At 33.9% G+C, this 72,089-nt stretch overlaps 4 protein-coding genes and 1 long non-coding RNA gene across 7 annotated transcripts; 2 read left to right on the top strand and 3 right to left on the bottom strand.

The window, feature by feature from the left end:
* Positions 1-17,685: 17,685 nt before the first annotated feature.
* On the top strand, positions 17,686-23,012 carry LOC137810866 (disease resistance protein RPV1-like). 2 transcript variants are annotated; one of them, XM_068612343.1, is made up of 5 exons: positions 17,686-18,399; positions 18,710-19,805; positions 19,898-20,194; positions 20,275-22,436; positions 22,832-23,012. In XM_068612343.1, the coding sequence occupies exons 1-4, from the start codon at positions 17,825-17,827 to the stop codon at positions 22,312-22,314; spliced, it is 4,008 nt and encodes a 1,335-aa protein (XP_068468444.1). In that variant the 5' UTR covers positions 17,686-17,824; the 3' UTR covers positions 22,315-22,436; positions 22,832-23,012. The 2 variants fall into 2 exon arrangements, with proteins under 2 accessions (XP_068468444.1, XP_068468443.1); XM_068612342.1 differs by having other exon boundaries at positions 20,275-22,432.
* A 364-nt stretch (positions 23,013-23,376) lies between these two features.
* On the bottom strand, positions 23,377-27,346 carry LOC137810867 (uncharacterized protein At4g19900). The gene is made up of 5 exons (XM_068612344.1): positions 25,933-27,346; positions 25,696-25,845; positions 25,280-25,414; positions 24,013-24,207; positions 23,377-23,842 (listed from the first exon to the last, which is right to left on the bottom strand). The coding sequence occupies exons 1-5, from the start codon at positions 27,099-27,101 to the stop codon at positions 23,656-23,658; spliced, it is 1,836 nt and encodes a 611-aa protein (XP_068468445.1). The 5' UTR covers positions 27,102-27,346; the 3' UTR covers positions 23,377-23,655.
* A 3,660-nt stretch (positions 27,347-31,006) lies between these two features.
* Positions 31,007-35,468, bottom strand: LOC137810868 (uncharacterized). Its single transcript, XM_068612345.1, has 6 exons — positions 34,879-35,468; positions 34,612-34,807; positions 32,773-32,951; positions 32,328-32,575; positions 31,775-31,947; positions 31,007-31,314 (listed from the first exon to the last, which is right to left on the bottom strand). Exons 1-6 carry the CDS (start codon positions 35,394-35,396, stop codon positions 31,147-31,149), a joined length of 1,482 nt encoding a protein of 493 aa, XP_068468446.1. The 5' UTR covers positions 35,397-35,468; the 3' UTR covers positions 31,007-31,146.
* Positions 35,469-55,238: 19,770 nt separating this feature from the next.
* On the top strand, positions 55,239-57,062 carry LOC137810870 (uncharacterized). The gene is made up of 2 exons (XR_011080983.1): positions 55,239-55,608; positions 55,849-57,062. It is a non-coding gene; the product is annotated as an uncharacterized lncRNA (long non-coding RNA).
* LOC137810869 (uncharacterized) lies at positions 55,762-60,378 on the bottom strand. Of its 2 annotated transcripts, XM_068612347.1 has the most exons (4): positions 60,229-60,352; positions 59,355-59,664; positions 59,089-59,205; positions 55,762-59,006 (listed from the first exon to the last, which is right to left on the bottom strand). In XM_068612347.1, exons 2-4 carry the CDS (start codon positions 59,637-59,639, stop codon positions 56,805-56,807), a joined length of 2,604 nt encoding a protein of 867 aa, XP_068468448.1. In that variant the 5' UTR covers positions 59,640-59,664; positions 60,229-60,352; the 3' UTR covers positions 55,762-56,804. The 2 variants fall into 2 exon arrangements, with proteins under 2 accessions (XP_068468448.1, XP_068468447.1); XM_068612346.1 differs by having other exon boundaries at positions 59,355-60,378.
* Positions 60,379-72,089: the final 11,711 nt, after the last annotated feature.

The raw sequence follows: 72,089 nt of genomic DNA on the forward strand, positions 1-72,089 counted from the left end.
ATATTGAAGTGAAAAATAATTTCCATATGAAAGTTGGTTAATCATAGAAGCTAAACCCATATCCATAAATAAAAATATTCAAAAGAAAAGAAGAAAAAAAAACTACAAAATTAAAAACGACAAATTATTACAAAATAGAAAATTCAAACAAAAGAAATTTGTAAAAGAAAAGGTGTTGCAAGTTTACCAAATAAACTCCTAAAAAAGAGACGTGAGTCATAATTGAACACGCTTATGCACTAAGTCTTTCCTACTTAGAATCTTTCCTGAACTGCTTTCACAAATTTCCATTGTAAAAAAAACTTCAAAAAGGTTTTCCATATGTATGTAGAAAATCTCTAAGGACCGAAAGAAAGTCACCTAAAGAGATGACATCCTAATTTGTCATGAAGACTTAAAAATTAAAAAGAAACAAAATTAAAGTTTAAGTTGAAAATAAGAAAAAAGACAACAAAAATAAAAATAAAATTGCTAAAAATAAATAGAAATTAAAAACAATAGAAATTAAGAATACAAATTGAAACAATAAAATTAAAAATAGAAACCAAAAAATTAAAAAAATATTGGCGGCTAGAAGCTATTTTTTAATATTGCTAGAGGGGTTGGTACTCCACTAACCCTTGATGATTACACAATGAATAAATCTAGAGGATTTTTTTGCTAGGGTTCTAGTTGATATTGACATGTTATCTAAATGATTGGTCATGATTTATCTAAATGTAGGAGACAAGTGGAGACTAATACAGGTAACATCTCTAATAGTCAATAGGAAGAAGTTTCTCAAAAGAGAGAAATGGGGGACAAGCCGATTTACAATCTGTTGAGAATGTTCTAAATTATGATGTTGTTGAATCTGTTAAGGATACTATTGTAGCTTATGTTGCTACTATTGTTGTTGTTCAGAAAGTCAATAAAGATTTATCTATTGTTGCTAACCCTATTGATGATATAGGGACTGAGTTCGGATGATATTTTTACTATGCCCTCGTTGGAGTAAGGAGATTTGCTACAAGAAAAAGGCTCATTGTCTATTGTTGGCAAAAGAGTTGCATCTAAAACTATCTCTAATGATTTGACCATGCAAAATTGTTTTGAATTCCTTTCATGAACTTGTAAAATACAGTAGGTAGGCCTCCTATTTATAGGTGAAGGAGCCTTGGAGAATAAGCTAAAGGGGTAGGATGGGAAAAGGGAAAAAATGGGCAGCCTTAGGGTTTGACTAAGTCAATCCCGCATCGTAGGCTTGTCCTTCTAGAAACTAGGTCAAAATGCCTTCAAATGGGCTAGGAACAAGCTAAAATGCTACACACCCCCTATTATGCTAAATGTACTTTATTGTAACCTATATTTGCAATTTGGACCCCTAAAGTGAGCTCAATTATTTACAACATATTTGTAATCATTTAAAAAGACCAGCAGGAAGAACGTCTGATATTTGGTTTATAGCTTATTCTTCTTTTGCTGATTCTTTCTTGAGGCTTGGTGGAGCCTGACTTTGTATCTTGAGATGACTGACCCTTTTGGGAAGTGCTAGTTGTGTCCTTAATCATCTGTCAGTTTGTATCACTTGCTCACTATGGCTTCTTGAAGAGGTAGGGGAGCTAGACCTTGAAGATTGAGAACTACGGTCACTTACTACAACCCCCATTTTACCATCATTGTTCTTTTGGTTGGATAATTGACAGGTATGTGGCCAAAACCTAAACATTTAAAACATTTTGTACTTGAGGATTTTGTTGACGATTTAGTCCTAGAAGGAGAATGATGGTCTTTAGAAGTTTGTGGGGTGGATTCTTTAGAGGAGTTAGAAGGATTATCTTGTTTTGAAAATTTATTTTTACCCTTCCAAGATGAGTTATAGAAGCCATCATTAAGAGTATGTTTGAAAGATGTTTTCTTTAATAGTTGTGATTCAACCTTGATGGCTAGGTGAACCAATTTTTCTAAGGATGTACACTCATAAAGTTCTACAACATTTTGAATTTCTCTTATTAATCCACTCACAAATCTAAAAAACTTTGCCTCTTCAATTTCTTGCATATTAATCTTTGTCAAATTTACTTCTAAATCTTTGAAGTATTCATCTACACTCCTAGGTCCTTGATGAAGCCGTTGGAGTTCAACAAGAGTTCCTTCCTATAATGAGGAGGAACAAATCGCACGTGCATGCATTCCTTTAAAACATACCAAGAGACCACAACTAACCTCTTGTTTAGCCCAATGTCCATTACAGTTTGATGCAACCATTGCATGTCATAGTCTAAAAATTCTAGGGAAGTTAACTTAACTTTTTTGGTTCTCTTCGACCTCATACACATTAAATATTTGTGCTACTTTACCTTGCCATCCTAAATATGCATTTGGGTCACTATCCCCACTAAAACTAGGTAACTTTACAAAAGGAAAAAAAGTCTTTGGTGGTTGGTGTTGATGACGCCTTTCTTCAAAATTGTGCACACTCCAATCTTGTTCTTCTTCTTGACTTCTGTGGTGCATGTAATTTCTAGTAGCTTTTCTAGGCTCCATCTCCTTTCTCTAACTTGTCTCTCTTGAGCCTTCTCTAGCCTTTGCATTCTTTTCACTAGTTGCCACTGTTCTCACCTGCTGACTTCGATCGATCTCCGAGTTGAGCTCCGTTTTGACTAGTTTCCACTTGGTGCTTCGAAACGCTACTCCACTGGGACAAAGGGGGCTCTACCTGTTGATCACACTCCAACAATGAAGTCAATGAGAGCATTCAAACTATAAAATTGCTTCAGTCTAGAGTATTCAGAAAAGTGTACCTTTACTCGGGGTCTCAAACCCCTTTTATAGACATTCCTTCAACAATTTTCATCAAAGAGAATATAATCTCAACATCCAAAATATAATATTCAACAACAATAATATCATTCAACAATAATTTGTTCACCCTGTACCTGTTACTTTCATGTACAAATATTGTTAACTACTTTTACTTGCATTTAATAATATACTTAAACCAATTTAGTTACCCCTGTATACCTTAACCAATTCAATTATTTCTTATGCTATTTTTAATTATCTTTTCCACCTAAACTTACTAGAAAACCTAGGCTAACCTCGTAACACACTTTTGGGCCCATAATTGGCCTAGGCTGGGCATAACTTGCACAACCGAGTTGGCCGTACCTAAATGCTTGGACCGAGATCCCAAGCACTCTTGGCTAGTACACAAGCCCCTCAGTCTTACGCTCCAGTTTTTAATGCTTTGACCAATCTTTAAAGGCAATTAATAGTTTGTTAAGATTTGATAACAAACAACAACTTTGATATATACAGAAAAACAAATTTGAGTTTTACATAGATTTTGAGTTTTGAAAGAGATGAGATTGCTAAGAGTTAGAGATTGATCAAAGAGTGTGAGCTAGGATTTCTGCTTGTATTGATTTCAGATTTGCTTCTGTAACAAGTGTAATCCTTGTATCTGTTGAACAAAACTTTGTGTGTTTGCTGAGAAATGTTGTGTGTTCTTGAGGCGATCAAGATCAGCATTCTTAGTGTTGGTGTGTTGACCAAGAGAAGTATGTGTCTTGAAGGGTTCAAGGTCACTTTCTTGGTTGTGTTGTAAGTGATCTAGGTTTGATTGCTTAGTGAAATTTCTCAGTGGTTTCTGAGAAGACTGGATGTAGCTCTAGGTTTAGAGTGAACCAGTATAAACATCTGTGTGCATTCTCTCTCTCCTTAATCTCTTTAAATTTAGTTTTTAATATTTGCAAACTGGTATAAACAACTGATTGTTTTTGCGAAACAACCGATTGTTTTTCTAGTGCTGTGCTTTTTGCTTTGTGTTTTGAAAAACTAATTTCTTTGTCATTATATTCTTGAAGCAATTTCATTCAAGGCTTAAAAGTTTTCGAAATCCCTCTTTAAACCATTCACCCCCCCTCTAGTTTAAAGCCATGCATTCTAACAATCTCTTCCTAAGTACTTTTGGACGGATGCAGTGACCACTTCTTGTTATGTTATGAATAGAGTGCTTATTAGGCCTATTTTGAAGAAGACTCCATATGAACTCTTCAATGGAAGGAAGCCTAACATCAACCATCTCAGAGTTTTTGGCTGTAGTTGTTTCGTTCTGAACAATGGAAAGGAAAACATGGGGAAGTTTGATGAGAAAACGGATCTTGGCATCTTCATAGGGTATTCTCTCACAAGTCATGCATATAGAATTTACAATAAGAGGTTGATGACTGTAGAAGAATCAGTTCACATTTTCTTTGATGAGGTAGATCACAGAAACATCCAAATCCCGAAGACCAGAGCTGAAAAGGATGAACAGAACATCAGTTTGGAGAAACTGGAAATCTGTGCAGAAAAACAACCGGTTGATTCGTAGAAACAACTGATTGAAATTCTGCAACAGAGTGAGTTGCCCAAAGAGTGGAGGATTCCTAGAGATCTGTCAGTGGAAAACATCATAGGGCAGATAAAGGAAGGTGTCTCCACACGAAGCTCCATCTCAAACTTCTGCAGGCACACAACTTTCGTCTCACAAATTGATGAGAAGTTGGTTGAAGCTATGCATGAAGAGTTGAATCAGTTTGCAAGGAATGAGGTATGGTTTCTTGTCCCTAGAATAGATGAAATGAACATTATAGGTTCGAAGTGGGTTTTCAGGAACAAGTTGGATGAAGACGGTGTGATCATAAGAAACAAAGCAAGTCTAGTTGCCAAAGGCTACAATCAAGAGGAGGACATAGATTATGGTGAAACCTTTGCCCCTGTTGCAAGGTTGGAGGCTATGAGGCTGCTGCTGGCTTTTGCTTGTATGAGTGGTTTCAAACTCTTCCAAATGGATGTCAAGAGTGCCTTCTTGAATGGCTACATCAATGAGGAAGTTTATGTAGATCAACCATCGGGTTTTGAAAATCATAAGCATCCCAACCATGTCTTCAAGTTGAAGAAAGCTTTGTATGGACTGAAGCAAGCTCCAAGGCAATGGTATGAGAGGCTTAGCAACTTTCTGCTATCTCATGGTTATGAAAGGGGAATAGTAGACAAGACTCTCTTCATCAAGAAGTCAAATTCAGAAATAATTATTGTGCAAATCTATGTTGATGACATCATCTTTGGTGCTACACAAGATAGTTTGTGTGAAGAATTTGTGGTTGCAATGAAAGGTGAGTTTGAAATGTCTATGATGGGAGAATTGTCTTTCTTTCTTGGATTGCAGGTTAAGCAAACAAAGGATGGGATCTTTCTATGTCAATCAAAGTATTGCAAGGAGATTCTCAAGAAATTTGAAATGGAGAATTGCAAAGAAGCAAGCACTCCAATGCCATCAAGCTGCTTCATGGATGTTGATACTGCTGGACAGAGTGTAGATCAAACCAAATACAGAGGATTGATTGGCTCTTTGTTTTATCTAACAGGTAGTAGGCCAGACATCATGTTTGCGGTGTGTTATGTGCTAGATATCAAGCAAATCCTAAAGAGTCACACTTCAACGCTGCAAAAAGAATTATGAAATATCTCAAAGGAACATCATCTGTTGGGTTTGGTATCCTTCTCACTCTCCAATTCATTTAATTGGTTATTCAGATTCTGACTTTGCAGGTTGCAAGCTAGATAGAAAGAGCACAAGTGGTGCTTGCCACCTTCTTGGCTCAAGCCAAATCTCATGGCATAGCAAGAAGCAAGCTTGTGTTGCTCTCTCTACTGCTGAGGTTGAGTATATTGCTGCTGGAAGCTGTTGTGCACAGATTATGTGGCTCAAATAACAACTTGCAGACTTTGGATTGAAGATCAGCAAAGTCCCTTTGATGTGTGATAACACAAGTGCCATCAATCTTACCAAAAATCAAATTCACCACTCAAGGACCAAACATATTGAGATAAGTCATCATTTCATCAGGGGTCATGTAAATAATGGGAACTGTGAAGTGAAGTTTGTGGAGACCAAACTGTTGAACAAGATGCTTTGATGTCTCCAAATCCAAGAGGAAAGCTTGAAGACCTTGCTGTTGGGTGTGTGTGTGTTGTCTAGTTGTTTGAAACTTGTTAATTCACTTCTTAAGATGATCCAAGTTCATTTGAATCTTTAACCTTTTGAAAAGATGTGTTTTCTAAAAAGCTGTCAAAAATTCAACAGGTTGTTTTACCTAACAACAGGTTGTTTTGCCTTAGCTGTTTTTGAAAAACTTGGTTGACTTTGCTGTCAAACCAAAAGAATCGATTGTTTCGACAAAACAACCGATTGTTTTCCTGCAAACCTTAACAGAATTTTGTTAAGCGGTTTTAATATGTTTTAAATGATCCTAACTAACTTGGCTCCTTTATTAAATGCTTTTGACCACTTGGTGGGTCTATATAAAGGTAGTTTTACGCTCCTAATCTTGGTGTAACAAAAAGACTTTATCAAAACAGTTTTTCCAAGATTTGAATGAGCTTTGGATCATTCTTAAGTGTGTGGAATAGGATTGGGTTGTAATTCTGAACTTTAATCTTTGTAATACCCAGGTGCATTCTATTCCCTTCTTCCTTGATTACTGTATTTCTGTATTTGTGTTGCCAAAGAGTGTTGTGTGTTCTTGAGGGGTTCAAGATCAACGTTCTTGGTGTGGTTTGCCAAAGGTAGTGTGTTTTTTGAGGGGTTCAAGGTCACTACTTTGGTGTATGGAGTTTGTAATCTGGTTTTGATTGCATAGTGGAATACCCAGTGGTTTCTGGGGACTGGATGTAGCTCTTGGTGTAAGAGTGAACTAGTATAAATTGCTTGCTTGCTTATCTCTTACCCTTAACTCTTTAAATTCTGTTTTTAAGTTGTTTTTATAAACTGCTGATAAAAACAACCAATTGTTTTTCTGATATCATCTTGAAACAGTTTTGGTTCTTTGTTTCTTTGATTTCTTTCTCTGTAATTCAGCATTGATTTTCATTATACCTTCAAAGTTTGCGAAAATCCCTCTTAAACAATTCACCCCCCCTCCCCTCTCGTTTAAGGCCATATATTCTAACACAAACTGCAGTTAGCTGACATCTTCACGAAACCACTACCAAAAGAGAGGTTTTTCTTCCTAAGAAATGAGTTAGGTATCCTTCATCTTAATAATCTCTCCTAAATCTGTTTTGTTATTGTTAAAGTCTATTTGTGAAGACAAATAGGGGGAGAATAATTTGGGCTTGTGTATCCTTATCAGAAACTGTTTAATTCTGTTAAAATCTCTGATATAAAACTGGTTTCTGCTGTTGCTGATAGAAACAACCGATTTTTTCGAGTAAACAACCGATTGTTTATGCTTTCAATGTGTGAAAATCTAACATGTTGCTGTAAGAAGCATTGGATGGTATATATGTTTTTTTTTTTTTTTTGCAGGTATTGCTTCAGATTCAATCAGATCAAACACAAGCACCAGGGATTTGTCTTCATCAAATAGGGGGAGATTGTTGAACCAAGTGGTGTTCAAGCTTTGAAGAATCCAAAACCCTTTGAAGGTTGTGCTTGTTGTTGCTGAGCTGTCTTAGATAGGATCTGAGGTAGATTGAGTTTTGTAATCCACTCTTGATTGAATCCAAAGCATACGCATTCTCAATCTTTTTAAAAGAAAAATGTTTTTCAAACTAAGTGAAAAACAACCGATTGTTTTGTTGAAACAACCGATTGTTTTGTTGAAACAACCGATTGTTTTGTTGAAACAACCGATTGTTTTGTTGAAACAACCGATTGTTTTGTTGAAACAACCGATTGTTTTGTTGAAACAACCGATTGTTTTGTTGAAACAACCGATTGTTTTGTTGAAACAACCGATTGTTTTGTTGAAACAACCGATTGTTTTGTTGAAACAACCGATTGTTTTATACTTAGGTGTTTTTAGAAAAGGTTGAAAACTGTTTTTCAAGTGGTTGAACTGTCAAAACCAAAACAACCGATTGCTTCGAGGAAATATCCTATTGTTTGTTTTGGTACCATAACAGAAAAATGCTTTTTGGTTTGACTGAGCATTAAATGATTTTCTAACTGTTTACGCTCCAGTTTTTAATGTTTTGACCAATCTTTAAAGGCAATTAACAGTTTGTTAAGATTTGATAACAAACAACAAACTTTGATATATACAGAAAAATAGATTTAAGTTTTTCATAGATTTTGAGTTTTTGAAAAGTTGAGATTGCTTAGAGATTGAGATTGATCAAAGAGTGTGAGCTAGGATTTTCTCTTGTATTGATTTCAGATTTGCTTCTGTAACAAGTGTAATCCTTGTATCTGTTGAAAGAAACCTTTGTGTGTTTGCTGAGAAGTGTCGTGTGTTCTTCTTGAGGGGATCAAGATCAACATTCTTAGTGTTGGTGTGTTGGCTAAGAGAAGTGTGTGTCTTGAGGGGATCAAGGTCACTTTCTTGGTTGTGTTGTAAGTGATCTAGGTGTGATTGCTTAGTGGAATTCCTTAGTGGTATCTGAGAAGACTGGATGTAGCTCTGGGTTTGGAGTGAACCAGTATAAATCTCTGTGTGCATTTTCTCTATCCCTTAACTCTTTAAATTCAGTTTTAATATTTTGTTGCTGGTATAAACAACCAATTGTTTTTTGGTGTTGTGCTTTTTGCTTTGTGTTTTGAAAAACTGAGTTCTTAATCAAGATATTCTCGAAGTAATTTCATTCAAGACTTAAAAGTTTTCGAAATCTGTCTTTAAACCATTCACCCCCCCCCCCCTCTAGTTTAAAGACATACATTCTAACAACAATGAGAAAATTGAAAAAAATATGTATGATTCAAGCTTAAAAGCCATCAATAACCCAAAATTGATATCCTTCAACTGGCTCAATGAGCAGAATCTCAAGGATGTGAGGAAGGTCTTGAAAGATCATAAGCTAAGAAGGTTTCTTGAGATGTTTGTGAACACTTATCCAGATCTTATAAAGGTATTTTACACAAATCTACTTATTGTTGAATAGAACATGTAGTCAAATGTCAAAGGGGTGGATATGGAGATCGCTCCTACTGTATGGATTGCTATCACGGGGCTAAAATACACTGAATTGAGGATCAACAAAGGGAACATAGGTGTGGTAGAGGACTTCAACAAAATGCAATATTATGAGAGTTGCCTAAAAAATCATCACTTGAAAGTGAAGGATTTTTCTGTAGGTGACTTAAAATTGAATGAGAGGATCATTGCCTTCATTGTCTCATGGATGCTAACTCCAAAGGGAGTAATCATTTTGTCTTCACGGGAGAAGATCTTGTTCTAATCTACTGCATAATGAAAAACATCAAAGTCAATTGGATCCATGTCTTCAAGGAGCATATGCAAAAATCTATGAGGTTAAGTGATTATCATTTCCCTTATGTTGTTCTTATATCTAAATTCTTTCAATATTTTGAAGTTGACCTTGAGGAAGAATTATCTGAGTTGGTGAAGCCATCTCATGAAATTAACAATGGGTCTCTTAGAAAGATGGGATTCATCAAGGTTGGTAACAAACTGGTTAGCAAAGAGGGAGAACAAGTGGGTCCTTCTTGTGAAGATCAACAAGCTGAACAAGATGATCAAGACACTGAGAATCCAAATGAACAAGCTGCTGATGAAACCTATAAAGTTGGTCCAAGTGCTAGAAATGAAGATGAATATGCTATGGCACTTGTGGGTTGTGAGCCACCCATTGATTGTGGGATTCCTATGCCACAATTTGAAAGGTTGATGATCAACCGCTTGGACAACATGGCCAATGATCAAAGGAACCACTATGAGTTTTGTGTTGTCAAGTTCCAACATCTTGATGAGCAAATTGAAGTTGTGCAGACCCAGCTCTTTGAATTCCAGCATGGCAAGGATGATTGAGAGTTTAGTGTATCAATTTATGTTTCTTTTTATGTTGTTGAATTGTTTCCTTTCATTTTTTTTCTGTTGTTTCTTTTTATTATGTTTTATGCTTATGTATCCATTCTCTTTGTTTATTTGTGAAGAAAAATAAGGGAGAAATTAGTGATTTCTTGGTTATAATTTTGGCTACACTATGGTGTTTTTTAATTCTAATTAAAACTGTTGCACTACACTCTGATACACCATGTTTCTGCTGCACAAAACAGTGATTCTGCTGCTGTCAAAACTGGTTTTGAGTGTGCTTGGTACAATTGTTATATCCTGCAGCTATACTTGCTTTGTATGTGTACAAATTCTGTTTTGCAGGACCTTTCAAGTTCAAAAACTACAACACAAACAAACCAGGAGTTTTTCTTCATCAAATAGGGGGAAATTGTTAAGCAAGATGCTTCGATGCCTCCAAATCTGTGTGGAAAGCTTGAAGATCTTGGTGTTGTGTGTGTGTGTTGTCTAGTAGTTTTTAACTTGTTAATTCACTCCTTGAAATGATCCAAACTCATTTGAATCTTCATCTCTTGAAAGAAATGTTTTCTTAAAAGTTGAGAAATTTTTATTTAGTTGTTTTTCAAATTAACCCTTAATCCAAGTACTAAAAGATAAGTGCAAGAAAATTCACCACTTGAGAAATCTTCTCAAGATAAGAACCAAAACAAGAGTAGAAAACTCTTAAACTCTCACAAACTCGCAGAGGAAAATTTCATTCAATCTTTAATGTTTGTTTTAAAAATTAAAGAGACTCCTATTTATAAGGGAGGATCTTGGCCAAAAAGAAAAAGAATGGACAAGAAAATGGAGTTGACTATTCTAATCAAGAGATAACTCCACTAAACATGATTAAAACATCTTAACCCCTTGAAATTAGGGAGTGCACATGAGTATTCCTTGAAATTAGGGAAATGTAATTATTACATGTCAAAAAGAATGATGACTTGGAGAAGTGCATATTACACATTATGAGAAGTTTAAATGGATAAAAAAGACTCTCAAAATGTTGAAGAGTCTATGTGCACATGAAAGTGACATGTGATAGTTTACAAGCTCCAAAATACACTCCTAGCTCTAATGGATTTCGTCCAAGTTTCCTAAAGTGTCAACCATCAAGTTCTAACCTCTCTCAAGTTCCCCTAAAAATTAAGAACTACTCATAAATAATCCTGTAATCTCTTCTTCCAAAGCCTTGAGTCTTTCTCTAGTTAGTGTCATTGGAATCTCCCTCTTATTTCTTCTTCTTTATCTTTCTTTATCATGATTCTTGTTTTTGTTTCATTAAGCTCCTCTTATCTTTCTTCAACAAACTAATTTCATCATTATTTACATCAAATGGTTTTCCATTGACTCTATGTATTTCATGTTTAACACTCCTAAGTAAAATACACATTTAACACTCCTAAGTAAATGATAACCTTTTGTATCATCTAAGCTACATGTGTGCCTAAAGTTGAGAGATCATTTATTTCTTGACAAGACAACATTAATCCTTTTGACATGAGTTCTTTTTAGGTTAAAGTTGAGCGTGGTTATTTTTCAACTAACATTGCCAAAAAATATTTGTAGACTAATGTTATTTCTTTACTAACATTTACTAGTTTTTTTTTTGTCAACATAAATGATGTCAAAAAATTATTTTTCTTAATAACAACTTATATTATTTTCACAAGTTTTTTTTTTTTTTTTTAACATCATCCCGAGTTACTTTTTCATGCAAGTCAAGGCTATTTCTTGATTAACGTTAGTTCGGATTTCCTCGGTTAGCATTTACAATACTTTATGATTCAATATTAGTTAGAATCTTTTTACAGATAACAGTGAAACTATTTTTCAATGGATGTAGTTAAATATTTTTCAATTAATATTTATAATTGTTATGTTTTGGTTGTCATTATTCTTTTGCTGATACAAATTAAGATTATTTTTCAATCAACATTATTTTGGATCTTGATCAATATTAGCGGTATTATTTTTTATATGAATATTATATATACTAGGGAACACCGCGCTCTCGTGTATCCGTATTTTTTATTTTTATTTTTAATGTATATCTATATTTTATTTTTATTATTATACATCTAATATTTTATTTTTATAATTATTGTGTTTTTTTATTTTTTTATTTTTGCTATTAAAATATATCTAATATCAATATCTGCCAAGATAATTTTTCAGTTTACATCATCAATTAAAGATTCAATAAAAAAAATCTTATATAATAACGTGGAATAAGTAAATATGATCTATATCAACTGAAATAATTAGGTTCAACATTAACTAAAAATACATTAACCGATGTGAACCATAAAAAACCCTTATCAACGTAAATGTTTATATTTAGTGATAATTAAATACTTTAGAAAAATTAAAAATTTAATAAATTTAAAGAAACCATTTCAAAAGTGAAATAATTTAAAATGAAAATAATCCAAATTCACCGCATTAATCTTCCAACAGCTATAAATTTGTTTATCCAAACACATTGTAAAAAGGGTAAATGTTTATTTTAAAATTAGAGATGAGATCATTCAGAGAGTTAAGTTGCAATATTTCTATTTTACAATAATTAGCTTGAAAATTATGATCAATTGATGATGAATTCTTATTTATTTTCATCATCTCCTTAATACTGAAGAACAAAGAACACTATTAATCTGGCTTTCTAAGAAAGTAGTATGTAAATCCTAACAAATATTTGTCAAAACTGATTCAGCATATACGCGCATGTTTGCATAAAATTCAACATGTTGTTTTCTTCAGAAAAATAATTTAATAAGCAGTTATGCATTTTTTAGCAATCGAGCTTCATGTTGGAAGACTTCTCAAAGTCAAGTTTTGAGACACTAACATCCTTCTTGGAAAAACGCGTTTTCTAGGAGAAATTTGTACATAGCAAGAGAGGGACGCGTTTATAATCTTAATCAATTTTGATTCTATACAGAGCTGAATTAATTTTCAATAATAAATTGAAAAATATAAGCATACCTAGTAAAAATTGTCTCAAACTTCCAAGTCATGACTAAAATATTGTTCTGGTGGTCCACAATTACAGATTGATTAATCTCCAACTTCTTCACACATTTAATGATGGACAAGATCACACATTTAATGATGGACAAGAGTAGTGGTTTGAGAGTTGTGTTGACCAATAAACTTCTATAAATCATATAACAAATAATAATAATTATTGATAAAGTATTTTTTTTTTTTTTTTGAGATAGTTCTCTTAGACCCGTTTCTTAGCACTAGTAGACAGTCATGTTAGACCATTAGATGGTGTTGATAGACTGTGATTAGACGGTCTAGTTAGATCGTTTGATGGTCTCATTAAACTGTTTAATGGTCCTGATAGACGGTCTTCTTAGATTTTTTATGGTACTATAGACTATTATGTTAGCCTTTTGATAGTCTTGTTAAATTGTTTTTAGACTTCTTTTCCTCTGGGTCTATTGTGTTTGTTTAATGCCCCCTTTTTCCTTTTCGGCTTTCCTTTTTATATGGACAACTCCTTTATGAGTAAGCATAATTTTCTATAATGAATATTCTTCTTCTTTCATCTACAAGATGTTTCTTTTCTTTCTTTTTCTTTCTTTTTCTTGCTTACTCAAAATCTTGGGTGCAAGTTATGTACTTGTCTATGCAACATAGACACTTATCTTCTTTGAGTGTTTCAGTTTCCACATTGTTGTTGTTAGATCGTCCACAATAGTTTTTGTTATGGTATTAGAGTTATTATTTTGAAGAGTTATGTTTCTGACATTTAGATATGGTTGAAGAACAATTGACATAAAGTTTTCTCGACCTTCATCCTAATGAAAATCCGATCACACCTCTTGTCTCGTCAGTTTGATTCTTCAAACTACCATTCTTGGAGTAGATTGATGGTTACGACTCTAAGTGCGAAGAACAAAATCGAATGTATTCTTGGTACAAACCCTAGACCAACAAAGAAAGATCCAAATTTTTCTTTTTAGAGTCGCTGCAAAAATATGATTGACTCATGGTTAGTCTACTTGTATTTGTTCCTATTAGACAAAGTATCATTTTGATTGATATGGCGTCATATATTTGGAACAATTTGAAAACATGGTACTCCCAAGGAGACCTTTCGCGTATTTTAGATTTACAAATGGAGGTCACCTCCTTAAGTCAAGGTGATCTCAAAATCACTGAGTATTTCACAAAACTAAGAACCATTTGGGACAAACTTGAAAACTTTAGACTTGATCCGAATTGAACTGTCAGATGAAATGTTCTTGTTCTGTTTCTTTCATTATTTGTCAAAGAAAACAAGATGATCAAGTCATGCAATTTCTTTGTGGCTTGAATTACCAATAACATAACATTAGATCACATGTTCTTTTTATGGAACTTTTACCTCTTATAACGAATTCTCTTTTATTTTGTGGCTCAACAAGAAAGACAATTAGCTAACAATGCTTCAATTTCAAAAAGGTTAGTTACAATGTTATTCATGTTACCTGGTCATATTATGGGAAGAATGGACACATTGAGTCAGTCTGTTATCGAAAAAATGGTTTTACTAATCAAGACAATAAGTTCTCTAAAAAGATAATTAATAAAAAAAATTATACTCATTGTGGGAGGAATGTGCATATAATAGACTCTTGCTACAAGAAACATGGTTATCCTCGAGACCATAAGTTCTACATTGGGAAGTCTTCACAAATTAATAACATAATTGTCCCTGGTGAGAATCTACCCAAGAGGAATCAAAATGGAATTGAACCTTGAGATGTTCTTCTTACACCACATCAGTATCAAATTCTCTCTGAACTCTTCAAGTAGACTATCAACAATATTCCTTGAAATTCGGCACAAGTGAATCAAGTTAGATCTTTTTTTCTCAACACAAATAACCAGATATTTGATCTATTACTAAATGGTAATATTCCTAATCTTCACTCTTTAAAGACTTTTATATATCTTTGAATATTAAATTATGGTGTCATTGATCATGCTTGAATCTCTTTATCTGAATTTTCGTCTTATCACCGCATTAAACCTATTCACATAAAATTGCCTAATGGTCATAATGTATTTATCAATCTTTCTGGAGCTATGCATTTTAATAACAAATAATCTTAACTGTTATAGATAATTATTCTCATTTTACAAGATTTTTTTTTTCCTATGCATGCAAAATCTAAGTTCATAAATAATCTTATTAATTTTGTTACATATGTAGAAAATCATTTCAAAACTATTGTTCAAACCATTTAGACTGATAATGGAATTAAGTTTGGTATGAAAAATTTCTTGTCAACCAAAGGAATAGTTGTATGAAAACACCAATACCTTCTAAATGTTACATGTGTCTTACTTTTCCAAGCTAATATGCCCTCTCTTTTCTAGAATTTTCCTTCTCAACATGCAACCTTTTTAATAAATTGTATACCTAATCTATGGCAAACTTTGTGACATTTTCATGATACGTGTTTTTGGGTGTTTATGTTATTCTAGCACTATTATTGCAAATAGAAAAAAGCTTGATAGTCATGTTGTTCCTGGTATTTTTCTTGGTTTTCAATCATATACTAAAGGTTATATTTTCTTAATCTTAAAAATCACAAAGTTGAGGTCAAGACATGTAATATTTTATGAGAATCAATTTCAATATAAATTGAATGTTGATGCTTGCAAGAGTTTCAACAATTTATCTCTACCTATTTCGAAAAATTATGAATAAAACTATGATAATTTTGTCTTGCAACCTTAACAATGTGATGTTGTTGTTTGTGACAATGTGGAGGAAAAAACTCCCAATGAGATTTTAGACACCCCTCCTAGACGGTCTACTTGCAAGAGAAGACCACCAACATACCTTGAGGATTTTCAAATTACAAACAGTGTGAGTTCCATTTACCGTATACAATCATTTCTTTCTTACAGTGTTTTATCCTATCATTTTAAAAACACTATTTTATCTATATCATCAGATATGGAACTACACAATTATGCAAAGGCTTCTAAGCATTCTTGCTAGACTCAAGACATGAAGGAAGAAATACAAGCCTAGAAGCAAACCAAACTTAGAAAATTACTTCTCTTCCTTCTAGAAAAGTTCCTATTGCCTATCGTTGGGTATACTAACACAAATATGATGGATCTATGGAGAGATATAAGGTTAGATTGGTTGCAAAAAGAAACACACAATTTGAAGGTTTGGACTTCATGGATACTTTTGCTCCAGTGGCCAAGTTAACCACCATGCGTATGTTGTTAGCCCTTGCTGCTACCAATAATTGGATATTAAAACAGTTACATGTTAATAATTTTTTTTTCATGGGTATCTCCTTGAACAAGTATATATGAAGCCTCCACCTGGTCTTGTTGTTCCAAGTGGTGACAACGTCTGTAAACATCAGAGATTTATCGGTTGCAACAAGTTGGACGCCAAAGGTATGCAAGCTATCAAATACTTTACTTTTACACAATGATGTCATTTGTTCGGTTGGCCATTCTTTATTCTTGAAACTTGATGGCAACACAACAACTGCTCTTCTTGTTTATGTGGATGACATTGTGCTCACTATAAACAACCCTATGATGATCAATCACATAACTCACTTATTGGATCAACACTCACTACTAGAAAATCATTAAATAGAAACAAATTTTAGAGACAAAAAAAAATTAGTTGATATTTTGACTAAATTATATATTATTTTAGAGACTAAAAAAATTGATACCTAAATTAATTTTTATTATTGATAAATAGTTTTTAAATTGGTGTCTAACTAGCTACCTAGGTTTTAGCTACAAATTATTTAGATTCTAAAGTTGGTAGCTAAAACCTTGGTAGTTAATTAGATACCAATTTAGAAACTATTTATGAATAATAGAAACTAATTTATATACCAATAATTATTTTAGTCTCTAAAATAGTATCTAATTAGTCAATATAACAACTAATTATTTTTTGTCTCTCAAATTGGTTTCTATTTAATGATTTTCTTGTAGTGACTTTCGGATCTAGAATTTAGGTGATCTCACCTATTTTCTCGGTCTTGAAGTGGCTCAGAACAAAACTGTATTTCATCTCATCCAAAGAAAACATACTTTAGATCTTCTTCAAGAAACTAGAATGTTAGATTATGCTTGTGTGCTAACTCCAATGGTGCATTTTTCTCATCTCTCAGCTAACAAAGGAGTCAAACTGAATGAAGAAGAATCATTCGTCTATCGCAGACTTATTGGATTACTGCTATATCTCACTAATACAAGACTTGACATTGCTTTTTGTGTCAACAATCTTAGTCAATTCGTCTTAGCACCCACCAAGGATCTCTAACAAACAACTTTCCGCATACTTAAATACTTAAATAATGCCCCTAGATCTGGTATCTTCTTCCACGATAATAATTTTATTCTATTAAAAGCTTATAGTGATTATGATTGAGCCACCTGCCCTTAAACAAGAAAGTTTGTTATTGATTTTTCCATCCAAGAAAGAACAAACTATCTCCTTTAAGATCTTCAAGTTCCCTATACGAAACCAATCATTTTATACCGAGACAACAATTCTGCTATCCCTAAAATCAAGTGTTTCATGAAATAATAAAGCATATAAAGATTGATTGTCATATCTTACGTAAAACTCAATGCTGATTTGTAAATATTTTGTTTTTATATACACTGAATTAATGTTAAATATTTTTTTTATATTTAATTAAATAGAAATATTAACTTTTCAAATAATATAACAATACAACAAGCACACCGGAAAGTTTGAACTCGGAAAGTGTAGTTTTGTTTCCAAATTGAAATGCTATAGTTGACTTGACCTAATGAAGCTCTTCCGTTTCCTGTTAATTACATGTTCTTTTTTAACATGCAGAATGTGGCTGCAAAAATAACAACTCATTCAAAGATCACAGTGAGAAGAAGTAAATTTTGTTTACCTCATTGACACGCCCATATTGGAAGATAACAATCACAGAACTGGTGCAACCTTACCTTGTTCAAACAGCAGTATGCTAGATGGGGGTATCAAAAGCAGCACCAGACTTAGACAATCATCATCATGCTCATGTCCACCCAGAATGGTTAAAATTTCACCTGAGCCTTCTTCTTCCTCTTTCTCTTCTACAGCACCTCTTAAAAGACACGATGTTTTCATCAGTTTTAGAGGTGAGGACACGCGCAGCGGCTTCACAAGCCATCTCTATGCAGCCTTTCAGCACAACAAGATCCAAGCCTTCATAGATAACAGGCTTCACAAAGGGGAAGAGATCTCTCCCTCTATTTTTGAAGCCATCAAACACTCCAACCTATCTCTGGTTGTTCTCTCCAAGTACTATGCTTCCTCCACCTGGTGCTTGCGTGAACTTGCCAAAATACTTGAACTCAAGAAACGTGGAGGACACACTGTGATACCTGTTTTCTATAAGATTGATCCTTCCCATGTACGGAAGCAGACTGGAACTTACGGGATGGCGTTTCAAAAATATCAAAGAGATGTTAAACAAAACATGGCCATGTTGCAGAAATGGAAAGCTGCTCTCACTGAAGTGGCCGATATAGTTGGGTGGGAATTAAAGAATTTTAGGTAACATATATACTTTTTTCCTTTAGAAATCCCCAGTCTTATTTTCTTTCTTGAAAGACATTCATATTTAGAGTTACTATGCTAACCAGATAAATCAATAAGTGTACGAGTTTGGACAAATAGTGGAAGAGAGATTTCAGTAACAGTAACAAAGTCCTTAAATTTTTGAAAAGGTAATTGGATGGTCAAATCAATATTATGGGAAGATGAATTACATCTTTTCACTTCTGAAAATACTGTAAAGCACTTGTGATTGTTTCATGTTGTGATGCGCATTTCACCTTACATATATTCTTTTTATGCATATTAGGACGGAGTATGAACTCATTGGGGAAATTGTCAAAGACGTTATGCAAAAACTAAACCATATGTATCCCACTGAAGTAAAAGAAACACTTGTTGGAATTGATCAAAATCTTGCTCCTATTGAATCTTTATTAAGAATAAGGTCAAAAGAAGTTCGCATAATTGGAATTTGGGGTATGGGTGGATTAGGCAAGACAACCATTGCGGGCGCTTTATTTGCCAAATTATCATCTCAATTTGAAGCTAGTTGCTTCTTGGCAAATGTGAAGGAAGAACATGAAAAGCAAGGACTTGATTATTTACGCAATAAACTTCTTTCTGAGATATTAGAAGATGTGAATCCCCATATAAGCACTTCCAAAGTGAGAACTACGTTTGTTATGAAGAGGCTTAGACAAAAAAAGGTTTTGATAGTGCTTGATGATGTGGACGATCCAAAGAAACTGGAATATCTTGCTGCACAACATGATTGCTTGGGATCTGGTAGTAGAGTCATTGTCACTACAAGAGACAAGCATGTCCTTAGCAGAGGGGTAGATGCAATCTATGAGGTTAAGGGATTGTCCCTTCATCATGCTGTTAGGCTTTTTAGTTTAAATTCCTTCGGCAAAACTTATCCTGAAAGGGGCTTTGAAATGCTATCTAAACAGGCGGTTGATCATGCAAATGGAAATCCACTGGCTTTAAAAGTTTTAGGTTCAGTTCTTCATTCCAGAAATGAGCAGCAATGGGACAATGCTCTGAGAAAATTCAAGAAGGTTCCTAATGCAGAAATTCAGAATGTCTTGAGATGGAGTTATGATAGATTAGATTATGAACAAAAAAACATGTTCCTGGACATTGCATGCTTTTTCCGAGGAGAAAATAAAGAAAATGTTATAAGGCTACTCGATATTTGTGGTTTCTATGCATATATTGGTATAAAAGTGCTTCTAGAAAAAGGTCTTATAACATTTTCTGATGAAGGTAACGTGTGTATGCATGAATTGATACAAGAAATGGGTTGGGAAATTGTTCATCAGGAATCTATCAATGATCCTGGAAGGCGTAGCCGATTGTGGGATCTTAAAGAAGTCTATGATGTATTGAAAAATAACAGGGTAAGAAAGATATACTGACTCCCCTTTTTGAAAAATGCTGCAAATCTGGTTAGGTGTGACACTTTTTATTAATTGTAATTCTTGTTTGTCAGGGAACTGAAGCAGTTGAAGGCATAATCTTAGATGTGTCTCAAGTAAGAGTCCTGCTACTGAACTATGAGACCTTCTCAAGGATGGTGAATATGAGATTTCTCAAATTCTATATGGGGAGGGGTAGGAAATGCAATTTGCACCTTCCTTCAGGTCTCGAATCCTTGCCTAATAAATTAATGTACCTACAATGGGATGGATACCCTTCTAAGTCTCTGCCATCAACTTTTTGTCCTGACAACCTTGTTGTGCTTTCCATGATGGAAAGCCACGTTGAGAAACTTTGGGATGGAATCAAGGTAATTTATTTCACTTTACAACAGGTCAAGTTGCATGATTGTGCTATTAAAGCCTTTTTTTTCACTCTTTGTTGCTGCAGAGTCTTCCAAGCTTGAAAGAGCTCAACCTCCGTGCCAGCAAAAATTTAACTAAGCTCCCAGATTTATCTCAGGCACCAAATCTTGAAACTATAGATGTTTCCTATTGCACTAGTCTGCTTCATATTCCCTTATCTATCCAACATGTCAAGAGGCTTCTTCTGTTTAACTTGGAATCCTGCAAGAGTCTCAAGAGTCATCCAAGAAACATTCACTTATCTTCTCTTGAAATGTTCATTCTGAGACGCTGTTCTAGTCTTGATGAGTTTCCATTGACTTCAGAGAACATGACACGCCTAGACTTGAGAGAAACAGCAATAGCAGATTTCCCAGAGTCTGTTTGGCAGCATCTGAACAAGCTTGTTTACTTGAATCTGGAATCCTGCAACAAACTCAAGAATCTTACAAGCAAGATTCACTTAAAATCTCTTCAAATTCTCAATATGAGAGATTGTTCAATTCTTGAAGAGTTTTCTGTGACTTCGGAGAACATGGAATACTTGAATTTGAGAGGCACATCAATAAAAGAATTGCCAACATCAGTTTGGCGCAATAACAAGCTTTATACTTTGGTTCTTCATTCCTGTAAAAAACTGGTGAATTTTCCTGAAAGACCAAAACTTGAGGATTTACCTCTCGTATCCTCCTCTGAAAGGCCAAATATGGATGAACTATGGACTTTGTCATCCTTAGCAGATTTATCACTAAAAGGAAGCACTATTGAAAATTTACCTGCAAGCATCAAAGATCTTCCTAGTCTAAAAAAACTTACCTTGACTGAGTGCACGAAGCTGCGGTCCTTACCAAGCCTTCCACCATCCTTAGAAGACTTATCCTTAGATGAAAGTAATATTGTGTGCTTACCTGTAAGTATCAAAGATCTTTCTCATTTGAGAAAACTTGCCCTAATGAACCACAAGAAGTTTTTGTCTCCACAGGATCATCCACCATCTTTGAATGAAATTAAAGTCGATCCACATCTTGTGAGCATGAAAGGTCTTTCTCAACTACAGAAGTTTCCTCAGGTTAAGTGGAAAAGCTTTCATTCTCTACCAGAGCTTCCACCATTCTTGGAAGAATTTTCACTAAGTGAAAGCAATATTAAGTGCATACCTGAAAGCATTAAATATCTTTCACATCTGAGGAAACTAGCCTTAACAAAGTGCACGAGGCTTCAGTGTTTACCAGAGCTTCCGCCAACTTTGGAAGATTTGTTTGTAAGTGGATGTGACATTGAAAGCTTGCCCATAAGCATCAAATATCTAGTTCGTCTGCGAAAGATCACCTTAATTGAGTGCAAGAAGCTCAAGGCTCTACCAGAGCTCCCACAATGCCTGCAATCATTGTGTGTAGCTGACTGCAGATCACTCACGATTGTTCAAAGTACAAAGAATATCTTAATAGAAGATAGATATGCATTCTATTATAATTGCATAAACTTAGACCAAAAGTCGCGCAACAATATCATTGCAGATTCGCCCTTTGAGGCAGCATATACTTCTTTGAAAGAAAGAACACCTCTTGGTCCTCTTATTTCTATTTGTTTGCCAGGAACTGAAATCCCAGACTGGTTCAGCTACCAATCAACAAGTTCTTCACTGGACATGGAAATTCCTCTAGAGTGGTTTGTTGACTCGATGTTCTTAGGTTTTGCTCTGTGCCTTGTAATTGGTGGTTTCCAACAGAACAGTTATGAAGGGTATGATCCAGATATCAATTGTTATCACTTTGTAAAATCTGCCTCCTACTCTGGCCCCAGTGTTCCCTTTCTTGGCCATTGCACAACTGTAATGCAGGTGCCAAGAGGTTTTAATTCAGATCATATATTTATATGCTACTATCCCACTTTTAATGCCTCTATACCGCAAGACATCAAGGATTTAAGCTTGTACTATGATGCCAATAACCCAAGACTGAGAGTAATCTTTAAATTTAAGGGTCCATCTCAACGGTTGGACATTGTTAAGAAGTGCGGGGTCAGACCTCTTTTGATTGCAAATACTGAGAAGCTTCACGTAGAAAGTGAACAGCAACCTGAATAGAAGGAGTATGAAAGTGAAACTAGGATTTTGAAGAAAGATATTAGCTGAGAAGAGAAAGAACCACGGGGACAACCTCAAGCAAAACAAATGTGAAAGAGAGTACATCTTGAAACCATGGGTAGGTATAAAATCTGCTTTAAACCTTATTTTTCGTGCATTCATTAGTACCGTACAGTTTCCATATGATAGCACTGCAACTCCTGATACGAGGGAAGAAAAAATAAATAAAACTACCACTTAAAACTTTTCCTAATTGGTACCATCATTCATAATGTTGTCACTAATGAAATGAATGATATTATGAATGATGATGGCTTGATAACAACACTATCATAAAAAATAAAAAAACTACCCATTCTTTACTAGTTAATTATTGTTTCAAAAATTATTTTCTAACAAAAAAGCTCTTAGAAACTGTCAAGCAATAATTACTTTAGATTAAACTGAACAAAAATCCATTAATTTTAGAACATATTATATGCCAAATGTAAAGCTGACTGAACATGTAATTTTTCAGGAGAACTTTCAGTATTCCAGTGACCATCCAGTAACCTGGCCTCATTCCTTGCAGAGGTCCAAAACGGTTAGTCTGTTACGAATCAATGTCTTCAAAATGTATAAGGATACATATTTTGTCTTCAAAAACATTTTCTATTTCCTTTCAAAAGGATGGAATCTTCAGTGCGTTCTATGTTACAGCTATGAGCAATCTGACATTTTGAAGGTATAGATAAGTATGAAGGACATGAAAAACTATAATCATCGTTTTAGCGCAAATGAACCTATGATGAAATTTCAAACTTAAAAGACCTAATAATTCATAAGTAACATAAACCACCACGCTAACCGAGTTAATGACAGGACAGTGTTAAATAACGCTAATTGGACGATTTCATTATTAAACAAATTTCACTGCAGTCTAGCTTAAAAAATTTGCTCATTCTCTTTTTTATGTAGAACCCACGTGAAATCACCTAATGATAGAGTTTCTCCTCAAACAAGTAGGTTTGCTTTGTTGGTAACTAGAGAGCTAAAGATAGTTCCAGTGTATTGAACATCACATGAAGAAATTAATAATTTATTAAAAAATGAAGAAATGATAAATAACATGCTCTCACAGACTAATATAAACTCAGATACTAATACATTATCATTATATAATGCTAGTTTTGCTTTACAAATTTTTCTGTATATCTTAGCTATCTTTTAGAGGTGGACTTCAACCCAGTGCTTCTTCACTAACACAATAAAATTGTACAACTGCATGAACAAGACCCTGCCGATGTTTTCTGGACTGTAATCTGAGTGGAATCTCGAGACAAAATTGGTGGAGGTTGACATTCATAGTAACTCCAAACATCGGATACATGCATGATTAAAAAGTCTAGACACAAGGCTATCTGGTTCAGGGATGAGAGAAAATGTCAAGCTGTTCCAGAAATGGAATGTCAATGATTTGTGCAGGATATTTTCAAGCAGCACATCTTGTTGAGCTTTATCAGTCTCTGTTGTCGGTGCAATAAAGTACCTGTTTACAGTTTAATTAAAATAAGGTACACAAACACAATAAAGTAAACAAAAAACCAAGGCAGTATTACTCTCCTAATTAGATTCTAGCAATAAAGCCAGCTAGTGAAAATGCAAACACGTGTAATTTTATTATTCAGTACTAATCCATGGAAGCAAATGTCAATTTACCTTGATATGTTCAGAGAACTAACAGGGAAGAAAATATAAGAGGGTTCTACTTTCAACTTCAAGTTGTTGACAGATTTATTCTCCTCTGCCAAATATTTCCGTGCAACTCTCGTCAACAGATCAGCACCATTCCCTCTCAGACTGGTATCATCGTACGTCATATAGAACTCTTCTAAGCACTCCTTTATGAACAAACTGCATAACAAACGGTCAATCTTAAAGTACGACCAACACTAAATTAATTGCATTTGCACCTATCTATCACTCTCATTCTATATGATTACAAAAGGATAGAGAAACACATTTCAATCAGAATGTCTACAAATTAATAAAAAAATTTAGTCATGATATTTGAAATGTAACCATACTTGTAATGAAATTTGTGGTAGTATCTAAAAGTTCAAGATATCCCGCATTACTATTCCTAATACAAGATTTGCATCTTCCATTCAACCCCGTATTAATGATAATAAACAGAATTCTACTTTAGGGAGCTAGTTAAAGGAAGTTAAATGGAAGTGAACTGCCAACAGCAAACAGTTAAATGGAAGTGAACGCACATGCAGCCTTGGTTGATAGGAATCAGTGGAAAGCCCAAGTGAGCATTTCGAAAGCCAGGAGAGAAGTTAAGACTTCAGCAACAAGATAACTTAGTTAAATAAATAAGGGGAAACAAGGGTATATAGGACATTGTATTTTGTGTGAATCGACCAAGCAAATGCCATAGTTGTAAAAGGGAAAACATTGTTCTGCTCATTTTCAGTAAAATAATCCTTTTCTTTTCTCTATTTCCATAGGGGATTGCTCCCCATGCCTATGCACGGAAGGAAACACAAGTGCTGCAATCAGAAAAAAAAAAGGCACTCAAAAATAAAAGAGACATCGACAAAAGATAAAGTTGTGCTTCTCCATATGACAGTTATGGTGGCAACAACAAAATTGAACAAGATAGAAATGTTCACATGTTATGATTTCTCATACTCATGCATAATTGTCACATTCTCAAGAAATTCTCATAAGGAATATAAAATAAATAAAAACCAACTTAACACAAAAATATTATGGAAAGAGTACCCAACAACAACCAACTCTTATCCTGTTGAGACGCAAGAGAACAAACAAAACCACAACTCTTGAATTAATGTAGCCAGTCCATGACAGAATAGAATTAGGACATTCATGAAATGACCCTCACTTCAGTAGCTTCCTTGAAAATCATGTTTAGAAAATGAAAATATTCTGGAAATATAGAGCATGGAAACAATACCTGTGCTTTTGAAAAGCCATTACAGCACCATTCAAAGCTCTTCCAGCACCACGATCCTCCATACCAACACAATTATTAAGAAGAGAAATTGGCTTCAAAACAATGATATCTGAGTCTAGATAGATCCCACCGTACCTGATAAAACAGGAAAAAAAAATGGCATTGGCATAATTGAACCTTACATTTATTTCCAATAAAAAAAACATCCGAAACGATCAGCTCACAGCCTACTCCAACATATATCTATATAACTATCTATCTATCTCTATCTCTTTCTACATATATATATTACACACAAACACACAGAGCAAAACTGAACTAAACACAATCAGCATGTCGAGCACTTCACCAAATTATTATACAAATATAAGCATATAGCTAGCCACCTACTAGCCAAGACAACCATGAAAACCTACTTGTACAGAGCAGCTAGGCGGATAAGCTCGCTGTAATGAGTGGAATAGAACTCCGTCTTCTTCCATTCAAACCACACAGAAGCAAAAATGTGAGCAGGCGTATCCTTCAGCAACTCGTCGAGATTTGGCATAGCAACAGCAACTTTGTAACTGGTAAAAGTAAGTCCTTAAAATTCAAAAACACAGTAACTTGCACGGCAAGGAAGCAAAAGCTAGACCAAGAGAAGCAACAGTTACCCATCCTTAACAAAGCTATCTTTGAAGAAATCAAGCTCAACCATCTCAGAGAACACAACAACACAAGCAGCAGGGTGATGAAACAGCAAACTCTCGAGGCCACGCTGATGCCGAACAGTGTACATCCAAGGAGGTGAATTCCACACGATAAACACCCTGGTAACACATTTTCCCACCCTGAAAAACGCATCCATGAAGGTGTTGAATGGCAATCGCAACGGCAGCCCAGGATAGTAACCCCAAGTATCCCCATCCGCATATATATGATTCTTCTTAGACTGAGACCTAGCACCAATGACATTAGCATCATTCTGAATGCTTGATTCACCACCATTGATACCTGAATTCATAACTTCCTGAATAATCTCGTGTTCATTATTATTGTTGTTGTTGATGGTGTTATGATTCAAGGTTCTGCGTTCTGCGCCTACTTTGGTGACGGGAGTGGGTAGTACATTGATGTTAAGTGGAACCTTCTTTGTACCAGGGAAGGGGACTTTCTTGAACTCGTGGATCCACCACTTTTGGACCATGCGGTCGCCTCTGGTGAGCCCAGTGGCGCCGACAGCGTCGGGATCCTGAAGCAAGGGGTTGTTCAGGGGATTCAACACTTCGAAGTTGGATCTGAACATTCTATCTTTCCTGAGAAACACGCTTTTCTTGTCGAACCATTCGCCCCAGCCGTCCCTGAGGGGAGAGTTTTTGAGGAGCAGCGCGTCCTCCATTGTGGCGACGCGCGTGACCATGGTCCTGGTGGCGTCATCGACGGGGACATCGTCGGAGGCGAAGGCGGCCTTGGAGGGGTCATGGTCGGGGACGGATCGGAGGGGTAAGTTGTTGTCGGTGTGCGATTGGCGGAGGGAGGGAGGGGAGAGGAAGGACCGGCGAATGGAGGCGGTGAGGGGGTCGAAGTAGTAATCGGGAGAAGGGTTGAGTGGGAGGATAGGAGGGTCTAGGGTTTCGTCAACGAAGTCAACCTCGTCGATGGGGTCATCGGCGGCGAAGAGGTCGGCGGAGTGGGAGAGGGAGGGGCGGGGGAGGTGGTTGGAGTGAGGGTGGGAGCGGGATAGGCGGGAGTAGAGGAGGGAGACGGAGAGGAGGAGGAGCACCGCGGAGATGACGGCGCAGAGGTAGGCGCCGTAAGGGGAACGGCGCCGAGATCGTAGCATTTGACTGAATTCCGCGATCTATGTCAAATGCGAAGGAAAAACCACATTCTTGTTTGACTCTATTCTAGTCTAAATGTCTTCTCTTCTTCTTCTATTCTTCTTCTTCTCTTCTTCTTCTCTTCTTCTTCTCTACTTGGACACTCCCATGCACATTTAGGATTCTAATCTCCCTTCTTCACCTTCAAGTGGCAACCAAAGCAATCACTTCAACGTCGTTTATTCACTCACTCTTATAACCAAAATTTAAATTTTCTCTCACTCTTTTTTATTCTTTTAAATCGATATAACATCCAAAGGGACATGGACATAACATGCAAGAATAATAAATTTTACAATAAATAAATATTTACGTCACATAAAATTTTATATAGATTGAAATTCATTGACGCTATAAAATTAAAATGATAAATTATTATAGAGAAGTATTATATACAACCATTTTATCATACTCAACTATGTATATTTATATATATATTAATATACACAAAGCTATATAAAGATTTCGCTCGAGAATTGAAGGAGTTGGATGGATTATGGTGAATTAATTTTGTTTTTTAATTCTCATATAAAGAAAGTTTTTAATATGACACGCGATTTGTTAAAAATGTTTATAAAGGCTTCATGTTTGAAAAGTTTCTCATTGTAGATTGTAGTTTATATAACATCTAGTTTAAACAAACTTAAAGAAAACGATGTTTACATTCTAAGTTTTTAAATTGGTTTAATGGTAAAGACTATTTGAATAAGTTTTACTTCTAACTAAACATTTAAGTATTAAGTATTATTTGGAAAACAATCATTATTGGCTAAAACCTAAGTATTTCTTGAAATAATAGTCACTATTGGTTAGATAACTTAGAATATTGTTTGGAACGCAATCACTCTTGATTATACTTGAGTATTACTTGGAAAGTAGACACTTCTAACTAAGGGTTTCACAAAGAAAGGAAGTGATATATGTTTTGCTTACTAGATAGAGAAACACATCTTTTAACAAATAGCATATTTGAACACTATACTAGTTTTCTAAAATGAACATGGACATTGTTCTTGAGAATATTAGGGCACATAAAACTTTGAACAACAAAAATGATAGGGTTTTGACAACTCTTGATCACTTGTTATTTTTCTACAACTTGGAATATTTCTTTAAATAAGGAGTTCAGAAAAGAGTCATTGTAAATCCTTTTATGTTCATTGAAAAAACTTCATCAAACATTCGTTTGTTCACACAAGAACATAGACATGCATTAAATGTGTTTCATGCAATATCAAATATTTATCTCTTCTTTAAGCAACATTTTTGTAGCTGACATAAATTATTAGGTCTAGGTCAGAGAGCTTTCAACCAAACTGGAGAAAAGCATAGGATCAAAATGTGCTAACCTTTTCATAATTGACATAAGGCATATCAAAATGTGTGTTGACGTGAAACAACTTTAGCACATCTTTGAAGAGATTTTTTTATGTTGACATGTGCTTAGTGAGATCTTCTTGGTAGACATGAAAATGAAAACCTTTTATGCAACATAGAATAAGCTCGTAAAGAATTTTGTTAGGTACAACCTTAACTCAAAACTATGTGCATTATCTAACAAAAACTTTGTTTATCAAACAAAGCAAGAGAACACATGTTATATTGTTTGTTAGATAAAACACTTTGCATCTCGCGTGATTTGTTTAAAAATTATTATCTTACATATGAAACATAAGCATACTTGCATTTTGTTGTTTAACATCACTTAATCAAAATTAATAAGGGTGTGTTGAACTTTACTCTAACAACTACTTCCAAACGTGTTTATGTGTTTATCTAGAATACATAATTAAGTGAGATTAACATGATAAATAGTAAAGTAAAATAGTTAATAATTGATCAATAATATGTTTCATAACAGTATTTCAAAAGTAATATGGAAATCATATTTCAAATTTAAGAAAATATCTTAATAAAACTCATGAAATTAATGTGCTTCACTGTACTCTTTAACTTTTATGTTAATATCCTATTAACCTAAAGTTGAATTTAAACATTCTTAAAGATGTCTCTCTTATTTATGAATTATGATATTTACCTTTTAGAGAATTCAAAATAAAGTACTCTCATATACTCTTAAGTCTTCATCATTGAATGATGAAGATTTGAGTATTCTTTAAGTAACAAAAATAGTTTACAATTTTTTCTCAAATAACTAATAAAAATATATTAAACTAAAAATATCTATATATAGGCTACTATTAAGAAATGCATGATTTTAGAAATACTCAAGTGATTGTTCAAAAGACAACATCATTCTTTACAAAAATTCATGGATTAGTGTTTCACAACTCATGACCCTAGATTGTTCCTAGGTCACACATATTATACCACAAAGAGGATAAAAAATTGAGATAGGAGAATCACTCACCTAAATAGAAAATAATTTGATAGAACTTAAAGAGGAGAAATGACAAGAACACAAGAAAAGATAGATAAAGGAAGAAACTGGTTATATTTGTGCCTTATGTAATAAAAAAACTTAGACTTCTCTCTATCCTTAACTACGTTTCACTCAAAATTAGAAAATAAAACAATTTAAGACTATATATACTTCCTTTGCAAAAGTCAATATGTTAAAGAAAAATCCAAATTACTAAGTAGATTGTTAAAAATCTCTTTGTCACCACCATAATTTCACTAATTGAATTCATTCCTGGTAGCAAATTCTGAAATTAGGATGTTTTTTAACAAACTATATTAGCTGAGGGACAATGAATTTTCTAAGAAAATATAATATTTTTGCTTATATTTTGAGGTGTAAAATTCGCTACATGAATTTTAAAGGCCAGAGTGGATTGAAAGAGGTTGAACAAATTTGGAAGAGTTGGACGAATTGTGCCAAAAAAACCAACTCCAAATTGATTTTCTACATAATATTGATGAGCAAAGCAAAAACAAAAATAGCTAACAAATTTTCTTTAATTAAAGACATTCTGAATTTGAGTTTAAAAGGTATTAAGTTATTTTTCTACCTAATACTATAAATAAGAGTTCAAAATGTTATAACTAATGGATGTAATTGTTTGAAGGGAAAGAAATTAATGTGCTGCAAATAATGTTATTTGCCTTTAATTGTACTTTACAATATCCATTTCTTTCAATTTTTCATATTCAAATATGAGACCCAAAGAGGATGTGAGTAGAATCCAAACATGTATTTTTTTTAAGTAGCTATGTTTAAAGGAAGAAAAACAATCAATGTAATGCAAATAAATGCTATGCAAATAGTGTTTCCCTTTAGTTAGTTTTTTCTTTCTTTTAACATTCATTTTTTAATGATGAAACTCAAAGAAGATAAATAAAAATAGAAATACCTTTTTTTATAATTATCTATCTTCATCCTCGATGTATTTCACATTTTTAATACAAAATAATTAAAGGAATAAAAGATACAAATCCTAAACTAAAAGAAAAAAAAACATTATTCACATTACATTAATTATTTTCTTCAAAAAGATAAATTTTAAAAATAAATTTTATTCGGTCGCTGACTTAATGACTTTACGGAACTAAAATTACGTAAATAAAATGTTTGGGACCAAAATAAAATAAAAACATAGGAAATCAAAATAGAATAGAAAATATTAACGGCCAAATAATTTATTAGGACCTAAAAAAACAACCATGTTTGTCTTACTATAAGTGTTAATATGTGGCTTAACATAGTTCATAGTTTAAAGAATAAAATCAATTCAGAGGTGGAGGAAAGCCTGTTTCATTTCTAGTAGTGTTTCTAAGATAAAATCACTTTATGGCATAAACATAATATAACACTAGTTGGAAATTAGGGGATGTTGAACTTCAAATATAAATATCGAACAGAAAGAAAAAAACAATAAACAAAGTGGAAATTACAAAAAGAGAAGAAAAAAAGTGGAGTATTAGTTGAATCAAAGCAACCAACAGAAATCTAAAATTTATCAGCAATGATTGATGGTGGGAGTTGCATTGCATGGAACAAAAGACCAAAAGCTTTCAAGGAGAACCATGTTTCCATTGTTCTCATTAAGTAAAAGGATAGAAGTTTGAAAACAACAAACTACCAAGAAATATATATGTTATAGAGTATGCCCAGATCACGTATCCCCATCTATAGTATTTTGTGGGATATGCCATTATATACGCAGCAAACCAATAAAGAGGAGGGCTGGCAGACAAGAAACGAGTAGCTACCTGTTAAATGTCAATTACCAAAAGTTATCAAGGATGCCTGTAATACTTTTCTTGTACTCAAATACAATTTAGAAAACTTCTCCACAAGAACTTCTAAGAGAAAACTAAAAAAATAAAATACAAAAAGTTTATCTAAAGATTAAAATTAGTTTATGCATAAGCTAATTTCTAAAAGTTTCATTCGTAATCTTTCTAAACCTTGTTTTTTTAACTTGTAAACAAACTAATTTTAACTTAAGGAAAAAAAATCATTTTTTTTTCTTTTTATTTTTGTCTTCTGGAAGTCCTCCTGGTAGAGAAGTGTGTTGCAACAAGTTCGTGTCGATTTTCATTACCCCATTTTTCACCAAGGACCAGGTCTTAAAATATGATGATTAGCAAAAGTTCGAGTTTAGATTGACTAGTTCTCTTAATATGAAGGACAAGAGCAGAATAAAAAAACATGATAGTTGACACTAACCTGTACATGCATGACAAAGAAAGCAGTACATGCCATGAATCCCAAGTGTAACAGGAATGGGAGCACAGATGCAGATAAGTATCCTGGCCATGCTTCTGCTGACTCGGATTCTATGGGAACAGTAGCAACATCTCCCTTGATCACATTCTTTCTTCTCCTAAGGTTTAAGTGTTCTGTTGCAGGAGTGAGTAATGTTATGGTTGCGACGGTAAGATATAAAGCCTGATTAAATATTCAAAGTCACAAGATTATGTAGGCATGCTTATATGATGTACAGAACAACAATGGATGAAGCAATTATGTATAGCTTGTAGCTCTGTACATATACAGCAGAAAGGAATGACAAGAATACCAGATAAACAACAAAAAGGCCAAACCGCATGGGAGAGAATGAAAAGAATACATAACGACATAAGAACTGTCAACTGTCAAAGCAGATGATTAAATTGTTATACCAAGTCAGTGAATTAACTATCACCATTCCTCACAGAGCAATGTACTTCCAAGTGTGCAAAGTAATTACAAAACACAATTGTATATTTGAGAATCATACCTTCTACCCTAACAGAGGAGGACTTCCCCACACTTCCAGCTTCTTTGGACCTTGAGAGATCAGCTGACAAAAACACAACTCCACAGCTCTTTTCTTCCATTGGAGCTAAAAAACCCAATGAGAAAAAGGTCTGAGGCCTTGACTTGGCATAATGGACAATTGAGCACAGTGCCAGAGACAGTATTGGGGATGCAAGAAGAAAGTTAGGCAACTGTTTCAGCTGAAAATATCTCAAGAAACCTACACCCCTGGACAATCAGAACTTAACAATCTTCAACTGGAAAACTGACTATTTAAATATCCAAGTTCCAACATTCTACACTACATAGAAAATACATCATAATAAATTGCATAGAGACACAGAATAGAGAATAATTATTCAGCCAATAGCATAGGATTAGCAAAATAAATCAACAGTACGTTTGGAACTTAACAGTGAACATACCAATATTTACTTTGAATGTAACTGTAAAGTAACGGTATCCTTGCCTTGCACCAGGGCCTTATTTCGTCACGGGAACGACCAACACAGATATTGTAATAGCCATAAGCCTGGAAAGCTAAAAATGGAGCGAAAATACATGCAGTGCGTAAAGCTCCAACAAAAATAATCTGCAAAGCCAACTGGCAAAAGGACAAAGAATCAATGAAGTATTTCAGTTTATAATTCAAGCTAGCAATGATTGAAAACCTTTTTCTTTTCAGTTGAAATGGAAATCAATCCTAAAACACCCTAACTACTTGAGCTACATCTATACCTCAGTTTACAAATGTTTCTTTAGCACTGATAGAATGGTGGTGAGGGGAAAGATTTAGGGATTCAAAGCAAAAATACAGAAAAAAAAGGATTTTATTAAAGGATCCTTCATCCATATCAGGCAATATAAAATTATGTGCAACACAGGGCAATTCAAGAGTGCCTAGAAACTCTCCCAGTAAACACTACAAACAATTCCCCTTCCCTCTCCTCTCAGACCAACCTCCTATTTATTCTAGCAGTGACAGAGTGGTTAATTATAAGTACTCTAACTGCTCTGAGTTAGTTACAACTTTATTTGTGTTTGAGTTAGTTATAACTACTTAACACTGTGAGTTAGTTACTATCTTTATTTCTACATACATTTTCCTAATGAGGGACCTTGTATCAAGCACATAGTCAAGAACACAAATTAAGCAAGGAAAGAAAATTATTAGTTCAGGACACATACTTTCTACTTTATGACCTATCACATGAAATATCCACTACTACAAAAATCCCACAATTTTTTTGTTTTGTTTTGCAGCATACAATATCACACCCCTACCACTTTGCATCCCCTATCTTCCACACTGAATATTATAATCATCTATGGTCATTTATAGTAAAATTAGCCATCAAACTCTCCACATATTGAAAAAGCAATATATTTCTTCAGGCTAACAGCCAAGTTCATTGAATTCACCTCTCTTTCTCCATCACATATCAGCAACCACATTCCTAATTTTGCAAGTGCTTAACATGGTTGCATCGAATTCCCAGACACAGAAAAAAGTTTCATCGTTAATCAATACAAAGGCAGTCATGTGAGACTGAATGCAAATGACATTTTCCACTCAGACTCGCAAATAATTTATTAAGATCTTATTTGGATAAATTTCCCAGTAAACACTTGCAGAAAAAGAAGATAAAAAAGGAAAAATGAATTGAATTTCTCCTATGGGTTAAAATCAATTTACGCATATCAAGATGTCAGATAAGAAAGCATCTACAAAATTAAGAGCATAAATTCATTTTAGCTTCCTATTTCATTGTCCTGTAACCTATGACACAAAGATCTGACACATGAATGAGATACAAAGTTATTCTAAAAATATATAGTATACAGCATTGTTAAGATACACATCTAGACACGTATACAAATTCATAAAACATGATTGTAATTCTGCAAACCTAAACTAAGAAACACCTCTTGAAATTACTAAAGACAAAATCATGATAAATTTCTTTCTACTACCTACAAATAGGAATAGCCATAATGAATCTCATTCCTTTCTTGACATCGTCCACAAAGAGGAAAACAAAATCCATTTTAGTTCATCAAGAGACAATGCTTCTACATTGCTAACTATGCATAACACCTGTTTTCTATGTCTCAAATTGTACTGGATTTTCATAAAAAAAAATTCAAGGCCCCAATGCTTCGCCTATACTAATGGTATAATTATCCGACAGCGATAAGTAAAGAAAATTAAAGCAAACAGATTTAAGAGAAAAGATTATCCAAAAGGGTGGGAAGGAACCAACAGGAAGACGCTTTTGGTGAAACAGGGCGTGAAAAGAGCGATGCATAGTCTGAAAACAGAGATAGCCAGCATTAAGCACGCCATTAGACCTTGCACAACCGGAGAGGGCGAAGAAAAGAACGGCCAAATTGTTTCCGCCGCAGACGAAGTGATACATCCCTCCAAAACACATAAGAGCGTACAAACTCTCGGAGTATCTGCCATCTCAGGAGAAATCAAACACAGAGGCAAGAAATCCAGAAACAGGAGCGAAAAAAAGAATATTTACATGGAGGAATAAAAGACAGAGGCGGGGTTGAAGCAGAACAAAAGAGTAGCCCTTAACGCAGTTTGGGGGTCCTTCAATAGGGTTAAGGAGAGTCTGTAGAAGTAGAGAGCAGCGAGAACGAAGGCGAGGTTGTTGATGAGGTAAGCGGAGAGAATGAAGAGGGGTGTTTGTGTGGGGAGGAAGGAGAGGAGGGAAAGAGAGAGGGGAAGGAGGGGGAGGAAAGCGAAGGTTTGCTCGTACTCGTAGCCGCATTGAGCTATGCGGAGGAAGTAGACGGAGTCCCAGACGACGGCGTTTTGGAGGGGGGAAGAGAGCGTGGCGTTGGGGGTGGAGAGGCACGGAGGGTTTAAGGAAGCGGATGTGTCGTAGGGTGAGAGAATAGTGCGAAAGAGGATGATCATGGCGAGGAGGAGGAGTCTGGAACATATTGCAGATTTTAGAACCAAGTGTTGGTGGAGATGCTCATGCTCATGCTCTGCTGATGTTTCCACCATTTTTGAATAGGAATCACCTCTCATTGAACACCCTTTGTGCTTTCTTAGGAATCGATAAATTAGAAAGACAATAGGACACTTCTGTAGCACATCACTCACCCCTACATCCACTAAACACAAAATAATAAAAACAATAAAAGGTTTGAACAAACCTTTAATATCCTAATATTATTTTGATTAAGTGATTCAACCATTAACATATAAAGTTAAAAGCTACACACAGCATTTGTCAACACTTCTAATATAAGCTATTTTAAACTCTAATCTAGCTAGCTATCTATTTTGTACGACATGCACTTTTAACTATTATTTGGTGAAAAATATTTTATTACTGAAAAAAAATAAATATTGTCAATTATTAGAGAGATTGTGTAAAGAATAAAACAAAAATTAATGTTGCATGTCATGCATTTGTTTCTCAATGTAAAAGCTCATTAGACCATAGAAGAAGAAGAAGAAGACAATGAATAGAGGTCAAAGCTACTCAACAACTAGAAAAGGGAAAACAATGACTAATTTTTACAAGCCTATATAAGAAGACATGTTTAGAAGAGAAGAACACAGAAGATAACCATAATTTGCAAATGTTGAAACTTTGCTAAAATATTTTGCACCCTAAAAGCTTTGTAAGAACACAACATGTGTTCATTCCAGTATACTAGTAGAGAAAACTTAAATATTGTACACGTTGAAAGACGATGCCCTATCTAGTGAGCGAAAATAGTGATTTATTGATCACTCGAACTTTGTAACTGTCTTAAGCTAGAAGTAGCTTGTGAAAGAATACTTAGTGGTCAACGAGAAGTAATTTAAGTAAAGAATACTTAATAGTTAAGCTAGAAGTAACTTGTGTCCAAAATACTCAAATAAATCAAGAGTGACTTGTGTCAAGAATACTTAGTTAATAGCCATGAATAGTTTGTTTCAAGAATACTTAGTGCTATCCATAAGTATCTTGATTAAAGTACTCACTTGCACTTTGCAGCGATAGTGCTTAGTGGAACTTGACTGGCTAGTCAAGAATTAGACATAGTCTATTAAACAAAAGAACTAGTATAAAAATATCATGTAAACACTCTTTTTCATCTCTATATATTGCATGCTATTTGTATAACAATTTAAAGAGGGTGAATTGTTACAGTAGAATTGTAAAACCTAAAAATATTTTAATTCTAAGATCTCAATCTATTGTTTAACATTAAGCTACACTTGTAGAAAACAAAGTCATGGAAGAAAGGCAAGTTCAGGTCAAATTTCAAGCCAAACTACTAAGTCCATGGCAAGGAAGATATAAGAAAACTAGGATTTGTTGAACCAAGTTTGTTCAAGCTTTGAAGAATCCAAACCCTTTGAAGGTTGATGAAAGGCTGGTTGAGCTTGTTGTTGCTGTGTTGTCTTTTAGATAGGATATGGGGTAGACTTTATGTATAATCCACTATTGATTGAATCCAAAGCATAAGCATTCTCAATCCTTTTAAAAGAAAAGTGTTTTTCAAACTAAGTGAAAAACAACCTGTTGTTTTGTCGAAACAACCAATTGTTTTATACTTAGGTGTTTTTAGAAAGATTGAAAACTGTTTTTAAATGGTTGACTTGCTGTCAAACCAAAACAACCGATTGAATCGTGGAAACAACCGATTGTTTGTTTTGGAACCATAACAGAAAACTGTTTTGTGCTTTGACTGAGCATTAAATGATTTTCTAACTGTTTACGCTCCAGTTTTTAATGTTTTGACCAATATTTAAATGCAATGAATAGTTTGTTAAAATTTTGTAACAAACAACAACTTTGATTATATACAGAAAAACAGATTTGAGTTTTTCAATTGATTTGAGATTTTGAAAAGTTGAGAATTGCTTAGAGATTGCATTGATCAAAGAGCGTGAGATAGAATTTTCATCTTGTATTGATTTCAGATTTGTTCTGTAACAAGTGTAATCATTTGTATCTTTGAAAGAGACTTTGTGTGTATTGCTGAGAAGTGATGTGTGTTCTTGAGGGGATCAAGATCAACATTCTTAGTGTTGTTGTGCTTGACCAAAGGAAGTGTGTGTCTTGAGGGGATCAAGGTCACTTCTTTGGTTGTGTTGTAAGTAATCTAGGGTTGATTGCTTAGTGGATTCCCCAGTGGTTTCTGGGAAGACTGGATGTAGCTTTGGGTTTAGAGTGAACCAGTATAAACCTTTGTGTGCATTCTCTCTATCCCTTAACTCTTTAATTTCAATTTTATTTTTGTGAACTGGTATAAACAACCGATTGTTTTTCTGGTGCTGTGCTTTTTGCTTTGTGTTTTAGCAAATTGATTTCTTTATCAAGTTATTCTCGAAGTAATTTCATTCTTGGCTTAAAAGTTTGTGAAAACCCTCTTTAAACCATTCACCGCCCCTCTAGTTTAAAGCTATACATTCTAACAATTGGTATCAAAGAGCTTGGTACTTGAAATTTAATCAAGTTTGATCCGAAAATCTTTGTCTATGGCTGGAAAACTATCTTTTGAGGAAGGTGCTTCAATCTACAAACCACCTTTATTCTGTGGATTGAATTACAAGTATTGGGAGGCCAGAATGAAAATCTTTGTGGAATCTATTGATCAAGGAATTTGGGATTCAATCGAAAATGGTCTTTTCATTCCAAAGTTTAAAAAAAATGGTTCTTTGATTCCAAAACCTTGGTCTCAATGGACCAATGAAGAATGTAAAATGGTCAAGCTTGATAGTACTTTTGTTGTTAATTTTGATTGTTTGATTTTAATTTGAGTACAAGTTATATTCTAAATTTGAGTTTTGGGGCCTTTTTATTTTTTTTCCAGATTTGAGTTCATACTTGTTAGTTCCATACAAAATAACTTTTCATCCAATTATATTATGTTTTTGAAGTTTCCAATGCTTTTTTTAATTCTTGTATAGGTTTTCCTCTGTTTCAAAGTTTTTGTGCAGGCTGAAAACATTTATCAAAATTAATTATGTTGGTGAAAATTTTTGAAATTCTAAATTTGAGCAGTTTGATGTGTTAAGAAAAAGTGAAAAAAAAGAAGTATATAAAAATTCAAAATAGAAAAAAATGATAAATGAAAAACAAACAAGATGCAAATAAATCTGACTTTGGAAAATTTGAATCAATGAATTTGAAAAAATTATTTCAATTATTTGGCGCACAGTTTTTTTGAAATTCCAGCGCCTACATTGAGCTTAAACAATGAAGTTTCTGTGATTAAAATTTCGAATTCAATTTTGGAGTAATCTGTCCAACATAAATTCGACAAGTTAAAAGAAAATTTACACAAAAATTTGGTAGTGTTGTTTTTGTTTTATTTATCTATTCTAGTTCCATTCACTAAGATTCCATTTTATGTGCTACATTTTTCTTGTGAACTTTAATTTCATAATTGCCAATTTCTTGACCACTTTTTCAAGTCATGTCAATTACCAATTCCATTTGAAGTAGTCGTTAATTTTAAATGAGTTTTATTTCTTTGAAATTGTTTGACCTCTTTTGGTGGAAGTGACCTATTGTGTTTTGGTGAGTTGTGTAGCTGAAATTTTTTTGTGTAAGCAAGCTCACACAAATACCAAAAGGAGCTACAAGTGAAGGAGTGCATGGAATAGGTCATTAATTTTTTTGTGCATAAAAATTTGTTGACCTAATTTTCTTTGTATTTCTTTGAGTTGTAATTTGCAAGACTTTGATTAATTAGTCGATTAAATTTGTCTTAGTCGGTGAGGGTGTCTTCAAGGTTCAAAGTGTCAAGAAGCCTCACCTTAGGAAACGTCTAATTTTAAAAGCTTTCTAGATAGCAATTTTCAATTGTGTCTTTTATTGCTTTGGATATTTCTTAAATCAAAATTTTGTTTTCATCTTTGATTGTGCTCTAAGTAAATTCCTTAGAGAAAGGTTTGTGAAAATGTTGTAGGATAGTATCTGGCAAGAAAAGGCTGGGTACTAATGAGATCCTAGTAATTCACCGACTTCACTCCATCTATCTTTCTTTTTTGAAATTACTTTTATCACATAACTCTAACATGTCTACTCGTTCTTCAAGTCATAATGAAAGTGATATAAAATTCACATAATGTATTTTGAAACCATTGGCTAGAGATTTTCAATCACTATCTCTTAGATAATTGCAACATGAGACTCAAATTTTGGAAGATAAGAAAGAAAGAGATGCCCAACTTATAATATAGGAAGAAGGGTTGAAAATTGTTAGAGAAAAAGATGAATACATAAGAAAATTAAAAAAAATCTTCACATGCATCTAGTTCTAGGTCGAGTGACTCACATGCTTGGGGAGTCTTAGAGTGAATGAATATTATCAACCTCCACCTAGAAGAACTAGAAGGGAAAGCCAAAAAGAGACTAGGGTAGACTTTCCATATTTTTATGGAAAGGGAAATGTTGAAACTCGCCTAGATTGGGAGATGAAAGTAGAACAACTTTTTGCTTTCCATCGTGTTAGTGAGGAGAGGAAGGTACCCTTAGCCACTTTAAGCTTTGAAGGAAATGCTATGCATTGGTGGATAACCCTAAAGAGAGATAGGCACCTTCACAAGGACCCTCCCATTGAATATTAGAATGGCCTTAGGGGAGTCTTAAAATGTCGTCATATTCCTTCTTACTACAATAGGGAGTTGATGGACAAGCTCCATAGACTCCAACAAAGAACATTAGTGTAATGAAGTATAGGCAAAAGATGGAGCTTTACATGATGAGAGCCTCTATTAGGGAGGAAGAACCCACCACCATAGTAAGGTTCCTTATTGGTCTTAATCTTGAGATAAGAGATAGTGTAGAACTCTTACCAAACATGGACTTGAATGACTTGATCCAACTTTGTATAAAAGTTGAACAATAAATTTTGAGAAAAGGTCAAGTCTCAATGAGAGTTCATACTCTAACTTTTATCCCAAGAAAGAGTACAAGAAAAAAAGGGAGGATAGTTTGTCAAAAGATAAATCTGAAGAAACTCCAAAAAATATAAGAAAAGATGTGTCTACCCTACAAATCCGTAGTAGAGACATCCAATGCTTTAAGTGTCTTGGTAGAGGATATATAGCATCTCAATGCCCAAATAGGAGAACCATGATATTAAGAGGGAGGGATAAGTATAGCATCCAAGATGATGAGTCTAGCAGGGGAGAAGAAAAAAAAGAAGTGTGAGAGGGCATATCCATGTGAGGGGAATTAATGATGATTAGAAGAACCCTCAACAATCAACCTAGTCTGAACCATGAAACACGAAGATAGAACATCTTTCATACAAGATGTAAAGTTTTAAAAAACATTTGTTCTCTCATTGTGGATAGTGGATCTTGATGCAATTGTTGTAGCACTAGGATGGTTGAAAAGCTTAATCTACAAGTTATAATTTACCCAAAACCTTACAAACTTCAATGCCTGAATGAAGATGGGGATTTAACTGTAGATGAGCGAGTAAAAGTCATTCTTTCTGTGGGGAATTATAAAAAATAAATTTTATGTGATGTAGTACCCATGGAAGCATGCCACATCTTATTGGGAAAACCATGACAATTTGACAATAAAACTATCCATAATGGTCTTACCAACGAGATTACTTTTACACATAAGGAAAAGAAGTTTGTATTTTATCCTTTAACACCCTAAAAGTGATAAAGGACCAAGTAATTGAAACAAAAAAGAGAAAATGAGAAAAATAAATAAAATAAAAAATCAAGAGAAAGTCCTTTAGGGACAATGTTGAAGCATGCAAGAAGAGAGTCCTTTCCCACAAGGTCATTCAAATAGAAGAAAAAATAAAGTTGAAAACATACTTCTATCTGAACAACCTTCTAGTCTCCTCCTTTTAAAGGAACACTTGCATGCACTGCCACATATTTTGAAGTTTGTGAGCTACCTCCTCAAGTCAAAAGAATTTTAAAAATATTTGGTGATGTATGCACTAAGGAAGGATCCATTGGACTTCCACCTTTTAGGGGTATAGAACACCAAATAGATTAGTTCCGGGAGCTATTTTACCAAATAGACCAACTTATAAAACTAATCATGAGGACACTAAGGATTTAGAATCACAAGTTCAGGAATTGTTAGAGAATGGTTGGGTTCAAAACAGTCTAAGTCTTTGTGTTGCATCTATTTTGTTGGTGCCTAAGAAAGATGGAAAGTGAAAATGTGTTGTGATTGTAGAGCCATCAATAACATCACCATCAAATATAGGCATCCAATTCCTAGACTTGATGATATGCTTGATGAATTAAATGGGTCCATTATATTTTCCAAGATTGATCTTAAAAGTGGATATCACCAAATAAGAATTAGAGAAGGTGATGAGTGGAAAACTGCTTTTAAGACAAAATTTGGACTATAAGAGTGGTTAGTGATGCCTTTTGGACTCACTAATGCCCCTTGCACTTTCATGAGGCTTATGAATCATATCCTTACGGATTGCATAGGTAAATACGTAGTAGTTTATTTTGATGATATATTAGTTTATAGTCAAAGCTTAGAGTCTCACCTAAATCACCTTAAAGAGGTTCTTTTAGTTCTTAGGAACAATAGTTTGTTTGCTTATATAGAAAAATGCACATTTTTTGTAGACAGTGTTGTGTTTTTAGGTTTTATAGTTAACGAAAATGGGGTACATGTTGACCCTAAGAAAATCAAAGTCATCCAAGAATGGCCAACCCCACAAAATGTACAAGATGTTAGGAGCTTTCATGGATTAACAAGTTTTAATAGGAGATTTGTCCCTAACTTCTCAAGTTTAGTTCAGCACTCAATGAGTTAGTGAAGAAATAGACTCAATTTTGTTGGACGGATAAGCATGAGCAAGCCTTCAAAAGGTTGAAAGTTCAACTCACCAATGCACCCATTCTAGCTATACCAAACTTTTCAAAAACTTTTAAGCTAGAGTGTGATGCATCGGGAGTAAGAATAAGTGTTGTGTTGTTGCAAGGTGGACACCCAATTGCATATTTTAGTGAAAAACTTCATGGTGCAACCCTTAACTACCCCACCTATGACAAAAAGCTTTATGGAATTGTGAGGGCCCTGCAGACTTGGGAACACTATCTAGTCTCAAAAGAATTTGTCATACATAGTGATCATGAGTCTTTAAAATATTTGAAGGGTCAACACAAGTTGAAAAAAAGACATGCAAAGTGGATGGAATTTCTTGAGCAATTTCCATATGTTATCAAATACAAGAAGGACAATACAAAAATTGTGGTGGATGCTCTATCAAGAAGACATGCCCTCTTTTCTAAACTTGGAGTCCAAATTCTTGGATTTGAAAACATACTTGAACTTTATAAAGAAGATCAAAATTTTGAACCAACTTTTGCTAAGTGCCAACATAGAGCACAAATAGATTTTTATGTTTCTAAGGGGTACTTATTTAAATAAGGAAAACTTTGCATACCTCAAGGAAGACATAGAAACTCCTTGTAAAAGAATCACATGAAGGAAAACTCATGGACCATTTTGGAGTTGATAAAACTCTTAAGCTTTTAAAAGGAAAATTCTTTTGGCCACACATGAGGAAAAATGTCCAAATACATTGTCATAGATGCATCTCATGTTTAATAGCTAAGTTTAAGACAATGCCTCATGTACTCTACACTTCTTTACCTTTTGCAAGTGCTCATTGGCAAGACATAAGCATGAATTTCATATTAGGACTTCATAGGACACAAAGAGGTTTTCATTCCAACTTTGTTGTAGTGGATAAGTTTAGCAAGAAGGTTCATTTTATACCCTGCCATAAAATGGATGATGCTAACAACATCTCTAGGCTCTTCTTTAGAGAAATGGTAAGACTACATGGTTTTCCTAAGACCATAGTATCAAATAGAGATCCTAAATTTGTGGGTCATTTCTGGAGAACTCTTTGGGAAAGGCTAGGAACTAAGTTGAACTTCTCAACTTCTTGTCATCCTCAAACGAATGGACAAACTGAAGTTGTCAATAGATCTCTTTCCACTATGCTTAGATCAATCATGAAGGGAAACCACAAATCTTGGGATGAGTACCTTCCTCATATTTTGTTTGCATATAATAGAGTAGTTCATAAAACTACTAATATTTCTCCATTTGAGGTTGTGTATGGATTTAATCCTCTTACTCCTTTGGATTTGTTACCTCTACCTAATCTACAAGAATTTGTGCATAAGGAAGGAGTAACAAAAGCCGTATTTGTAAAGAAAATGCATGAGAGGATTAAAAATCAAATACAGCAATAAACAAAAAAATACATGAAACATAGCAATACGAGGAAGAGAAAGGTGATTTTTTAGGAGGTAGACTGGGTTTGGCTTCTCCTTAGAAAAGATAGATTCCCTAATCAAAGGAAGTCTAAGCTTAGTCCCTGGGGAGATGGTCATTTCCAAGTCCTCAAAAGAATTAATAATAATGCATATCAAATTGACCTGCCTAAGGAATACGGAGTACATACTACCTTCAATGTTATGGATCTAACACTTTTTGCAGGTAATGAAGATGAAGAGGCAGAAGCATGTGCTTTGAAGACAAATCTTCATCAAGAGGGAGGGGATGATGGAAGAAGGCCAAGTTCAGGCCCAACTACTAGGTCCATTGCAAGGAAGATACAAGAAGACTGGAACTCTGCTACTAATGGCACAAACACTGACACGGACATTGATACGACATGGACACGGACACGGAGATACATAAAATCTCTAAAATGTTGGACACGGGGACACAAATTTATATATTATATAATTATGAATTATATAAATTGACCATAAAGATTTATGTGCACAAGTATTTTCCATATTATTTTTTGGAGCAGAAATATGTTTTTCATGACTGGTTCACAAGGATTTGTTTCTTATTTCTATAATCATAATAACAATTTATACAATAAAGTTTGAATTTTTAGAAAATTAATGTATTTTTCTTTTTTAAAATTGTGTTAGAACCGTATTAGAATTATCAGAAATCTAACAAATATTTTTTGAATTGGACACTTCACAAATACATGTCCTACAGGTACGAGTGTCAGTGTCCGATAATCGGACACCGACACGCCATATAAGAGGAGTGTCTGAGCTTCAAATGCCATAAACCTAGTGTAGACTAGAATTTATTTTACTTGTATTTTTTATTAATTGTAATTAAGGTTGGATTAGGCACCTAAAAACCAACTTATGTTAAATTGGGATTTCTAGAAGACTCCTAAATTAACCTAGGCCTGTTCTAAACCTAAAAAACGGCACATGAAGCACACCTTGATCATGCTTGCCTTGTGACTCCAAAATAGGCGCCAATATCCAAACCCGTTGCATTTCAATTTCCCACCAATTTCTTTGTACAATGGTCTGACCTCTAGACTATATATAAAGAGTTTCTTGGCTCATGAAATTTCAAGATTAATGAATGAGTGAATTGTTGCCAAGATTACATGCTATTTCACTCTCTTGTCTTGCCTCTTTAGGATAACACCTTAATCTTCTTCTTCTCCTTCTCCTTCTCCAAGTGATATAGCCTAACCAATCACTCTCCTTACCAATCATGCACTTTCAAGGAAACCATAGCTCCATTAGAGCCCTCCTTGTTCGTTCTAACCATTAGGGAATTTATCTTCCTCTGATTAGGGAATCTGTCTTTTCTAAGGTGAAGTCAAACCCAATCTCCCTCCTAAAAAATCGCCTCTTTCTTCCCCTTATTGTTATGTTCCATGTATTTCTCTATTTGTTGCTTTATTTTGTTCTTAATCCTCTTATGCATTTTCTTTACAAATTCAGCCTTTGTTACTCCTTCCTTGTGCACAAAATCTTGTGGATTAGGTAGAGGTAACAAATTCAAAAGAGTAAGAGGATTGAACTCATACACAGCCTCAAATGGAGAAATGTTAGTAGTTTTATGAACTACTCTATTATATGCAAATTCAATATGAGAAAGGCACTCATCGCAAGATTTGTGGTTTCCTTTCATGATTGACCTAAGCATAGTGGAAAGAGATATATTTACAACTTCAGTTTGTCCATTCGTTTGAGGATGACAAGAAGTTGAGAAATTCAACTTAGTTCCAAGCCTTTCCCAAAGAGTTCTCCAGAAATAGCTTACAAATTTAGGATCTCTATCTGAAACTATGGTCTTAGGTAAACCATGTAGTCTAACCATTTCTCTAAAGAAGAGCTTAGAGATGTTGCTAGCATCATCCACTTTATGGCAAGGTATGAAATGACCCATCTTACTAAACCTATTCACTACCACAAAGATGGAATCAAAACCTCTTTATGTCCTAAGAAGTCCTAATATGAAATTAATGCTTATATATTTCCAATGAGCACTTGCAAAAGGTAAAGGAGTGTAGAGTACGTGAGGTATTGTCTTAGACTTAGCTATTAAACATGAAATGCATCTATGAAAATGTCTTTGGACATCTTTCCTCATGTGTGACCAAAAGAATTTTCTTTTTAAAAAGCTCATTAGTTTTATCAACTCCAAAATGGCCCATGACTCCTCCTTCATGTGCTTCTTTAACAAAGAGTTTTCTACGTGTTCTTTGGGATATGTAAAGTTTTCCTTCTTTAAATAAATACCCCTCGGAAATATAAAAACCTCCTTGTGCTCTGTGTTGGCACTCAGCAAAAGTGGGTGCAAAATCTTGATCTTCTTTATAAAGTTCAGGTATGTTTTCAAATCCAAAAATTTGGGCTCCAAGTTTAGAAAAGAGGGCATGTCTCTTTGATAGAGCATCTGCCACAATATTTGTATTGTCCTTCTTGTATTTGATAACATATTGAAATTGCTCAAGAAATTTCATCCACTTTGCATGTCTTTTGTTCAACTTGTGTTGACCCAAATATTTCAAAGACTCATGATCACTCTGTCCAACAAAATGGAGTGTCTTTCTTCACTAACTCATTGAGTGGTGAAGCTAAACTTGAGAAGTTAGGAACAAATCTCCTATAGAAACTTGCTAGATCATGAAAGCTCTTAACATCTCCTACATTTTGTGGGGTTGGCTACTCTTGGATGGCTTTGATTTTCTCGGGGTCAACATCTACCCCATTTTTGTTTACTATAAAACCTAAAAACACTACATTATCTACACAAAACGTGCACTTATCTATATTAACAAACAAACTATTTTTCCTAAGAACTAAAAGAACCTCCTTAAGGTGACTTAGGTGGGACCCTAGACTTTGACTATATACTAATATATCATCAAAATAAACTACTACATATTAACCTATGCAATCCCTACGGACATGATTCATAAGCCTCATGAAAGTGCTAGGTGCATTAGTGAGTCCAAAAGGCATCACTAACCACTCATATAATCCAAATTTGGTCTTAAAAGCAGTTTTTCACTCATCACCCTCCTTGATTCTTATTTGGTAATATTCGCTTTTAAGATCAATTTTATAAAATATAATGGACCCATGCAATTCATCAAGGTTATCATCAAGTCTAGGAATTGGATGCCCGTATTTGATGGTGATATTGTTGATGGTCCTACAATCACAACATACTCTCCACTTGCCCTCTTTCTTTGGCATCAACAAGACAGGTACAACACAAGGACTTAGATTCTTTTGAACCCAGCATTTCTCCAAACATTCCTGAACTTGTGACTATATCTTCTTAGTCTCCTCAGGATTAGTTCTATAAGTCGGACTATTTAGTAGACTAGCAGCTCCCGGAACTAAATCTATTTGGTGTTTTACACCCCTAAAAGGTGGAAGTCCAATGGGTCCTTCTTTAGGGAACACATCACCAAATTCTTTTAAAAGTTTTTGGACTTGAGGAGGTAGCTCACAAACTTCAGAAAGTGTGGCAGTGCATGCAAATGTTCCTTTACAAAGAAGGAGGCCTAAAGGTTGTTCAGATAGAAGTATATTTTCAATTTTATTTTCAATTTTTTCTTCTTTCTGAATGACCTTGTGGGAAGGAACACTCTTCTCCCACGCCTCAGCTTTCTCTCTAAGGTATTTTTCTGGTTTTTCTATTTTCTTTTTTTTTCTCGTTTTCTCTTTTTTGTTTCATTTGTACTTGGTCTTTTACCACTTATGAGCGTGTTAAAGGATAAAGTACAAACTTATTTTCTTACGAGAAAAAGTAATCTCGTTGGAAAAACCATTATGCATAACTTTTTTATCAAATTGTCATGGTCTTCCCAATAATATATGACAGGTTTTTATGGGTACTACATCACATAAAATCTCGTCTTTATAGTTCCCCACCAAAAGACTGACTTTTACTCGCTTGTCTATAGTTAGTTCTCCATCTTCATTGATCCATTGAAGTTTGTAAGGTTTTAAATGAGGTATTAATTGTAGATTAAGCTTTTCAACCATCCTAGTGCTACAGCAATTGCAGCAAGAACCACTATCCACAATGAGAGAACAAGTGTTTTCTAAAATTTTGCATCTTGTATGAAATATGTTCTCTTTTTGTTTCACGGTTCACACTAGGGTGATTGTTGAGGGTTCTTCTGATCATCATTAGTTCTCCCTCACAAGGATTTGCCCCCTCACTATCTTCTTTCTCTTCTTCTCCACTAGACTCTTCATCTTGGTTGTTATACTCATCCCTCCCTCTTAAGATCATGGTTTACCTATTTGAGCATTGGGATGTTATATGGCCTCTACCAAGACACTTAAAGCACTATATATCTCTAGTGCGGGGTTGTGAGGTTGACACATCTTTTCCTACACTTTTGAAAGTTTCTTTGGGTTTATCTTTTGAAAGACTATCCTCCCTTTCTCTTCTATACTCTTTCTTGGGATAAGAGTTAGAGTAAGAACTTTTCTTGCGACTTGATCCCTTTCTCAAATTTTGTTGCTCAACTTTTACACAAAGTTGGATCAAGTCATTCAAGTCCCTATAAGGCAAGAGTTCCACTTTTTCCCTTATCTCAAGATTAAGACCACTTAGGAACCTACCTATGGTTGTGGTTTCTTCCTCCCTAATAAAGGCTTTCATCATGTACAACTCCATTTTCTGCCTATACTCCTCTACATTCATGCTCTTTTGTTGAAGTCTTTGAAGCTTGTTCATTAAATCCCTATTGTAATATGAAGGAATATGGCGGCGTCTTAAGTCTCCCCTAAGGTCATTCCAATATTCTATGGGAGGGTCCTTGTGGAGGCGCTTATCTCTCTCTAAGGTTGTCCACCAATACATAGCATTTCCTTGGAAACTTAAGGTGGCTAAGGGTACTTTTCTCTCTTTACTAACATGATGGCAAACAAAAAGTTGATCTATCTTCATACCCAATCTATATAGGTTTCAACACTTTCCTTCCCATAAAAATAAGTAAAGTCTCCCCTAGTCTCTTTTGGGTATTCCCTTCTAGTTCTTCTAGGTCGAGGTTGATAATAATCATAACTCTCAGACTCCCCTCAGCATGTGAGTCACTCGACCTAGAACTAGATGCATGTGATGCATGTGGTTTTTTTAATTTTCTAATGTATTCATTTTTTGCTCTAACAATCTTCAACTCCTCTTCCAAAATGGCAAGATGAACATCTCTTTCTTTTTAATCTTCCAAAATTTGAGTCTCATGTTGTAATTGTCTAAGTGATAATGATTGAAAATCTCTAGCCAATTGTTTCAAAAGAGATTTTGTGGATTTTCTATCACTTTCACTATGACTTGAAGAATGAGTAGACATGTTTAGGGTTATATGATAAAAGTAATTTTCAATAAGAAAAATAGGTGAAGTGAAGTAGGTAATTTCCCAGAAAAGGGAGATAGATCACTTATGTGTAGATACTATCCCACAACACTTTCACAAACCTTTCTCTAAGCAATTTACTTAGAGCACAATCAAAGATAAAAACAAAAAAATTTTATGCAAGAAAACTATGCAAAGCAATAGAGCAATTGAAAGAAATTACTAACTAGAAAGCTTGTAAACTAGTCGAATCCTAAGGTGAGGCTTCTTGACACTTTGAACCTTGAATACACACTCACCGACTAAAGCGCATTAATCCACTAATTAATAAGAGTATTCAAAATTAAAACTCAAAGAATCACAAAAAAAATTAGGTCAACAAATTTGGATGCACAAATTAAAGTCTTCTTCTATGCACTCCTTCACTTGTAGCTCCTTTGTGTATATTTGTGTATGCTTTTGCAAAGAGGTGGTTCTTGTTCCTTGCTTTGTCTCCTTAGGTTATTCAACCTTAAATCTTTAATTCAACTCCTCTTTAGTGATATAGCTCTCACCAAAACAAATTTTAGCTCCACTACTCACCAAAGCATCTTTTAGGTCACTTCCACCAAAGAGAGGTCAAACAAGTTTAAAACAACAAAACTTAATTTAAAAAATAAGAGTATAGTAAAGGGAATTGATATTTGACATGACTTGAAAGAATATTCAATAAAATTGACAAGCAAAAAATTAAGGCACACAAGAAAAGGTAGCACACAAAGTGGAATCCCAGTGAATGGAACTAGAATAGATGAATAAAACCAAAAGCAACACTGCATAATTTTATTTTATTTTTTAGTAAATTTTCATGACTTGTAAGATTTATGTCGGCCAGAATACTTCAAAATTGAACTTGGAATTTTAACCACGTAAACTTCAAGGTTTAAGCTAAAACTAGGCACTGGTGAGCCAAAAAATTGTAATAATTTTTTCAAGATCACTGCCACTTCACTTTTTTTTTCAGAGTCAGAAATTTTACACTCGATTCGTATTTCATTTATCACTTTTTTTTTATATTTTGAATTTTGCTATGTTTCTTTTTTCACTTTTTCTCAACACATCAAACTACTCAAATCTAGAATTTCATAATTTTTCACCAACAGAAATAATTTCTGAAAACGATTCCAGCAGCACAGAACCAGTGAAAACAGAGAAATCCTAAACTGGAATTAAAAAAAAATAATGAAACTTCAAAAATACAATGAAATTAGATGGAAATGAACTTGTATGGAGCTAACACACAAGTATGAACTCAAATCTGAAAATATAAAAGGCACCAAGGCTTCAAAACAGGATTATAAACTGAACTCAAAACAAAATCTAGCAACCAAATCAACAACAAAAGGTACCACTTAGAATTGATGACATTGTAGGATGAACATGACTTTCACAAAACTTGTATGGATTCAAAAATCAAAATGACTCAACCACAAACACTTTGTACGGATTAAAATCACAAGAAAACTGAAATAAAAGAAAAACAAAACAGCCAACACAATGTAACCTAATAACAATTTGAAAACGAAAGTTCAAGATCAAGTTGAACCAAATGCATCAATTGAAATTTTCCAAACAGCAACACAACTTCAAAATGAAACTAAAAATAGCAAGACATTCAAGACAGCATATGACAACACGGAAATGAAGAAAACAAAAAAATTAAATGAAGAGAAAAACATTTATCTCTTGAAGAACCAAAACTCTTGATACCAAATGATGGGTTTGCACTTCATGACCGATTGTTCTTCTTGGAGATTTGAAAAGGGTGGCAGAAGCAATGGATGTGATGGATCAAGGAGAGCTTATATAGAGTTATGGGTTTCTTGAAGGTGCATGAAACGTATGGAGAGTGATCATATCACTTGGAGATCAAAGTATCTAACCTAGAGAGACTAGACAAGGGAATAGAAGCTTGCAATATTTGGCAGCATTTTACTCATAAAATTGATCTTACAAAGCATGAGTCAAACATCCCTATATATAGGTGCAAGTGCCTTGGAAAACAAGAAGGTGGAGGGGTAGAAAAGAGACATGAAAGGAGCAATCTAGCGTGTTGACCTAGGTCAATGCCACCTCTTGGCTAGGTTTCTAGAATGTAGGGTTACATTCCTACCCTAAAGGGCCTAGGCTCAAGCCAAACTGATAAATACACTCCCTATTATGCTAAATGTATTCTACTCTACTGAAATTACAAATAAAGAAATTAGTTTATTGTTCCTGCCGGTTGACTCGCTTCGCCAGTTGACTCGAACGGCAGCCTTTGGCCCTCCTATCTCCACTTAAGAATCGAATTTCCTTGATCGAAGAATCTTTCACCTGCAAAGACAAAGGGCGTCTTGACGGTCGTTTGCACTCCAACGCTCAAGTCAGTATTAGGGCAAAGAAACACTAAGTGTATAAAGTAGTTTCAGTCTTTGAAATTGTGTAAGTCAGCTCCGGCATTCTGTTATCTGGGTACGTGGACTAACTCGAACACCTCAAACATCTCCCTCAGAACCTGGACATACTCTAGATATGCAGCCATCTGAGGGTCTTTAGCATGGTATTCCCCTTGACCTGTCCTGTGACTAACAAGGAGTCACTTTTCGCCAGCAAACCTTTCGCACCCATCTCCTTAACTAGCAGCATTCCAGCGATCAGGGCCTCATACTCTGCCTGGTTGTTACTGGCCTTGAAAGCGAACCGCATGGCCTGCTCAACTAGCAACCCATCTGGCCCTTCCAAGATCACTCCAGCCCCGCTACCATGTTGGTTGGAGGAACCATCTACAAATAGTACCCATCTGAAACCAGCTCCTTCTTGGTGTGTGGCTGCCGAGGAGAGCTCTACCATGAAGTCAGTATAAACCTGGCCTTTATTAGGGCCTCTGGGCTCGAACTGCACATCAAACTATGATAGTTCTACCACCTATCGTACCATCCTTCCTGCCACATCTGGCTTCTGTAAGACCTTGCGAATGGGAAGGTTTGTCATCACTATTACGGTGAAGCTCTGGAAGTAGTGGCGAAGTCTTCGCGCTGAGAACACTACTGCCAGAACTGCTTTCTCTATGGCCTGGTATCTCACCTCTGGCTCTTGCAATACTTTGCTAACAAAGAAGATCGGCTTCTGCACCTGGTTATGCTCTTGCAGCAGAACCAAACTAATCGCCTTTTCTGTAACCGCGAAGTACAGGCAGAGTGGAGTACCCCGTTGTGGCTTGCACAACACTGGTGGATTGGCTAGGTACTCTTTTAGTTTTAAGAACGCCTCTTCGCACTCTCTGGTCCATACGAACCTGTTTCTCTTCAGGCACTGGAAATAAGGATGCCCCTTATCTCCTCCTGCCGACACGGATCTGGACAGAGCGGCCATGCGCCCCGTCAACTGCTGCACCTCCTTAACTGAGATCGGGCTCCTCATTGCTATTATCGCAACACACTTCTCAAGATTCGCCTATATCCCACGCTCAGTGAGTAGGAACCCCATGAACTTGCCTGCCTCTACCCTGAACACACAATTCTTTGGGTTCAGCTTCAACTTGTACTTGGTTATTGTGGTGAATAGCTCTTCAAGGTCTGTTACATGCTGCTCTCTCTGTTGGGAGGTGACCACCATGTCATCTACATACGCTTGGAATCCGCCCTAGCATGGGCGCTAACACTTTGTCCATCAGCCTTTGGTACGTCGCCCATGCATTTTTAAGCCTAAAGGGTATCACCTTATAACAGTAACAAGACAGCTCTGTCATGAACGTTGTCTTGCACTTGTTCCTGGGGTGCATCATGATCTGGTTGTAACCAGAAAAGGCATCCAGGAAACTAAGTAGTCTGCAACCAAACGCACTGTCCATCAAAGCATCAATACTGGACAGCGGGTAGGAGTCTTTCGGACAAGCCTTGTTGAGGTCTGTGAAGTCAACGCACATCCTCCATTTCTCACTGACCTTCTTTACTAGCACCACATTTACCAGCCACTCAGGGTACTAAATCTCCCTTATGTGTCCGGCCTTTAGTAGTTTTTCTGTCTCTTTTCTGACGACTTGTCGCCTCTCTTCGTTAAACTTTCGTCTTTTCTGGCGAACAGGTCGGACCTGGGGGTCCATTGCGAGACGATGACACAAGTCAGGATCTATGTCAGGCATGTCTGAGGCAGACCATGCTAAAGCATCAAGGTGTCGCGCTATGACCTTGGTGATCTGATCCTGCGTCTTCTGACCTAAGGATTTGCCAAGTTTGAACATCTTCCTGCTGATCTCTCTCTCTAACACATCTTCGGCAGGTTTGGGTCGTCTTTCTCGGGCGATCTCTGCACGGGTGACCCCTTCTTCCCTTGGAGGCTGAGTGGTAAGGGCGAACACTCTTCTCTTCGTCTTGAGACTATTTTCGTAACACTTCTTAGCCTCTTTCTAATCAGACTTGATGGTGATCACCGTACCCTCAAGGGAAGACAGCTTCATCTTCATGTGCCTCGTAGAGGCCACCGCTCCAATCCTGTTCAAAGTAGGTTTGCCCAAAAGTATATTATAGGCTGATGGAGCGTTAACAACGAGGTACTTGATGCTTACAGTACGCGAGGTTGTGCCATCCGTAAAGGTCATTCTCAGCTCTATGTGTCCACGCACCTCCACCTAGTCTCCAGCAAAACCATACAAGCAACCAATATAAGACCTCAACTGGTCTGAAGACAACTGTAACTTGTTGAAGGTCGACCAGAATATCACATCGGTTGAACTTCCCTGGTCCACGAGGACTCAATGCACCCTCTTCTTTACTGTTACTACCGAAATCACAACTGGGTTGTTGTCGTGCGAGACAACATCCTGCCGATCGTGAAGACGAGGTCATCTGCCTCATGCACCTCTACTGCCATCACCTCTTGCTCGTACTTCTTCCGTTGGGAGGCATAGCATCCTCCTCTTGAGAATCTTCCAGAGATGGTGTTGATTTCACCATGGGCACCTCGTGCCCCTGATCTATTCCTACAGCCACCAATGCCTGATCTTCCTGCGGCTCCTGGAGGTAGTTCTTCAAGAAGCCGTTTTTCACTAGCTTGTCCATTTGGTGTGCCAAGGCCAAGCAGTTGTGTATAGAGTGGCCATATGTCTGATGGAATTCACACCAAGCGTTCTTGTTGGGCCCCATCTTTTTGTCTGTTTTCGGAGGCATCCTCAATCTTGCCGCTATGTTAGGAATAGCGATCAGCTCCTTGAGCTCTACATGAAAATTGTGCTTAGGGGCGGGTCTCTCCGCGCACGTGCTCCAACCCTCATAGGTTGAGGTCAACCTGCTGCTCGAGGTCGGACAGGACTGACGAAGCTACGCTTCTGTGACTCGATCTTCTACGACGATGTACGCCAACGCTCGACGCCTGATCTCGCATAACGTCTTTGGGTAGAACCTGAAAAGTGATTCACTGAACGGCCCTGACAGCATTCCCTTAGTGAAGGCGTGCATCGTCATGGCCTCATCTGTGAGCTTGAGCCTCCCCAACTGGACTCCAAACCTGTTCAAGAACTCCTTTAAGGACTCTCCCTGATATTGTAATGAATAAAGTCAACAGGTTGCTTCTTATTTCTTTTTACATGACCATGACAGAACACCTGACGTAAGCATGAAAACATACTTGAAGTGTTTTCATGCCATCAGTATCTTCAATATAGTCATTTTCTGAATAAGTTTTTTTTTTTTTATCAGCATAAACCAACTGGTATCCTTCTTTGTCCTGGTTGTACATAATATCAAATTCTAAAGTTCCCTTTAAGTATAAACCAACGGGTACTTTAAATAATTTTAACAATTTTAAAATAATACTAATTTCCTAATAATTATTATTGGTGGGTTAAAACTATTTTAGAGCTTTTATAAAGTAAGTAAAAAAAATGTTATTGCCATAGATTTTTTGTATTGCATTCTGCAATTAAATAATTTTAACAAAATCTTTTTAAAATGTTAACTACCTAATAAATTGTTATTTGGTAGTTTAAAAGTTTGTTAGGATTTTATAAAATAAGTTGAAAACATAATTATTATTTATTTTATTTTTAATTTGCAACGTTCATTACTATAAATAATTTGAACATAATTTCATTTAAATTGGTTCTCTATTAAATTTAAAAGGGGAAACGTTTAGAATATATATTTTTGAATTAACAGTTATGTTTCTTCTTTTTTATCTCTATAGTTACCTTCCGTTTCAGATTCTTTTTCTTTTTTCCTTCTTCATCGTAAACTCAGCGACGGACGCTCTTTCTTCCCCCCTGGCTGACAACTTCAAGATTCTACAATTTTGTGGACTGTCGCTCAAAGATTTTTGTGCAAACCCTAACATCGCCCGTGAAAGAGAGTGAATGAAGACGGATGGGGAGCGCCGGTTGCAGAGATGAAGGAAAGACAAAAATCTGAAATAAGGGATAGAATGGAGAATTAAACAAGAAAGCATGCTCACCATTAATTAAAAAGACATCTCTTTCCCACAAGAAAGGTGCAAAACCATCTCCTACCTTCACAAGAATGCTGGCTTGGCTGTGAAGGTTTCTTGATGATGCAGCTTCCTATACAGATCATTAATGTCTATCGTTACGCTTTAAAAAGGTATAGCAAAATTATCGCCCAACTTATCTTAAACAAGTGCTTAAATTTATAAAAAGTAATGTACAACCATTTATAATTTTTTTTAATTATTCCAATTAGTTTCTGGATTAATAAAAACTCATAAATTTAATGTATTCCAAGGCGAAAAGCAAATTGTTCTAAAATGAAATTTTGATATTTCAACATCTGTTTAAGGAAACCAAAAGCGTAGGCATATCTCTTCGACTTTTCTAAATGCAGGCTTCCCAAAATAAGGTCTACAGTAAGTCTCAGAACATCCTACAGATGTTTCAGAACTTACAAACTGCCATCATAGAGAATAGTACGTGTGAATGATGATACTAAAGCCATCATTTTTTTGGTGAACAACGGAAATTGAAAAGAAAAGCTAGAAACGCATGGAAAAGAAAATTCCCAACGCTGTCTCAGCTAACAAAAACCAACTCTTCAATGTCCCGGAACATAGAAGATCATCTCTATGGCTTGCAAACTCAAACCATGATATGCAACAAAATATCAGCGACTTGATTTACTCCTTATAAACATGAATCCCACTGAAGGAAGGAGCCCCATCTTAGAAATGAGGTTTCAATCGGCTCAAATCATCTTTCTGTGAACCGTCCGATTCATCTTTAACTTCAGTAGTAACGGAGGATCTACAATTTTCAGTGTTAATAGCCCTGCCAGCACATCTTCCCTTGTCAACACGACATTCTAGACAAATAGAAGGCAGTGATTCTGATTCTGATTCTGACTCTGAGCATACTGACTTTTGACTCTCACTCATAGATAAGCCTTCCTTGAAAAAAGAAGGTACAATTGAACCATTTTCATGGTTGGGGTTCTGTAAACAGTCAAATCCATCTTCAACTCCACCAACAAAGGAGCTGCTACCTTTTGACATTTGTTCTTTACAATTACTTCCTCTGCCAGTGGATGTGATCTTCCCAGTATCATGCTCTTGACATATTGAATGCAGTGAGTCTGTACCTTCCTTTATAGGAGCAGAAATTTCGATTACAAGCTTTTCAGATCCATCTTTAAGTTCAATAGTAAAGGAGGAGCCGCAGTCCTGTCGCATTTCTTTCTCAGTATTAGTACCTCTGCCAGCACATACAATCTTATGCAAGTGATGCTCTTGACAAATTGAACGCGAAGACTCTAAGTTCAGAGATACTGAACTTATACTATCCATCTTACATAAACCTTTCTTGATATTGACAACTATTGCCTTTGCAAGAGGCTGAAGCAAAAACATTGTGGGTCACGTTCTCCAGACATTTTGATTCATCACTATATGCAGTAAGAGCACCATCGGTGGATTTTTCTCCTCCTTCACCGCAGACATATCCCATGGCATGACTAGTTTTCTTATCTTCAGAATGTGTTCCACTAATAATGTTTTGTACATTAATATCTTTAATGCTATCCAGACATTCTGACTTATCATTAAATACAGCAAGTGCACTATCGGATGCGCTTTCTCCTCCATCACTGTGGGCATATCCCCTAGCATGACTACTATTCTTGTCTTCAGAATGTGTTTCACTAATAATGTTTCTTAGTTCAGCATCTGCCTTAGTGTTAACCTCAGTTTGAACCAATGCACAGCAGCTTTCCTTAACATCCTCGACATTACAACTTCCAAGTTGTAAGTTTTTAGAAGCATCGAGGTCAATGCCCTTATCACCAGAAGTTAAACTCTTGCTGAAATTTGGGCGGATCAACTTTCTTCTCCTTTGTTGCCCAAGCACCGAATTCTCATTTACAGCATTAAGTTTCCTGACTTTGCTACGCCGCTTGAAATCCACAAAACATGTGTTTTCGGCTGTTTTGATAGTATTGCCTGCAGTTGCATCAGTTAAATCCATAATTCGATCATTCAAGGTATTTTCAAAGAAATCACCCTCTTTCATTCTCAAACTTTCAGCTTTGTGGCACTTGAGCTTTCTTTTTGTCATCCACTTGTTGTGACTCTGCCGAACCCTTTCCATCACTTCATCAACTGAAGTATGGAAATCATTGTGTCCATCTTGTTTGTTGATATCCTGCATAAAAGATAATCGAGAAAAAACACTACTTTTTTGTTTTGGATAACCAGAATTATTATTTTGAGTACCGCCATAACTTCCAATATCATATTCATAGACTAGTGGATCACCCTCTTCGAAATGACCCTCAATTGCCCATGAAATATCATGAGTAAATGTTTCGTTGCTTTTCTGTAGTGTTATCTCATGATTTGGGTTTTCTTGCAAAGTTGTGGAATGAAATTTGTTGCCTAACATTGGCTGGTGATTATGGAACAAGGAAGAAAAGGGCTCATGTAGACTGCAGCTACTCTTTCGAGTATCTGGAGGGATAGGGGATGACAAAGACTTCAAGGAGGGAACGTCATTGCAAGCCTCAGAAACAACAGATTCTGCTGCCAACTGGTCAGAATTTTGAACCGTGTTGAGAGGTATGTAATCCCTGTTGCTACTATACAAAACAGAATTTTGAAGGTCAACAGGGTGCCACCTGTTCATGCCTTTCAGTTCATTATTATGGATGAGATACGGTTGACTGCTCAGGGAATTCCTTCCGAAGTTGTTTGACGGAGTAATCCTTTCTATTATTGGCTCAGAACCATCACTAACTCCAAAAGATGATGCCTGGCTAAAATTTAAACCAGGAACATCTTGATCATATAGAAGGGATGTCCTCTTAGAATTAGCACTTCCTTGTGTTGCACATGTATTATTTAAGAGCTGTGTCGCCATTGGGTGAATCATAGTTGAAGTTGGCCTAAGCTGATTTTGAACCGAAGAACTATGCTCCAAAATAGGCTTGCTGTAAAAACCAGACGGGTTGATATGGGAATTATGTAGACCAGGAACATCATTTGAAAATACCATCCTCTGATCCGTCTCTGGAAGGGAATTATTCATGAGTCTATCACTAATTGACAAGTTTCCCTCACCATGAATTCTAATTTCATCACATAGACTTTTGGGGTATCCACCAATGATGTTTGGCCTGGGACAGATATCCATATAATCCTCATTCTCATATGCAATAAACCTACGTTCATCCTTTAATCCCGAATAGTCACAAACATACTCAGTTGCATTATCCACTGCAGCAAACTGAGCAGCCCTTCCTCGCTTAATACTTGCATTTAATCCAGTATATTCAAATTCACCATTGTAATCCAAATTACCTTGGTGTTTATGCATTATGACAGGTGATATGTTACCACCCAAACCTTGCCCACTTTGATCTCTTTCAAATTGCATTCCATGATCAATAGATCTTCCAACATTGCCTAAAGGGGACCTTTCAGTTCTGCCCAACTGTCTCCCAGGGGGCTCTGGTTCTATCTTTCTCTTGCTGAACAAATATATAAGTTTATAGACCTACACAAAAGATTGATTGAAAATTTTTAAGCAAATCATCCTCATTATTTTTAAAACTAATCATGTTCAACCAAGAGCAGACCTGATTTTCAGATAGCCCAAAGTTAAACTTGTTAGCTGAAAAGTAATTTTCTCTGATTGCATCACGGAATAATTTCTCTGGAAGTGGCTTACAGAACCAAATTGGATCAAACTTAACCTACATCAGATCATTGAGAAAGTGTGGCCATCATATCGATCATTAATCAAAGTAAGAAAAAATTAACTGGCGCACTCAGAATCAGAACAATGCATTGTTCATTGCTGGTGCAAGGAGAAATTTATAAAATGAGGTTATTGAATTGTTACCTGAGCAGGAAATCGATTCCCGGCTTTCGCAAAGGCATTAGGTATAATATTGATACCTCCATCACAGGAAGCCTTGAACACACCATGAAGTTGTCTCTTGTCATACTCATATAAGAATAAAATCATTCCAGCTTTAATCTGCTCTACAAACTGGATTTCAGTTGATGGGAGGCCAAATATTCCCTTCTTGAAGCATTCTATTTTAGTCTCACTATTTGAAATAAAGATTACTCCAAAATCCGGGTCTTTCCCATCAGCATTGTTGCGCTTATTGTTCAATCCCATGAGAATATATGTTTACTATACTACGCTGTCACATTAGAAAATAAACAGCAGTGTCTGCATTGTGTAAATATAGTCACACATAACAAAAGCGTTTTAAACTTCATACATCAACCAGTATTTAGAAAGTTCAAATGACAACCATAACTGTCAAACTCTACAGTTAAAATTACAATGATCGACACACAATAAACTCCTCCTTAAGAACTAACCAGCAATCTATTTGATAATACTTAAAAGAAGAACGAGGCACATGCACATTCGCTTCCATCACAACAAAATATATCCAATATGATCAAACCAACCAGACCTAATTTTTTTTTTCTAGTTTTTCGTTTCTAAACAAAAATAAATAAAATAAAATCCTGTTAAACAAACAACAACAACAACTGTATAGTCTGATCGGAACACGAAGAACTGCGGAAGAATATCCACAAACGCATGATAAAAATGATACGATAAATATATAAAATAAAGAACAACAGATGAAATGTCGCAATGAAAAAAAGATAGCATTGTTGAAAACGTAACAAATAGAGAATGCTCTGATGAGGAAGCGATGATGAGTGAGAAGGGAAGAGAAAGAGCGTACCGATGGAGAAGAAGAAGAGGAGGAGGGTTTGAGAGTGAAAGAAAAGAAGCTAGAGAGACGCGATTGTGTGCAGAGTAATGGACTAACCGTTCTTATAAGAGGGAACCGCATGAATCGAAGTGGCTCATTTTAATAAAATCATTTGAAAATAAATAAAAAAAAGGGGTCCAAGGGTAGTTTTCAATGATTTTCTGTTACGAGGGACACCTGAAAATACGTGGCGCGTGTGGGTTCAGCGGGGTTCTGGTTTGGGCTTGGAATACGCCACGACAAAAAAAATACCCAATAAATATTTCAGGTACTGTTACATTATTTTTTTCTCTAATATCAATGATTAAATTGTTAATCCATAAATAAAAATAATTAATTCATGTTTGATATATGAAATAAGTGGCTTAAAACTGATTATATAATATGTTAATGCTGATTACTGAAATCAGCATCACTCATATATTTATGTTATGAAAGTAGTATAAAAAAAATAAAAATTAAACGATTTATTAATTTTAATTAAATATGTATTAGTATGATAATTTATTTCTAGAATGGTTTAATATTTGCACATAAAAACTTGATTAAATAATATAAGTCGTTATTACTTATATTTATTTGTATTGTTAATTTAATTGTTTAAATTTTTCAAACGAGTTTAAGTTAATTAAATAATTTATATAATTAGTTGTCAACGACTAATTTATAAATATCAAAATTATTAAACATTAATATATATAGTATTTGACTTTTGGGTCCAAAAGACGACTCATGAACTTGGCCCAATTTTATTAGTATATTCGATGAAAAATAATTAAAATAAAAAAATAATAAGTTTAATTATATATTAATATAAAACTGTTACTTAAATATATATATATATATATTTATAAAAAAAAATTAATATAATATAATATATGTGAATATATGCATAGAGTTTAGTTAAATATATGCATAAAATTGTTCGTTGAATATATAAAGTTGTTAAATAAGTAGAGAGCATCCGAGAATAAAGATGCACGAGATTCTCTTATGTTGTTAGCACCGTGAGTAAAGTGTCCGTGAATAGAATATTTTTCGGTTGTTAGCACCCAAACATGAAAGGTGCATGTGAGCATAAGGTTTTATGTTATTATTTTATGCTTTCAGTAGATATTATATTCTTGTGAGTGAAAGTTATTACAAAAATAACTATAAAAGGGGTTTGAGACCCCTGGTAAAGGTATGTTGTTTTTTAGTACTAGAGATTGAAATTGATTATTATTTTGTATGCTCTCACTGACTTGATGTGATCAACATGTAAAGTCCCATCTGTCTTAGCGGAGCATTGTTCCAATGCACCCAGAGGAGGCAGATTAGAAGTGGAGCTTGCCAAACCAGTCAATCGACAATAACATTTGGCGCCAACTGTGGGGCCTGATAAAACCTTATCACATCTGCATTTGCCATTGAGCCTTCCGACGTGATGAGAAATATGAGCCAAGGACGACTAGGATCTGAAGGAAGCGAGGCTTTAGCCTTGCAAAAAATCATGGAGGTAGGTAAAATTGATCTCGCTAATTACCGTGACACGAATGATCATTATCATTTAAATTTGTTGAGATTCCTGAAAATAACAAACATAATTGTTATTATTTAAATTTGTTATCGTATTATTATAAAAATCACATAAATGATTTATCATTTAAAACTATTGTGATTCTATTGTGATTTCATTGTGAAGATAACAAATATAATTGAATATGTTATCATGTTATTATGAAAATGACATAAATGATTTATCATTTAAGACTGTTGTGATATCATTGTGAAGATAAAAGAAATAATTGTTGTTATTTAAATATGTTATCATATTATTATGAAAATCACAGATATATGTAAATTTGTTATCATGTTATTCTAAAGATAACATAAATGATTAATTATTATCTTTAAGAGTGTTGTGATATTATTCGGAAGATGAAAAATATAATTTATTATTATTTAAATTTGTTATCATATTATTATGAAAGTAACACATATGTAAATTTGTTATCATGTTATTCTGAAGATAACATAAATGATTAATTATTATCTTCAAGACGGTTGCAATATTATTCTGAAAATGAAAGATATAATTGTTACTGTTTAAATTTGTTGTCATAATATTATGAAAATAACATATATATGTAAATTTGTTATCATGTTATTCTGAAGATAACATAAATGATTAATTATTATCTTTAAGAGTGTTGTGATATTATTCTGAAGATGAAAAATATAATTGTTATTGTTTAAATATGTTATCATATTATTATGAAAACAACATATATATATATATATATGTAGATATGTTACCATGTTATTCTGAAGATAAACATAAATGATTAAGCATTTATCTTTAAGTCTGTTGTGATATTATTCTAAAGATAAAGGATATAATTGTTATTATTTAAATCTTTTATCATATTAGTCTGAATTAGGCGCCTTGTGAAGATGAATTTATTGTTGAGCACATGGTAAGACAACCTAGATCGGAATGAATAAAGTCATCCGATTATAGGCACCCTGTGAAGATGAATTTGTTGTTGAATTTTTTGTTTTAGCCCATGGTAAAACAACCTAGATTGGAACGATTAGAGTCATCCGAGTATAGGTGACCTGTGAAGATGAATTTGTTGTTGAATTGTTTGTTTTAGCCCATGGTAAGATGACCTAGATCGGAATGAATAGAGTCATCCGAGTATAGGCGCTCTGTGAAGATGAATTTGTTGTTGAGCACATGGTAAGACAACCTATATCGGAATGAATAGATTCATCCGAGTATAGGCGCCCTGTGAAGATGAATTTGTTGTTGAGCACATAGTAAGACGACCTAAATCGAAATGAATAGAGTCATCCGAGTATAAGCGCCATGTGAAGATGAATCTATCTGATGAAGTACATGGTGTAAGCACGACTACCCGAGTATAAGCGCCCTGTGAGTTAAGTTTATTTTTGTTGGTGAATTACTTGATGTGAGGCATGGTAAGACGTAACTCGGGTAGCCGAGTAGGTGCACTGCATTGATAAGCAATAAGACACGGTAAGACGTAACTCGGTTAGTCGAGTAGGCGCACTGCATCGGTAAACAATAAGGCATGGTAAGATGTCCTATTCCAAAGTGAATAGAATCATCTGGGCATAGACGCTCTATAGAGGTAAGGTTATTGGAGTTTGTACATGATAAGATGATCTAGCTCTAAATGAATAGAGTCATTCGAGTATAGACGCCCTGTGAAGATGAGTTATTCAATTTGGTACGTGTTAAGATGATCTTGCTCAGAATGAATAGAGTCATTCGAGTATAGACGCTCTGAGAAGATGAGACTACTTGGTACGATATATGATGAAGATGATCGAGCTTGAGATAGGTGCAACTACTTGAATGGGCACCTATGAAGTTAGGCTTCAAGAAATCGATGCAGTAATCAGTTGAAGTAGAGAGTTGTTCTAACTACGAAGGCGTCGCTACTTGAGGGTAGACATCCGATAAAGGTATGTTGTTTCTGAGTACTAGAGACTAAAACTGATTATTATTTTGTATGTTTTCACTGACTTGATCGTCGAAGTGTGATCAATAGATCAAGTCTCCTTTGTCTCAGCGGAGCATTGTTCCAATACACCCAGAGAAGGCAGATTAGAAGCAGAGCTTGTCCAACCAGTCAACCGGTGAAAAATATTAAAAATTTAATCTACACATTTAGAATTTAAAAATTTGAAAATTTAAATTTTTGAAATTTGAAGTGTTTTGAAAAGGCTTAGGATTTGAAAAATTTTGAATTTTTAAAAATGTTGAAAATTTTAAATTTTTAAAAATTTAAAAATTTAAATTTTTTTAAAAATTTAAAAAATTTAAAATTTAATTTTTTTGAAAATTTTAAATTTTGAAAAAATAAAAAATGACGCAATGCCCATAATAATAAAATCAAATCAAATATTGATATAAGAATAAAATAGAAAAAAAATTGAAATAAATTAAAGAGAGAAATATTTTGAAAATTTTAAAAATTTGAAAATTAAAAATTTTGAAAAATTTAAAATTTTAAAATTTTAAAAAATCAAAATATTAAAAAATTTTAAAGTGTTTGGAAAAAATTTAGGATTTAAAAATTTAAAATTTTAGGAAAAATATGAAAAGATGTTATACCCATAATAATAAAATAAAATTAAATAATTATAAGAATAAAATAGAAAAAATTAAGGAAGTGAAAAGAAGGAAATCCCTTTATAGGTATAGATTATTATTATTATTATATTATTATTATTATTATTATTATTATTATTATTATTATTATTATTATTATTATTATTATTATTATTATTATTATAATAATAATAATAATAATAAAAACAGGTTATGCGTTGATAAAAATAATAATTTTACATTATCCAATAACAATTTATCGTGTGATAAATTTATTATTTTCATATAATAATAGTTTCAAAGTATTGTCAATTCAACTACGACTTATCACTAATTCATACTTTACAGTGTCGATGATTCTACACAGAAATTCAGTCACATATTTTCTCTAATCTAAAAAAAATTAAAAAATTGATACTAAATACAAAATTTCGGGAAATACATCTGCTTCCACGTTTATGCATTTTGATATATTAAAATTGGAAAAAAATTATTATTTGACAATTACTTTTTCGTTGTTGCATATTACAATCTTCATGTTCAACAGGTCTTTTTTATTCTTCAATAAATTTACTTACTTCATTCTATTTGAAAATGATTTTTGGTGTTGTAATAGATGTATCTAATTTCGTGCAAAATATTATTAAATAATGAAGTGAATCAAAGTTCTCAAATAAAAAAAAATCAAATATTATATTTTTTAAATTATAATTTATTATTTTATTTTGACAAAAATATTTGTCGGACAATGGCTCTATATGATAATCGTGATGTAATATTTTTCTAAAAATATAAAATTAGAAAATTATTCTTATGATATTTAAAAAAAATTATTTTGATAACTTTCTTTCTGATTTTACATATTGATTGTTTTAAATTAGTAGAAAACCTTTTGTTGGAATAGTTTACCATTTTCAATACTAACATATAAGTATATATAATAAAATATATCATACTTAAATTAAAAAAAAAACTAAAAAAATATAATTAAAATTTTAATATTATTAATTGTTAAATAATTCATTTTTTGAGATATTAAAGTCTTTTTATTCAATTTAAATGAGACAAATGTTTGGTAAAAGAAAAATTTTAATTTTTCAAAAAATGAAAACTAAAAAAAATCTCATAGTTGCTATATTTAAGAAAATAACATTTTCAAAAACTAACCTTTTTGAATTTTTATGTTATGATTTTGTAACACCAAATAATTTACATATAACTATTACAATAAAAGTTCTACCAGTTTCTATACAAACTTGGAGTTTTTTCAAAAATTCCTAATACATGATTAGGATTTATAGAAATACAAATATTTACATAACCACAACTCAAAAATAAAACTCTGAAACCTCTAAGGCTCTCCTGCACCTGTATGATCATCTGCTCGTGTACATAGTACAGTCATCGTAGTTTAAACACAGCAAGAAAAGCAAGGGTAAGCTTGTGAAAATATAATTTTATAATATACACAATTAAATCAAAAGAGAAAACCAAATTACATGATCAATTTCTCAAATTATTCAATTTTCTTCAAATCTCAACAATAAACAATCACATAGATCTCACATGGATCTACACATCCAAAATATTCAACAAACAACGTTTTACGGAAGACCCGTATTAAGTAAGTCCTACCAGATACTAACACCTGACGTGCATCTCATATGTCACAGTGTGCATGAACTCCCCCATCAGCTTCTCACCACTTGATATCTTAGTTTATGTGACTTAGATCATCAGTGAAGCTCGATCTCTGTTACCACATAGGCATCAATACTTAATACACAACAAACATCAGTCCATACATTATCCCAAATGTATGAATTCAATTCCATACCATTCTGTCATACAATATCATTAAAAAAGTTATCCACAATATTCAAAAGTTTATTTGACATAAAAAAATAACATTTTAATACTAAATCATCAAAACCCAATATTTCCACAAATTTAAATAATTTATAAACAAACAACCCAATATAAATAAACACACAGCATCTCTGCAAGAGAAATTGAATATTGGGACCACGTCCCTTCCGCATTCAGATCTTCTATCCTAGGGTGCTATTACAAATTAAATTTAGCTTCCCTTACCTCAATTGCTTGCTTTCCAAGCAACTTTTAGAATTTTATTCCCCACTGTTTGGATAAGCTTCAAGATTTACGGGCCTAACGCAAATTATCCAAACAGAACAAAATTTCAGTATATAATAGAATAAGTTGAGAGGATTAAACTTCTCAACTGACCCCACCAAGATTGATGACTAAATCCTAAGAAAAAATAGAGAACAAAGGATATTTAGAGTAAAAATGAACTTACTCTATTTGAAAATCTGATCGGGTAGAAATGTTCCTTAACTCCTCAGCTACAACGTGGTATGATTAAATTCTAAAATAGATGAAGATTGGGAGAGAAATTAAGAGAGAGGGAGAGAAGAGAATATGGAGAGAGAGAGAGAGAAATGGAGATAAGGAAGAAAAGAAGAAGAAAAGAAATGCGTGCAGGGGGAGGGTTCTGTCTTTTTTTTAAAGACAGTGCTTTTACAGATTCCAAAAAAAATATTTATACAAAGCATATGAAAATTTATAAAATAAAAATCATATGTTATTATTAATAATATATTTTATCAATTCAATTATTTACTTATAAAATTTATGATTTGTGAGATTCATAATTTTCAATACCTAATGTTTTTTTAAAATAATTCAGAAATTTAAAACATTCAACATGAAAGTTATAAATTTGTGAAATAGTTATATTATTCATATAATAAAACTTAATAATATTTTTTATTAATCATTTACATCCTTATTTCTTTCTTATTAGAATATTAATAGACATTCTTTAGTAGTTTTTTTCTAAATTATTGCAAGAATTTCACAAAGTTTGACCTCGTAACCTAATTAATAAAGTACATACGCATAATATACAATGATTATATGCAATATAACAAAATACAATCATCAAAAGAATCTTAGAATTTATAAAAACAAAAGAAGTATTGAAAAATAACAAGTTACGATTTTCACAATCATTTATTCAAAAGGTTTTGTGTGCATTCATTGGTATTTGACAACCTTTTTGCAGGGTTTACATTCTCTATGAGCATCACCACAAACTCCTCTTGGATAAATATAAGTTATATATAATCAATTCTACTCCAAACAAATTTAACGAACCATGTTTTAGGGTGTTCCTTGTTTCAACGATCTCATCATGAAGGTAAAACCTTATAAAAGGGCTACCACTTATGTAAACATGAGAGTTTTGTGTTGTTCTATTGCGGGGTGGTGTTTGAGGTGTGTGTAAAGTGACCTCAATGCAGGAGACCAAGGTTGTTAATGTAGTTAGTCAAAGTAAGTGATGACCTGTGTAGGAATAAGTAGTGACCCCTGCTACCAACTTTTTGCACAGTTAATTCATTTTAGAAATTTTGAGGTTTGTGATGTTCTTGTGTAGGGTGGTGCAATGCATGAGGTATGTGTAAAGTAACCCTAGTGGAGGACACGAATGTCAACTTCTCTAATCTGACTATTATTGTAGTTAAAGATAATCATAATAAGTGGTGACCTGTGTAGGAATAAGTGGTGACTTACTACCAAGTTTCTACACAGTTAAGTAATTTTAATTATACATTTTAAGCTTTGTGTCGTTCTTCTTTGAGGTGGTACATGAGGTGTGTGTAAAGTGACTTCAATAAAAGACACCAAGATACAATTATCTAATCTCAGTGTTAATTAGTCAGAGTAAGTGGTGACCTATGTACGAATAAGTGGTGATCAATTACCAACTTTTTGCACAACGAAGTAATTTTACAAATTTTGAGTTTTGTGTTGTTCTTGGGTGGGACAGTGCAGTGCATGAGATGTGTGTAAAGTCACCCAAGTGGAGAACACGATGATCAAGTTCTCAAATGTCATTGTTAATGTAGTTAGTCACAATCACATTAAGTGGTGATCTATTATCAAATTTTTGTACAGTAAAATAATTTTAGAAATTTTAAACTTTGTTTTGTTCTTGAGCAGTGCATGACATGTGTAGGAATAAATGGTGACTTGTTATTATTTTTGTGCACAATGATGTAATTTTGAGCTTTGTTTTGTTCTTGGGTAGGGTGGTGCATGATGTGTTTGTAAAGTGACCTCAGTGGAGGACACCGAGGAAAATTTCTCTAATCTCAATATCAATTTAGTTAGTCACAGTAAGTGGTGACTTGTGTAGGAATAAGTGGTGACCTGTGTAGGAATAAGTGGTGACCTGCTATCAACTGTTTGCACACTGAACAAATTTCCGACACTTTGAACTTACTGTTGTTGTTCGGGATGAGATCAATTCAAAAGTATCTTTTGTATTTTTTATTTATATAAATAAGTGAAATAAATGTTCAAATTGATGAGGTATGTGTGAAGTGACCACAATATTTGGAGGACATCAAGGTGAATTTCTCTAATGTCACTATCATCAGTGTACAATTATTGTAGTGGACCAATCCAACTTGTAGTTGTGCACAATATTTATAATTTATGATTTAGGTTGGAAAATTTTATTAAGTGGTTTTGTTCAAAATATTTAAAGTAATCAATTTCACTTTTCATGTGATAAATAAATTTCACGTGTGATAAACAAACTCAGTTCACCTTATTCATCATCCTCTTTGATCACTGTGCAAAAACTTAGACCAGGTTACCACTTCCTAAATCATTTTTCTAAATGATCAACACATCAACCGCAACTATACTCGAGTCCAATTACCCGGTACTTCAATAAATAAATTTTTTTATACTAAATTTAATCACAATGCAGTGAAGCATAAAAAAATCATTTTGAATAAAATTATAACATTGATGTGAAGAAAGTCCAATTCAAATATATGCTTACGATAAATATTTATTTTATTCAAGAATATATTTGACTATACTAAATTGGGATTATAAGAATACGAAGATAAATAGATAGCACTAACTTGAAAAAAATATTATCATAATTACTATTAATATTATTAATATTAACATTATTATTATTTTTTATTGTAATTACAACTAATATTAATATTATTATTAATATTATTATTATTATTAATAAATAATAATATTATTTACATTATTATTAATATTAAAATTATTATTATTTATGTTATTATTTAAATTACTATTAATATTAGTATTATTATTAATAATATTTATTGTTATTATTAATTTTAATAATAATATCAGTAAAAATATTATTATTATTATTATTAATAAATCAAAACTGGAATCAAATATATATATAAAAAAAAAACCTTATCCTGCACACAATTTTTTTTTATAAATACAAATAAAGGCTAAAAAACGATAAGAAACCCAAAAAAAAGATAAAATTCCACCATATCATAGTAGGTGTACCAACTATTAAAATATTAATATTTTCAAAAGTTTACAGCCAACTATTAAAATATTAATATTTTTGAAAGTTTGTATGGTGATACACGTTGTCAAAATATCGGACTCCAATTAAAAGGTTAAAAAATTGTATTTTAGTTTAAATGACATCAAAACCATTATAAAAAAATTGTATTCTTATTTTAATTTAAATTTAACTAAGAATAACTTTTTATGCTATTTCAAAGTATTTATTATTATTATTATTATTATTATTATTATTATTATTATTATTATTATCCATTATAGATACTTGATAGTTGATTGAGTGTGTATATATATTAATATGAATTCGAATAATTTTTTATTCACATATGTTTCACATCATTTTAATTAGTAGATAAGTGTTTTAAAAATATTACCTCTATCAATATTTTTCTAGTTATAATAAAAGAAATTAATATTAAATATTCTAACTTAAAATTTGTATGTATTCATTTTTATTTTAAAATAACAAGTTTAATAGACATTTTGTAACACTAAAATCTTTTGTGCAATTATTACTTACTATATATTTAGAACACTTTGAAACAATTACTCTTGCATTTATTCTATGATATTTATGAGACAGTATTCGTATATTTTATATATCATATCTTAATTACATTATTTTTTAATTTTTTACATAAATATGTTCAAATACAGATCAGACATATATGCATTCACATATGTACCAGTCCTGTCCTAACATTTATATAAACTAAAAAACATGTAATCATATTTTATAATTACTATATATCAATCAAATTTCGTTTTTATTGGATAACAAAACTGTGAGAAATATAACACAAATCTAATAAACACCAATTAAACTAATATTACTAGAATAAATTATGTTGTTATATAAATTGAAGAAGGCTTGTGTACCATTTGCTTATGGGGTGGTATTGTTTGTGACGACGGAAGTCCCAGTGCCAAGTGTTGTATGCGGGTGAGGGAGGAAGTGCAGAAAAAGTGGAGGGGATATTGGATATTCTCCAAAATGAAGAGAAAGGAGAGAGTAGCACAACGAGTGCCACGTCAGATGTAAGAAGTTACCCTTCTGCCCTTGCTTTTCTCTTTTCTCCTCTATGCCACTACAAATCATTGCGCTTGCATGCATGGAGATTCCTGAGCGTGAGATTCCTAACCAAGTCAGGAATCCTTTGACCATTGAATGTTGTGAATGCAGTGGGTGAGACGGATGAGAGTAGGTGTGTGCAATAAGTTGGTGTTTCAGTATATAAAACTAACAATTGTTGTTGTTTCACTTCACTGATAAAAGAAATCTACTCCTCATATGTACTCACTTCTAAATTGGTGAACTTGGCTTCGAGAGATTCGTAAGGCATCAAAGTGTGGTAGGGGCGTGACTTACGTAGTGCTTGGTTCATCTCAGGTGAGCATTGACTTTGGTTCATATGGTGGTTAATCGATTATGGTTGAAAAGGCTCAGCGCACATAATCGATTATGGGTTTTAAACCAGTTGATAATCTATTATGCATATGCAGTAATCGATTATCTATTACTTTTGAGGCACATAATCGATTGTGTTTGTTTTTAGGCTGTTGCAATAATCGATTATGGGTTAATTTCCTTTGGATGATCGATTATGCTATGTTTATAACTCTTGCGATAATTGGTTATGTTCTATTTTTTTTCTCAGATTTGTGAATTTTTGTGTTAGTTAATGTTATTTGCAGACATTGCATCATGTTCTCGTGGGTGTTCTTCATCCTATAGTGCTTTTATTCAGATTTTTTAATTTTTTTTTATATTTATTTTTGATTTTTGTTTTAAATTTGTGTTTTATATTTATGTTTGGATGATTGTTGTTTTGTAATTTAATTTATTCAAGATTTAGAGTAGTTAATTATGTTAATGAATTAGTAAATTAATTTTGTTTCTGAAATCCTTTATGTGATTTTATTTTTAATTTTTGTTGATAGTTATAATTTAATTGTTTATAAGAAAAATATTTATTTGTTTAAAATGAATATTTCATTTACAGAATGAAAATATAAATTCGTAATGTTTAGGTTTTATTTTTTATTTTACATAAATTATTAATGTTATAATTAAAACAATTAAAAAAATGTTGTAGTAATTAAAGAAATCAGAAAAGGTTTAGATAAATATTATTTCAATTTTTAATAATAAATGTAGATAGTTATTATTTTTTTTAACATTTAATTGTTTATAAGAGAATAAATTTATTTATTTAAAATGAATATTTGTATTCTGCAGGGTTATTTTTTATTTTACATAAATTATTCATGTTATAATTAAAAAATAAAAAAAATA

This window comes from Phaseolus vulgaris, chromosome 2 (assembly GCF_000499845.2).
Source record: "Phaseolus vulgaris cultivar G19833 chromosome 2, P. vulgaris v2.0, whole genome shotgun sequence".
Classification (NCBI taxonomy): Eukaryota; Viridiplantae; Streptophyta; class Magnoliopsida; order Fabales; family Fabaceae; genus Phaseolus; species Phaseolus vulgaris.

Excerpts from the sequence above, each read along its gene's own strand:
- LOC137810869 (XM_068612346.1), bottom strand. The coding sequence starts at position 59,639 with ATGGGATTGAACAATAAGCGCAACAATGCTGATGGGAAAGACCCGGAT. Across the intron at positions 59,206-59,354 it reads GGAATCGATTTCCTGCTCAG|GTTAAGTTTGATCCAATTTG; the intron begins GTAACAATTCAA and ends GATCTGATGTAG. Across the intron at positions 59,007-59,088 it reads TTGGGCTATCTGAAAATCAG|GTCTATAAACTTATATATTT; the intron begins GTCTGCTCTTGG and ends TCTTTTGTGTAG.
- LOC137810868 (XM_068612345.1), bottom strand. The coding sequence starts at position 35,396 with ATGAGAGGTGATTCCTATTCAAAAATGGTGGAAACATCAGCAGAGCAT. Across the intron at positions 31,948-32,327 it reads CTCCTCTGTTAGGGTAGAAG|AACACTTAAACCTTAGGAGA; the intron begins GTATGATTCTCA and ends CTCCTGCAACAG. Across the intron at positions 31,315-31,774 it reads TCTTTGTCATGCATGTACAG|GTAGCTACTCGTTTCTTGTC; the intron begins GTTAGTGTCAAC and ends GACATTTAACAG.
- LOC137810867 (XM_068612344.1), bottom strand. The coding sequence starts at position 27,101 with ATGCTACGATCTCGGCGCCGTTCCCCTTACGGCGCCTACCTCTGCGCC. Across the intron at positions 24,208-25,279 it reads ATGGCTTTTCAAAAGCACAG|TTTGTTCATAAAGGAGTGCT; the intron begins GTATTGTTTCCA and ends TTTGTTATGCAG. Across the intron at positions 23,843-24,012 it reads AGTTCTCTGAACATATCAAG|GTACTTTATTGCACCGACAA; the intron begins GTAAATTGACAT and ends AACTGTAAACAG.
- LOC137810866 (XM_068612343.1), top strand. The coding sequence starts at position 17,825 with ATGCTAGATGGGGGTATCAAAAGCAGCACCAGACTTAGACAATCATCA. Across the intron at positions 19,806-19,897 it reads ATGTATTGAAAAATAACAGG|GGAACTGAAGCAGTTGAAGG; the intron begins GTAAGAAAGATA and ends CTTGTTTGTCAG. Across the intron at positions 20,195-20,274 it reads AACTTTGGGATGGAATCAAG|AGTCTTCCAAGCTTGAAAGA; the intron begins GTAATTTATTTC and ends TTGTTGCTGCAG.